Source organism: Gouania willdenowi, chromosome 6 (assembly GCF_900634775.1).
Source record: "Gouania willdenowi chromosome 6, fGouWil2.1, whole genome shotgun sequence".
Classification (NCBI taxonomy): domain Eukaryota; kingdom Metazoa; phylum Chordata; class Actinopteri; order Blenniiformes; family Gobiesocidae; genus Gouania; species Gouania willdenowi.
The window spans coordinates 27955322-28027177 of record NC_041049.1 but is presented as its reverse complement, the minus strand read 5'-3'; the positions used below and the strand labels follow the sequence as shown (position 1 = coordinate 28027177).

At 41.4% G+C, this 71856-nt stretch overlaps 3 protein-coding genes across 6 annotated transcripts; all 3 read right to left on the bottom strand.

Annotated features, from left to right (window-relative positions):
* Positions 1 to 7368: 7368 nt before the first annotated feature.
* On the bottom strand, positions 7369 to 27020 carry tph2 (tryptophan hydroxylase 2 (tryptophan 5-monooxygenase)). The gene is made up of 11 exons (XM_028449311.1): positions 26768 to 27020; positions 22853 to 22972; positions 22473 to 22656; positions 17855 to 17955; positions 17724 to 17791; positions 16729 to 16925; positions 16519 to 16654; positions 15606 to 15732; positions 10926 to 11021; positions 10715 to 10848; positions 7369 to 7574 (listed from the first exon to the last, which is right to left on the bottom strand). Exons 1-11 carry the CDS (start codon positions 26909 to 26911, stop codon positions 7400 to 7402), a joined length of 1482 nt encoding a protein of 493 aa, XP_028305112.1. The 5' UTR covers positions 26912 to 27020; the 3' UTR covers positions 7369 to 7399.
* An 8557-nt stretch (positions 27021 to 35577) lies between these two features.
* LOC114464851 (troponin T, cardiac muscle isoforms-like) lies at positions 35578 to 45761 on the bottom strand. Its single transcript, XM_028449472.1, has 11 exons — positions 45620 to 45761; positions 44831 to 44887; positions 44465 to 44486; positions 44166 to 44223; positions 38089 to 38205; positions 37936 to 38013; positions 37747 to 37857; positions 37227 to 37339; positions 37044 to 37134; positions 36738 to 36775; positions 35578 to 35734 (listed from the first exon to the last, which is right to left on the bottom strand). The coding sequence occupies exons 2-11, from the start codon at positions 44865 to 44867 to the stop codon at positions 35689 to 35691; spliced, it is 711 nt and encodes a 236-aa protein (XP_028305273.1). The 5' UTR covers positions 44868 to 44887; positions 45620 to 45761; the 3' UTR covers positions 35578 to 35688.
* Positions 45762 to 49468: 3707 nt separating this feature from the next.
* Positions 49469 to 65431, bottom strand: LOC114464849 (caldesmon-like). 4 transcript variants are annotated; one of them, XM_028449469.1, is made up of 17 exons: positions 65304 to 65431; positions 61020 to 61098; positions 60768 to 60881; positions 60253 to 60688; positions 57646 to 58455; positions 57524 to 57559; positions 57382 to 57440; positions 53482 to 53689; positions 53284 to 53412; positions 53120 to 53163; positions 52825 to 52912; positions 52539 to 52661; positions 52379 to 52462; positions 51607 to 51672; positions 51510 to 51534; positions 51298 to 51327; positions 49469 to 50338 (listed from the first exon to the last, which is right to left on the bottom strand). In XM_028449469.1, the coding sequence occupies exons 2-15, from the start codon at positions 61091 to 61093 to the stop codon at positions 51523 to 51525; spliced, it is 2283 nt and encodes a 760-aa protein (XP_028305270.1). In that variant the 5' UTR covers positions 61094 to 61098; positions 65304 to 65431; the 3' UTR covers positions 49469 to 50338; positions 51298 to 51327; positions 51510 to 51522. The 4 variants fall into 4 exon arrangements, with proteins under 4 accessions (XP_028305270.1, XP_028305272.1, XP_028305269.1 ...); XM_028449471.1 differs by having other exon boundaries at positions 49469 to 50335; positions 52436 to 52462; XM_028449468.1 differs by having other exon boundaries at positions 49469 to 50335; positions 65304 to 65424.
* Positions 65432 to 71856: the final 6425 nt, after the last annotated feature.

The window sequence follows — 71856 nt, the reverse complement described above, 5'->3', positions numbered from 1 at the left end:
TTGCTGAAAAGTGTTCCAAACTGATTATTTAAATCCAAAAGTTGTGAGTCACTGTGAAAACCAATGTTTGAGTTACTTTAAAAAGCTTCAGTTGCTCTGACTGTTGCTTATCCATGTCTGTCTGTCTGAAGGAACAAGGTGCTGCCTCCTGCAGGAGCTGCTTATGTATTACAATGGTTCCCACACCTCCAAATGAAGTGACACTCCAGCTGTGGAGAGCACTTCAATTGAAGGGGGAGGCGATAAAACAATGGACAGCAATGATGCGTTCTCCTCACTACTACAAAACTAGCACATGTCGGCATCCCAATACAAAGACATGTTGACACTCATGTCATCACTAACATCAATCTCAGTAACCATATCTCACTGATTTCTTACATCACATATTTGATATTGATTTGAGAAACTGTTCTTTTTGTGATATTCAATGTGAGATCATTGAGCTTTTTTTTCTTTCTATTTTACATGTAAACATGCTAAATTGTTTGATTTTATTACAAGATTGGATTGTGGGTCAGGATTATCTTGTGTTTTGTCTGATTAGGTAAGGACTGAAAATAAAATAAGTTTTTTTGCATAACTAATTTTGGTAAGAAATCAGTCACAAATGTAGATATTTCAAAATGAAGCCATATTTTTCATATGATCTAAATGAGATGAAAATATGAACAATTAAAATTATCTGATCTAAACCTGCTGTTAGAATTTCCCAAATTATTGGACGTTTGATTTTTGTTTAGTTCTTGATTGTAGATGTTATTTTGTATGGTTTTTAGGTTCAGTTTTTGTATAATGTGTTAATGTGATTGTCATTTGTGTATATATATATATATATATATATAATTTCTTTTTACAGCAACCATTACAAAGACAGAAGCTACTTTATACTTTGAAGCAGCGGTGGGCAACTCCAGTCCTTGAGTGCTGGACTCCTGAGACTTAGATGTGTCCCTGCTCCAACACACCTGAATCAAATGAATGGCTCTTTATAATGCTTCAGCATATTGATGACAACACATTGGTTTCAACCAGATGTGTTGGAGCAGGGACACATCTAAAAGTCTCCCACTCCTGCTTTAAAGAGTAACTAAACCCCTGCTTTCTGCTGACCTGCCACTAGGAGGGGAATACAAAAAATGCCTTGATTATGGGCGTTTCTGCTGTAGCAGTAAGACACACCCACTCTGTCAGCCCGTAGCGCTGTGCGCAGAGACAGACGGTAATATACACAACAGTGATGCATACCTGTTCCACCCGCCCAACTAAGTTCCAGTATTCCTTATATTTTAAGATAGGTGTACAAGAAATCTAAAATACCCACTGGTCAACCACTTGTTAAATACAATTATGTGCTTAGACTCTGGTAGGTCAACCTTTATAACATTTCTAGTAGGGCTGGGCAATATGGACCAAAACTCATATCTCAATATATTTTCTCAAAATGGTGATATACAATATAAATCTCGATAATTTGATCAAATAAAGACAAAGACAATTCTGGGTTAAATTTGCTGATGCTAAATGCTACACAGGGACATTTATTAACTAACAGCTGATCAATATGTGACACTCATTAATCATCTAACTGAGCTTTACATGTTGTTCTGAGAAGTAAAGGCAGCAACTCCTAAAACTAGTATTTTGATACATAATAAGCTATTTATATATATATATTGATATATGACATATTTTAGTTTTCTATATAAAAGTATAAAATAGAAAACTCAATACATCTTGAATCTCGATATATCGCCCAGCCCTAATTCCTAAAGTATAAAAAAGCCTAAATAAAAACATAAATGTGTATATGAAGCACATGTGATTATTTAATATACTTACAGTTTATATACAAGTCAACACGTTGCATATTTACTGTTAATTTAACATTGCTTGTCTTTAAGTTAGACATTAACATTTTATTTTCATGATATATTTTCTTTTAATTTTTCATGTTCAGTCATGTGGTTCTCGTATTCTTATTAGACACATTTGTTGCAGACTTTACATTCTTTAACACTTTTTAAAGCAGTGTATATTTGTGGAGCTTGTGATTGGCAGATTTTTCATGGTGACTTACATCGTTCCGCTGTGGTAGACGTTAAAATCTCAGTTATTAATCTAACAGAACGTGTAACTGTGTCCCATCCTGCTGCTCTTTAGGAAGATAAACTCTCTGTCACATTTCACAACGTATTTACACCAGTTCTTTGGTTTTTTTTGCCGGAACGTCTTCATTCATTTATCTCTGTTCTGAGTAGTTTCTGGGTTTGTTGCCGCTGTCAGCAGTAATCTCGCGAGAACTGCCACCCAGGCCATTTCGGGTGGCAGTTCTCGCAAGGCTAGTGACGGCGTAGGTATCTTTTAATTGTTACATTAAAATGAGTGATATTTACGAGAAAATACTAATACGGGAAGATGGTGGGAAAGAGGGGTAAAATACGGGAGTTTCCCGGCCAAAACAGGATTCTTGACAGGTATGCAGTGATGTGCCATGAGCACTAGCGTTGGGTAGGCAGGGTGTTGCAAATCGAGACCACCAATGCCGACACAATGACAATGTCATATGTTTTAGCTGACAAGTGTTAATCTAACAAAATCAACATCGTAAAACACCATTAAAAAAACAAACAATTATTTAATATAGCCTCCATACTCTCCCAACAAGATATATCTCATAACACGGCAGCACATTCGTTGTTTGTGTTGGAAAACACGGAGGAAACGACAGCAACGACAACTCAGAACAGCCTCAGTGAGGAGCATCCACAAAGCCAATCCTACCATTCACTGTGGAAAATATGAACAATTTTCTGACCTTACCTTTGCTGAAGGTCTCTTAGCTCAGTTGTTGTTCTCCCATCTTTTAAAAGCTGTCGTTTTTCCTCAAAAGAAAGTTTCTCTATCGTCTCTAGCACTGTCATCCTGCCTGTTGCGTTATCTCGCCCATTAGCTAGAGAACGTAGCAGCAGCGGTTACGCTGAATCAATTCACTAATGCACTGTGAACGTACGTATAGCATTTAGCATAGCACGGTTACATCCAAAGGCGGCTTAGAGAGCTGCCTTTTTACATAAATTGTTTTCATATTGGGGAACTGACTGCGCATGTGCAAACACATAAAAACACGCTATGGGAACAGAGGCAGAGCAGCAATGTTCTTTAGGGAGGGGGTGTGGCCTCCTCCTGCTTTACAGCAGAGTGAGACTGTGCAGCGTCTCTGCCGTACCAGGATATAGTGATGTTTGGTCATTTGGGCTATGAAAAGCACAAAATGCTGACACTTTGAAACTTACAGGTACTGAAGGCTATCGGAAATTGAAAAATAAATAATTTATAATTATAATTAAAACAAATAATCAAAATGTCAATTTCCCTTGGGTAGGCACTGCCTACATTGCCTACCCTGACAGAAACAGATGGGAATACACTCATAGCATGTGTCTGTAAATACACACATAGCTTGATGAACCTATGAAAAGGCTAAAGTAGCTGTTTCACATGGAACACAGTGGACTTCCTCAGACTGTCAATTAATGCTCACTGAGGGCTGTGATTGGAGGAAATCCTCCTCCCTCCTCTCAGCTTTTATAGGAGGGGCGGGGCCAACAGTGAAAGTTGATGACACGGGAATCTAAAGAATCAATTTCAGCCAATAGCAAAATTCAATTGTCATAGCTGGCGTTCAACCATTAGTGGCCAGTATATCAGACATTTTACAACTAAATACGCAAAATTTAAATACTTTTACTAAAATGTGAAGAGTAGGACTAGGATTAATAAACAGCACTACATAACAGAGGTGGGAGACTCAAGTCATGTGACTTGACTCGAGTCGCAATTGTCGGGACTTAAGACTGACTTGAATAGTTCTCTGAAAAGACTCGACTTGCCTTTGGACTTGCTCCTTATGACTTTAGACTTGACTCAGACTTGAGCCTATTTACTTGAAATGACTTGAGGAAAACTTGTGATTTTTTATATTTAATAATTCACTGGAAATGTTTTAATACATTGGCAAAACCAAGCGCTAGTTTTCTTTATATGCAGGCGTAAACCATTGGCGCTATCCGGATGCCCCCTGCCCAACAACAGCAGATCCCTCCACGGACAACATGAACAGTACAACACCAGCTCCACCGATAGTAAAGTAAGGGTTTAAAGATTAAACGGGCACAAACCTGCCACGAGCCCCTGCCTACACAGTGTGCGCACCGATTAACTCTTCCCATCACTTTGACACCCCTGGGACGCACGCCCCTCGCCTCACAACTACACATTAGAAGCATCAAGATTTCAGCTTGGAATCAGTCAACGCATTTTTCACAGTGAACTTCTGCAGTTCATTTCGAGTATTGGTTATCCACATGATAAAGATCATTACTAACACACAGGAAATGTTTGATTCAATGGACGCACACACAGAGCCTGTTTGGAGACAGCAACGCATGCAGAGGACGTAGATCAGTTATGACAGACTTCACTGTGATCAAGCAAATAAGAATCAATAACTTAAATGGACTTTGTGTTTTTACAAGAAAACAGATTTAATTTGAATAACTTAGAACAGTCCAATCAGTTAAGCCTGCATGTTTTTACTTACTTCTATGCCTCTGTGTTTTTATCTATTCTTGATGCACTGCGGTTTTTTTTTTTTTTTTTTTTTATCCCTGTAAAGTGTCTTTTAGCATTGGAAAAGCGCTATATAAATAAAAGGTATTATTATTATTATACAAAGTACAAAAGAGAGGAGTGGATTTTAGTGTTTATTTTATTTTGTATTGTGCATTATTGCAATGTCAGTGCTAAATAAACTTTTGTGTATATTTATTGTTTGTATAGCTTTAATAATATGCAATTGCAGTGATTTAATTTTAGTGAAGTTCATAGACCTTAATTTAATTGTAGTAATGATTACCATAATAATTTATTTAAGTGTTTCAGTTTTATTTTTAAAGCAATATATTTGTTTTATGTTTATCTTGGGAAAAACGGAAATGCCTGATAATTGTATTTTCAAAAGTAGGAGATGAAGAAAAAAAGTGAGATGACAATAAACTCTAGACTTAAAGATGGTATGACTGTATGTTGAGATGGGGCAGGCATATTGTTTATGCAGTTACACAGATGCATTAGGATAATTATAGATGGAGATAATCCAGTTCAATAATTGTATTATTATTATTATTTGATTATACAAACTAAAATATTAGTATGGATACTGGATTCCTAGCTTCTGACCCCTCCTGAGAGGGGAACATCAGCATGTTCTACTGTGAACAAGTTACAATATGAGAAATGCCCAGATGTTCTAAGTTCTTTTTAAGCTTGTTCATTTTGGCCTAATTAGATTAAATTGAAACTGTGAAAGTTTTTTTTTTAGTTTAGACTTTGATAGGGGACAGGGCCAAAACATCACCGCAAAATAACTACATGTAGGTCTGGCACAAGATGGGAAAAGTTTTTTTTATTTTCTAATTTTTTCTGAGCACTGCACTGCCCCCTAGAGGTAGTTCATACTGTGCTACATATTTTTGAGGTAAATCCAAACTGAGTGCTTCAGGTAGAGGGTACACTATGACTAAATGACCTCATTTATTATTTATTATGGACAGTGTATATTGCTATTGCTAGTTTTGTCCATTTAATTAATCTTTCTTAACTTGTGTTTATTAATTATATTTTTATTTCAGTGCATTTTAAAGTGCTTCTTAAAGTGAAGATATCATTGAATTTATTACATTTAGGTGAATTTATTTACTTTTGTAACCCATAAGCTCTGTGTGTTGTACAATTTTGTATTTAAATAAGTAATAAAAGTCCCACAGTTAAAATTTGTAAAACAAGCCTGCGTGCGACTTGGAATGACTTGACACTTATTGGTGACTTGACTTGACTTGACTTGACCCTTACAATGGAATGACTTGTAACGTTAAGACTTGGACTTGACTTGAGACTTGCATTTAGTGACTCACTCTCACCTCTGCTACTTAATACCCAAATACATATGCATTTAGCAGAAAAAAGTGGGTTTGGGGTTTAGATACTCTTTAAATGATTTGAACTGATTCATCTCCATTACCATTTGACATTTCCAATCAAATGAATGAATGCTGCCAGTTGTGCTTACATTTTGAGGTGCCAGGGCTGCCCAATCATATCAAATCTCTGATGAAGCTCCTTCTCTCAGTGCTGACCATGTAAACCTGCACACTAGGTCCCAATCACAATGTCCGCACTCACTGCCTTGAGCCCTGAGCCCTCATGAACTTCACTGACGTCACCTGGAAAGTGATGGAGTGTGTGAGGCTGTGAGGACTTGAAGCACTAGAAATAGGAATGGCACAGTCCTTTGTTTTGCTTTTTTGACAGCAAAAAAGTCCCTGTTCATTTTCTAAAAATGGATGATTTGATGCATTAAACAGTGGCAGATATGTATTTACCTCCCTATAGGCTACATGAGGGAGTCAGTGCAGTACTGCTACAATGTGAGTAATTTACCATCTCATACTTCATTTTGTTAAAAGTTGAGCAGGATTCTAAATTAGCTGGAGTTTCCCAAACTGCATTTTAGTCAATATATAAATATATATACTCACATTTCACCATATACATATACTTAAACATATCTCCACATAAACTGTCAACATAATCTGTATTATGTAGGAGTGTCAAAGACAGATAAAGTGATTTCACCTCACCCTTAACTGCACTACAGATGTATTTTGTTGGCCAATTGCTTTTGTGTACATGGTATTTGCCCACAATTATCACTATGTTACAATGTTTTTGTTTACTAATTCGCTTGTTTCATGGCACTTTTCAAGCAGCTGCCAGCTGGTTTCACAGGAGATTCCTGCCATACGTCACAAGGCAATGAGCTATGGGTAATTCCCTTACGATAAGTCTGTGGAGATGACCACTCACGGAAAGGGCGCAAGAAGGCCTGAAAAATTCACCGGAAGTTCCCTCATGCACTTCATAATTTTCCAGTGGACAGACCCGAGCCCTCATGGACTAAGTGGGAGTGTGCCTCAAAGCCAGTGAGTGTGTGTGTGGACATTGGGTTAGGATTGGGCCTAGCACTCACTGTTGTTTCTGTACACTTTGGATGTTTTGTTTGCTTCTTTTGTTTTTTTGGTGGTGTTGTTTGGGTTCATTTAGTTTTTCAGTCTTTTTTGTGTTTTGCATGTTTTGTGTTGTTTTTCAATTGTCCATATGTTCTTCAATGTGTGGGGGATTTCTCAGAGGAAATGCTGGAAGGCTGCAAAAACACAGCAAGTTGCTCCTGCTCGACAACAATCAGACAGAGTTTAATGCTGCTGGGTTACACATACAGTTACATTTAAACAACACAAACACAGTCAACATGCCCTGTTGGAGGCTCCACCCACACAGCTCAGATCCCCATGTAGGTGTTCATTTTCCCCAGTGCATCACACACCGTGGTCAGGTCAGCACGCAGCTCCTGGACCACCTGCTCCAGGCCCCGGGTGTCCTTCAGCAGGTCCACGCTCTGAGTGTACGGGTTGTAGTACACAGAGAACGGACGACGGATGCTCTTAGCAAAGTCCCTGAGAGACAGACAGGAGGACATTTGTAAACGGCTGAGGACAGGAGGGACCTCAGTGAGGAAACCTTCACCTCCATCTACCTCTCCACACTAACCCTGCCTTTGCTCGTCCTGGGGCTTTGAGAGGCGTGGTTGTTTACTGAAGGCCCAAACTTTTTTTTATAATTTTGAGGAACTAGCATGTCCACCACATAGGATGCATAGCAAATTGTTTTGGATATTCTGACAGAGTAGGTGGAGCTGTATTAGTATACCCAATTCCAGTTTCCTATGAACTGTAATGTCTGAGATATTTGAAGCTCACTAAATTGTCCCTATCTCTAAAAAGTATTCATCCGATCAAACTAAAAATGTACCTATTGAATTTTTAAGGAACAACTGGTAAAAACCTATTATGTAATATTTTGAGACTGAAGTGCGTGGGATGTCCTGAAATTTTGTTGAAATGACCAATGTACAATTTTTTTGTGCCAGCGCACACGTGCACGCTACACAGACAGGCGTGCCACTAGCTACCAGTAATAGATCTGAATGCCTTCTGCTTCAGTCATGCTTGTTTTGACTGTGATTGTTGCGTCTCTGTTGTTCTCTGAGGCATTTCATGACTGTCCAGCCATGACTCTTGTTTGTGCTCCACAATAATGCATGCAGTGAAAAACTATTTATCTCCTCTTTCGATGCAACACATCAGGAAGCTGACTCTCTATGTGTAGCTGTAATGTTTCTTGGTAAATGAGAGCATCTTGACAACTTAGAAGAAAGTGTGTAGACATACTAGAACGAAGGAACTGGGCTGTCAGATTGGTCAAAATAGTGGAAATGTTGCCAGGATTAGACACAATTGCGCAGCCACACAGAATTTGCGGGGATTTACTGAATTTGCATCAATAATTATGAAAGCAATATCGCAAATTCCTGGAGGAACTGAATAATGTATAGACCAGGGGTGTAAAACGTATGGCCCGCAGGCCGGATCAGGCCCGCAAGATGATTTAGTTTAGCAGAATATAAAAATAAACTGCATTTTTTCAATGAAAGAAAATGCTATTCCAAATGTGTCCATTGGATGTCGCAATAGATGGCAGTTCCTGATCTGTGGTTCACGGCTCACCTAGTATGGGACTCTGATGTTCTATCTCTCTATCCTGTTCTGTTCGTCCTTTTGTCCACGAACCCCAACCCGTCAACGCAGATGGCTGCCACCTCTGAACCTGGTTCTACTGGAGATTACTTCCTGTTAAAAGAGAGTTGTTTCTTCCCACTGTCGCTAAATGCTTGTTCATGTGGATCTTGTTGGGTTTTTCATTTCTTGTTATGAATTTTATATTTTGATAAGCACATTGAGTTGACTTTGTTGTAATTTGCACTATACAAATAAAGTTGAATTGAATAGTAATTTTGTTAAGAAAGCAAACTTTATAATGTGTTATCACTCATATCATGTGTGATGGAGCAGCGCCGTCACTAACTGGGCAGGGGCAGTGCACACACTCACATGCACACACTCACACACCCTGCGTCACACAGGCAGCACACAAACACACGTCACACACATTTCCTCACTCCCCTCTGTATGTCTCATCACATCATTCATTTAGTTCATATCTCTTTTCCCCAACTGTTAACATAGTCAGCCAGGGGTGCACACTTGACTGTTCTATGCTTCACCTGCTGCGCAAACATTCACACATCCTCTCACACACACACCCACACACACACGAACCCTTATCGGTGACATGACGCCTCTGAGCATTTACACCTACATCCTTTGTCGCAGTTTTATGATTTTTTTTTTTTAAAGACTTGTTTTTTTTTATTATTATTAATGTTTTTAAGTATAGAGTTTGCCTCTGTAATATGAAATGAAGCATACAAAGTAGTAAATTAAAAAATAATTATTTTTGTGTAGTTGTATATTAATAATAATGTATGGTTGTCACACCGGGGTGTGCCGTGGCACACTGGTTTTGGTAACCACTGTTCTACGGTACCATAATTGCCCCCAAATGTCGCTGTCAAAAAAGAGAAAAGTGGACGCAGAGTATTTCAAGTGAATGGGAAAGCTGTTTGTTTTGTGTGTTCACAGCATGTTGCAGTGCTGAAAAAATATAACCTACTTCTCCACTTTGAGACTGTTCATGCTGACAAATACAACAAGTTTCAAGGACAACAGAAAAGAGAGAATGTGAATGAGTTGTTGGCGAGTCTAAAGAAACAGCATTCTGTATTTACTCAGAGTCGAGACATCAGTGATGCTGCAGTGAAAGCCAGCTACCTTATTACTCATGAAATTGCAGTGGCTTCAAAACCATTTAGTGAGGATGAATTTGTGAAAACTTATGTTGAAGGCTGCAGAGATTGTATGCCCTGAAAAGCGCCAGGCTTTTGCAAACATCAGCCTTACGAGGAACACAGTTGCAGAGAGGATTTCTGATCTTTCTGCGGATTTGGACAACCAATTGAAGCACAAAATAAAGTCATCCAGGAAGCTCTCTGCCGTGGTTGACATGTAAACAGACACGCCCACAAAGGTGAGCATTTCAGCATCGTCCGCGCAGTGCTCTGTATGTACTGGTGAACGCCCCGCCCCCACGCTCTGTCTTGTGTTTATAAAGCAGCATGCCCTACGTGTGGGGAGGAGGAAGTCAGTGTCCCGTCTATAGACACGCCCACTCATGAATATGCATAAGTAGGCCGCAAATCAGCCTGTTTGTGTAGAGTTGCTCAGAAAGTGACTTTTCACAGGGCTGGGAAAATAAACCTCAAATACTATGTTTTTGGGGTTCTTAGAACAAATGGAGATGGGTGAAAAATAGCTTTAAGTAGCATTGTCAATTATGGCCAAATCAGTATGTGTTTGAAGGTTGGATGTACAAAAAAGGTGTACATACTCTGTAGTGTTATGAGGGGGTATATTTTCAGGTGCAAAAAAAAAATTGTGTGTGCGATTTCCCTGGTTTAATTCTATGGGACATGCGCATGTTGAATTGATAAATAAACTTTGTATCAAAGCAGCGGTTTAGGTAGAATCTGATAAAAAAAACATACATTTGTACAAATTAAAATATTTATTTAGCATTTCTTAGTGCAGGGGTGATTATCGTGCGCGTGTGCATGCGTGTGAGTGTGTGAGAGAGAGACCTCATCTTTTCCTTGGCCTCCTCGAAGCTCTCGGACACAAAGTAAACATCCTGAAAGGTTGTGATTAGACACTCCTGAGTGCACGTCGTTCTTGGTTCGAAGGGCTTCACACACGCTTTATCAGATAGAGCATGCTGGGAAACAGAAGCAGTGTGTCAACAGTGTGTGTGTACATGTGTGTACAGTGTGTACGTGTGTGTGTGTGTGTTACCTTCAGTTCTCCAATGGAGGACAGTAAACCTGCTCCGTACGCCCTCAGTTGTCCATCTTGTTTGCAGAGTCCAAACTCGATGGTGAAAAAATAACACTGAAACACAGACAGTTAGCCTGCTAACCAGAGACTATGGGTACCTTTCACATTTGAACTGAAACAATACAGATACCCGCTACCTATAAATGGGTATTCATACTCAACAGTATGATTTTTCAATTAGTAACAGGTAGTTTACCTGGTGCTTACTTAGATTAAAAATATTCCCTCCGCTAGTGTCACAAATATTGCAGCTGCATTTTGAGAAGTGGAGCAGAACTTTGGAGCACGCTTTCTATCAGCCATGCTTGCTGAACCTGAAACGACTAACGTTATTACGCTCTTGTGGGTGCAATGCTGCATTTATCAGCGGCATGGAAAATCACCTACTCTTTTACTTCCTCTAGGGTTTGCCACCTTTAAGAAAAGAAAATAAGGAACACCCACAGGACCATGAACACAATCCTTAAAAATAGAAACATTTTGACTTAGAACAGTGTTTCCCAAACTTAATTGTCCCATGTACCCCTTAACTCATGTTATACATTATTTATTTGTGTCTGCAAGCTGTCTAAACTCTTTCCTGTGTCTTGTCCAACATTAACCTTGAATTTAGGCCTTTTTATTAATTTTTTTCTAATGTTTTGCTAATTTTAACATTTGAATTTCACCTTTTGGTGTATTTTAAAGAGTTGTACCACAAATTATTATTGATGGATGAGAAAAATATGTGTGCATTTAAAAAAAAAAATCTTTGATGTTAAAAAATAAACTCAAATGTTTGTGTGTACCTTCTGAATGCTGTTCAAGTACCCCAAGGGGTACATGTACCCCAGTTTGGGAACCACCTCAACATACAGAAATATCTGCAAGCATTTTTAACCTAGGGAATATATATATATATGACATATATGTAATAAAATGCTCATGTATTTATTTGTTTAATGTTAACCTATGAGTATGATTTTTTTGGTAAAAGCCCATCCATAATATGCCCATTTATATTGCCTAATACTTTTGTAATAATAAATAAATGATCTTTCATTAGACTTTAAATCCTCCACATCCTAAACATTGAATTAAATCCTAATAGTCTATTAAATCAATCCAATCATGATGTGTCTTACTGTATTGGCCTCAGGAGATGATGGATATATGAATAAGAATAACTTATCAGATTGTTCATATCTACGGGGTCCTTCCCATGAGGCTGTTTGATGTCAGACAGTCCACCGTGTGACACTGAAAACTCTCTAAAGTTGGACATTTTTAGGGTTTGAGCAGCGCCGGTGTGTCGTCTCTCTCTCTCCAACAGTTCTTGAAAGCACCACACACACAGCTAGGTACACAGAACACACCACACAGAGAGCGGAGGTCCTACGTAGATTCCGCCATGATGATGTTGCCGGCCTTGGCATTTCCTGCATTTTATTTTTTCCATTAATCTCAGATTTAGTCATTTTTGTGTGTGAGTGATGGTCTGACGGACATGACTTATGTAAATATGGAACAAACAGCGTTCCGTTTTGGCTAAGTATGGGACACAACATTCAATGGTCAACCCTAACTCCCTCACCAGTGTCTCAACAGCTAACAGCATGCTAACCAGTGGCGTCGCAGATCATGCTAACAGCATACTAAACAGTGACTCAGCAGCTAATGCTATCAAGGCACCAGTGACGTGCCGTCAGGGTAGGCAAGGTAGGCAGTGCCTACCCAAGGGTGAATTGTTATTTTGATTATTTGTTTTAATTATAATATAAATATAAATTATTTATTTTTCCATTTCCAATAGACTACAGTACCTATAAGTTTGAAAGTGTCCGCATTTTGTGCGTTTCATAGCCCGAATTACTAAACAACGCTATTTCCTGGAACAGCTGCACAGTCTTTTTTTAATTTTTTTTTTCACATTGTTAGGCAGAGGGAGACCACGCCCCCTCCCAAAAGCACATTGCTCCTCTGCCTCCGTTCCCATTGCGTATTTTTACGTGTTTGCGCATGCGCATTCAGGTCCCCAAGATGACAACCATTTACGTCCAAAGACAGCGTAGAGAGCTGTCTTTGGACGTAACCGCGCTATGCTAAATGCTATACGTAAGTTCACAGTACATTAGTGAATAGATGCCACATGACCGCTGCTGCTACGTTCTCGAGCTAGTGGGCGGGATATCACTACAGTAAGGATGACAGCGCAAAAGATGATAGAGAAACTTTTTTTTGAGGAAAAACTACAGCTTTTAAAAGATGGGAGACCAACACCTGAGTTACCAGAGCTTCAGCAAAGGTAAGGTCAGAAAATGTTTCATACTTTCTACAGTGAATGGTACAAAAGGAAGGATTGGCTTTGTGGATGCTCCTTCACTGAGGCTGTTCTGAGTTGTTGTCATTTTCTCTGTGTTTCCAACACAAACAATGCATGCGCTGCCGTGTCATGAGATATATCTTGTTGGGAGAGTATGGAGGCTATATTAAATAATTGTTTATGTTTCTTTAATGGTGTTTATGATGTTGATTTTGTTAGATGACTAAATGCTTGTTCATGTGGATCTTGTTGGGTTTTTTTCTTTCTTATTATGAATTTTATATTTTGATAAGCGCATTGAGATGACTTTGTTGGAAATTGCTTTATACAAATAAAATTGATTTGAATTGAATTAACACTTGACATCAGAAACATATGAAATTGTCATTGGTGGTCTCGATTTGCAACGTGCCTACCCAACCCTAGTGGTCACGGCACGTCACACGCCACACTTGACATTTCTCACGTTTATATTTCCCCATTCAGTACTCTTTTTTTTTCTCATGATAATGGACTTTGGACCTCACGGCTTGCCATGGCTCGAGTAACTCTGATTGACTGACCGAGATAACCAGTCCCAGACCAATCCATGTTTCCTTGTGCCTAAATCTAACCAACCATAGCAGGCATCACAAAATAATAAACCAATCAGAAGCAACGTAAGGCAGGTCTAACGACACCTCACATAACACGCACATGCTTTCAGAAAGAAAGTGTGTCTCGAAGACAGACGCTGTCTGAGATGGTATGTAACTACCCAAATTTGTTCACTGTTTATATTGCTGTGTGTGTGTGTGTGTGTGTTTGTGTGTGTGTGCTATAGTGTTAGTTTACCCGTCTAAAAAACTAACATTTTGTGTGCGTGTCTCGCTCTCACTCGTGTGTATAAGGGTGTGCGATCTGACGATATTAGATCGTTAAGGAGTAAAACATGAGATTGTAGAACCGTCTGTAGTTCACATTTATATATATATATATATATATATATATATAGGAAGAGAAACTTTTGAAATTCTGCCTGACCCTAATAATATGTAAATATGTCTTTATCTCTTGATGGGCTAATGTATTGATTCTGACAATCACATGTCTTTTGTAATCCAGTTGAAATAGGAAAGCATATTTTGTTTTTTGTATATTTTTGCGTGTTTTATATGCATGTTTTGTTTGATGTGATTTGCTATGTTTTCCAGTTGTGTGTGTATATTCTGAGTTACGCCTCCCTAGTTGTTACCATGGTGACCCCGTGCACACGACCGTCTGCAGCCATCGCTCACTCTGTAATCAACACACCTGTTGTCGGTAATTACCACACCTGCTCTCCGGTGTGCGGGTCCGGGTGGGTGGCACAGGCGAGGAGGACACTTGCCTTTCAGCACATAATACAAAAAAGCAGCCGGGCGCCGTGCGCTACGACGGGAGATCGCCGCTGGACGAGAGGGGAACAGAGCCCTGCCCTCTGTGTATGCGCTGTGCACTACGATGGGAGATTGCGCTGGACGAGAGGGGAACGGAGCGCAAGTTCTGGAGAAGCGGGGAGCACAGTGAGCCAGATCAAGCAGAGGGAGAGCGAGGAGCTAACAAGTGACTCAGCGGGGAATGCTAACCAGTATCTCAGCAAGGAATGGTACTGGGGTGCTAACCAGTGACTAAGCAGCTAATGCTAGCATAACTTTAATCAGTGACCTAGCAGGGAATGCTAATAGAATTCTTACCAGTGACTCAGCAAGGAATGCTAACAGAACGCTAACCAGTGACTCAGCAGGGAATGCAAACAGAGCGCTAACCAGTGACTCAGCAGCGAATGCTAAAAGCATGATTGACACTTAACCAGTGACTAAGCAGCTAATGCTAGCATAACTCTAATCAGTGACCTAGCAGGGAATGCTAATAGAATTCTTACCAGTGACTCAGCAAGGAATGCTAACAGAACGCTAACCAGTGACTCAGCAGGGAATGCAAACAGAGCGCTAACCAGTGACTCAGCAGCGAATGCTAAAAGCATGATTGACACTTAACCAGTGACTAAGCAGCTAATGCTAGCATAACTCTAATCAGTGACCTAGCAGGGAATGCTAATAGAATTCTTACCAGTGACTCAGCAAGGAATGCTAACAGAACGCTAACCAGTGACTCAGCAGGGAATGCAAACAGAGCGCTAACCAGTGACTCAGCAGCGAATGCTAAAAGCATGATTGACAGGGACGATTCGTCCTATTGTTCTTGTCTCATTTTCTATGAGTACAAATAAAAAAAGTTCAAATAAGAACTTAATGTTGTGGATTTTCTTGAGTTGTTGTTGCATTATTGTGTTTTAGTTGGCTGTCGTGTCTCACTGTAGCCAGTTTCTGGACGTCCTCATCTGTTGCTCCCAGTGAAGCCAGTCCAATCTCCTGAGAGAACTGTGCGAACTTCGGGTCGGCCAGGAGAGGTACGTGTCCTAGCAACTCGTGACATGTGTCCCTGAGAATAGACAGAAATAGAGTGAGAGACAGACAGGGACAGACACCAGGGGTTTTTACTGGATATGTTTCCGCTGCGCCACGGCACCGATCTGGTTTTGCCCACGCTGTCCACCGTCCGGTAATCCTCACTGGCTGCGTTTTGAGTGCGCCACGGTGCACTCCGGTTGGATGACTGTGATGTCACGAGACAGAGGAGTTGTCACGATATTTATATAATCGCATGAGAGGTATGTGTTATAAACACAACAATAAACAGATAAACAGGTCAGTGTTCCTAAGGAGTACAAGAAGGTTGGGCTCTCATTTGTCATAGCCACATTTTTTAGCAACAGCCAACAGAGAAGAGATAAACTGCACCATTAAAACATGAACTAAATCAAAGTAGCTGCAGTTTACAGTGCAGTTACAGTATGAGAGGAAACAATATAGTGAATGTGATTTAGTTTTTACACGTTATGATGTTTTGGTGATGTAGTTTCTTGAAATATAATCTGAAGTGTTTTATTTTGAAAAGTAACCGGATATTTTATTGCAGAGTACGTGCTTAATTTCCTATTTAGCTTCATTTGCTCTGTGCTGATTGATGCGTCGTGCTCTGCCAGAAATAGAAGCCCTGCGTATATCTGGCGGAGGGCACCGGACTACTGCAGCTGGGAAGGAGCAGACACGCACAGCAGCGGACCCAGTGGAAATTAACACATAGTCTAAAGAGGAAACCTAACAGCTCCGGTGGCGCGGCGGAGAGGTAACACAGCGGAGCGCGTTAATTGGGGGACAGACTCACGGTTCAGGCGTGTACAGCGGGTCTGTGCTGTGTCGGATGTATTGGGTACAGTTAAAGACTCTGAATGCCAAACCAGCCAGAAAGTCTCTGGGAGACAAATACCCAGCAACAGGACGGACCGAGAACCCAGACCGTTCTACAGAGACAGGAGAGACTGATCGTCATCATCATGTTCATTATCATCGTCATCATCATCTTCCACCCCCTCACCTCTGAGGAACATTGAGACGTCCTCCAGCTGAGGAACATTGTCCTCTGTGTATCCACAGTGCTTGGTGAGCAGGGGGAGGTTCCTCAGGTACTCTCTGCAGGCGTGGCTTGGGTACAGTTTGCTCAGCTCTCTGAAGACAACGCCCCACGTCTTCACCTCTTCGGGGGTGTACTCAATACGAGGGATGGGCTGCCCGCTGGGGAGGAGACAGCTCGTAAAACAAATGAATTTCTAGATTTCAAACTATATAATAATAGTTGTTTTAATTATATCAATAATATTAATAATTCTAATGATAATCATTATTGTTATTTGTGTTATTAGGCCTGAGCACCATGAGCTGGTGAAGGGCCTCTTGCTCTCATAATGGCCACACTACGAGGGAAGGGGCGGAGCCTATGCAAACACCACATGCCCGTCAGTGACTAGGGACTCTTGTCATGTCGTAGGCAAGCCCCCGCGCTTTCCGAAAATGTATAGTTCATGGTAGTCAAAAAAGGGGAAACTTTGTTATTGTACTCAAAATCACTGGCGATCATCTAGAGAAGTGGGACATCAAAAGTACATTTCTGTCTAAACAAATCAATAATAATGCATTGATAGTATAAAATTCACTGTTATATTATGTCTTTGTATGAACTTGAGGCAGCGCATCGAAGGCAGCGCAGCAAAGGCGGCGCGGCGAAGACGGCGCAGATTGATCAAGGCGGTGCAATTTGGTGAATGCAGCGCGGCAAAGGGCCGTTTATTGCCACTTGCGGCTATATTTTTTATTATTATTGATACTGTTATTTGTTATTTTTACATTTGGTGTAAGTTTAAGGTTGTGGGGCATGGCTTTAAACTGTATAAGGAAAGATAATGTAATAGCACAGTAAATAACAACATGTATTGCCTCTGTGATAATAATTAGAATAATACTAATAGTAATAACAATGTTCTTAATGCTGTCTTTTTTAAATTAAGCATTACTATAAATACATGAAAAACTCACAATTTATAGTTCATCGCCACTTCTACGAAAAACTTCCTCCTCTGACGGTAAACCTCATCTTTAAAGCCCTGAAAAAACCAAACGTTAGCCAAAATCACAGCGGCGTGCTAACGTTAGCATTAGCCTCTTACAGGATGGTCAGCGTCCAGCTCTGAGCCGTACATCAGCACACGGTGAGAACACTGATCCAGCTCTGAGATCTTCATCGGAAACCAGGGTACATCCTCCTCATCTGAGATAGCATAACATCATAACATCATAACATCATAACATCACACTAACATCACACTACAAACTGCAATAGGTGAATGTACCCAATGGCCCGACTCCGGCTCATAGCGCTTAGGCCGCCTCCTTGTGCGGCCCGACAGCAACGGCTGGTGAAGCAAAAGTGGGGACCGAGATGCGGAGGGCGAGAAGGGCGGGCTGACGGCCACAGGAACATGGTCACCACCACGCGGTGGCGAGGGGGCATCCGCCACAGATTCACAAGGCCCTTCCACCTGTGGGACGACCTCACATGGGACCATAGGATCCAGGTGGGCAGGTTGGGGCCCCGGTCCCAAAGACACTGGTGGCAGTAACACTGCAGCGGGACGCAGACTGGCGCTGGGCGAAGCCGGCGTGAAAGCAGGGAGGAATCGCCGATTGCGCAAGGTCAGGCATCCCAACCCGTCGACCCTGACATGATACTGATCATGATCCAACGACTCCACAAGCACCCCCGACCTGTCCCATTTGTGGGGGCTTGGGCCCTGTTGATTCTGAAGGCGCCAATGGGCGAAGTGGCCTTAAGTGGGCACGCAGGGACTCTGTAGTACGGGCCATACGAGTCCGGAGGGCATCCTTCTTAGCCACCCATGCTTGGCGTCAGAGCAGCCAGATATGCGGGTTTGAAAACTTCTCCAGTCTATTAACAAAAGCAAGCGAATCCCGAAGCGGGCGACCAAAGATGATCTGAGCTGGCATGAGGTTGTAGTCAGGGTCCGGTGTGTTACGCAACTGTAACATAGCATGCAGAAAACGGTCATGATCAAGACTACCCACATGCTCAATGAGGTACAGGAGGTGGGCGAGGCATGCTTCTGCCACAGTCTCATGCGAGGAGAGTCCACGAGACGGCTCCAAGTTCTTGTGCATCCTCCCTGATGGAGGCCATAAATGCCGACTCCACATCATCGAGAACACTCATTGACCCCAGGGAAGGGCCGTCAGGAGAGGTCGAGGGGAAGTATGTCTTGCGACTGCATCAGCTGTGTGATTACACTTGCTGGGCAGATGCACAATGTCAAAGCGCCATGGGAGAGTTCGCTGCTCAAGTCTGAACAGAAGAGAGTTTGTTATCTCATCCAGCGTTCGGTCGCCAAAGTTTTTCACTAGAGGCCAGTGATCAGTGACAACGGTGAGGCTGTCACATCCCTGCGTGAGTTTGCTCAAGACCCCAGGTGACGGCCAGATCCTCCCCTTCAATGGCTTCATAGCGTTGCTCCTTCAAAGACAGGAAATGTGAGTTGGCAAGGGTAATCCTCCATCCCCCAAGGCAGCAGTCCGGGATAACGGATGGGCAACTGCAGTGTTGTTGAAGCAGGAAGTAACCAATGCCACACTTGGACCAGTCAGGGCGAAGGCAGGTGCGTTTTTGCTTGTCGAAAATCTCAACATCCTCTCGGATGGCCTCAACAATGGCCTTTCTGGAATCCTGGAATGCCTCCTCCAGCTGGGAGACCACGAGAACTTACAACAAGGGCTGAGAAACAGCTTAAAGGGTGCCATTGTGTCGCGCAACTGCGCATAGTTGCCCACCTGGTTCACAAGCCCAAACCAGCTCCTGATGTCCGTCGTGGAGTCACGGGTGGAGAAATCTTGTATAGTGTCCAAGTACTTGGGAAGCGGCTCGATAGTGGCGTCCGAGACTCTGAAACCAACGAAATTGACAGTCCTCTCTGCAAACTGGAGTTTGTCTGGGTTCAACACACACCGAGTGAGAAAGTCAGTGGTTCTCCACCAGTGCTGTTCCAGGTCAGCGTCATAGTGAATAGTGTCATCAACACAGTGTTCTTTACGCTCATAGTCTGAAAGGATGGCATCAAAACAGAGGTTGTAGCCATCCCCCGACGAAAGGAAACCTTGAGGTGCCCTGGTATAGCACCAGTGTCCGAAAGGCGTGATAAAGGTGTCAGGTGACAATCGGACTTGCGCAGGGGCACACTATGGTACCCGTTCCAGGCATCAGTGACAGTCTTCCAAGTGTCTTTGGGGATACGGCATGCGAGTTGTAATGGGGACTCAGTGGCGAAAGTCTCACGCTGGCAGAACTTGTTGAGAGGCGAAAGGTCTACTGTCTTGCGGCGGGAACCATCATGTTTCCAGGTGACTACCATACGATGGCACCACGTCACAGGTTCACACGTTCAATGACATAGAGGGCCTCGTCCCAGAGGAGATCATCATAGACCCTCTGCTGCCAGTGTAGGGGCACGGTGGCTGCGGTGTGGCATGCTTTGGGTGGGGCTGTTGGGTCCACGTGTATCTCGACAGGCGGCCCCTCCTTACATGGCAACGCTCGATGGGGGTAGGTGTTAAATGTAGATAAGGCGTATCTCTTGAGCAGCCAACCTGTCATCCGGCCATTATTTTCCGGCATGCAAGGGAACGGCAGTTCCTTGGGCTGTGCTGGTGGGGCTGTACTCTGGGGGCACGAGCACTGGGCAGGATGAGTACTATCCGGGTCCTTGCAGCTTGACAGACAAGGGCCCAGGTGGCATGCCAAGAGTGACAGGGCTTTGTCCGTCTATGGACAGAAAGTTCACAGGCAGGAGGCCAAAGTTGAGCAGTGACTCGTAGGAGAGGTACATGGCGTGAACAGAGCTGCTCACATACACCATGGATCGGCAGGATGTCACTACACCGCTGCTGGGGACCATCGAGAGCCTGGCAAAAAATGCCCCTTCAATGGCTATAGGGGAACGGTTTGTGGCTGACAGGCTCAGGCTGATGGGGCGTAGATTGTCACGTGAGAAACCACAGGCCAGGAACTCCTCCGGTGACCAAAGGTCCGACTGCACACCGGTGTCAGCGATGGCGGATACTGTCACCTGAATGTCCGAGCCCCGGTCACTGGTGCTGCCTCTAATGCCCACCGTACTGTCAATTGAGATAGTGATGGGTACTCGGGGTGGTCTCTTAGTCTCGTACGTTTCCACTTACCTTTAGAGAAAATATGGTGCTCGAGCCTAATGGTTGTAGGATCATTGACACCACCGTGAGTCATCGGGAGATGACGTTGGCTGCGGTTCATGTAACGCTGGACAGCGCGGGCACCAGACTGGATTGAGGAAATCTGGGATTTGGGCTCTGATTCCACAGCGGTTGTAGACCAGCAGATGGCGGCTGCTCCCGCCTCTTACAATGGCGGACCCTATAGCAGTCAATGCACACCCTGTGAGGTTTAGTATTCCGTCCACGAGGCCCCAGTGTGAAGACCTTAAAGGCGCTCTTACAGTCTGGGCATGAGGCCTGCCTCGCCTTGTCTGCTGGGGTTGGGGTAGGTGCTGGGTTTGATGTAGTGCTCTTAGAGAGCGTTGGAATGATGACATGGCTGATAAGGTCGACACTGGGAGAGCATTACATGCCATTTCTTTGTTCTCAACAAGCGCAATCACATCATTCACGGGTTTGTTTATCACATCAGGTATGCCAAGTGTCTCACGGCGTATATCGGAGTCATAAATCCCGGTGATAGGAACGTCAGGAATAATGTGGCCGGTATAGTCCACGTCCCTACCACACCCACATACTGCATTATAGGCACATGTCTCTGCTTTACCTTGTACTCTGGCAGTGAAAGCACGGAATGTCTCATCATGTTCCTGGTGTAACTGGAGCAACTCGGTTCGCAGGACAGATGTAGCCACAGGAATGATGGCTAGTGACCGCATGGCAGCAATGAGTTCAGGCAGTGGTCTGGAAGCAGCATTGGGGTTAGCTTTCAACAGGCTGTTCCCGAGTTCAGGCCCAGCGCACTGGAGTAGTTGGAAAGCGGCCTGTGTGTCGCCTATGCCTGAACCAGCACGAAAAACATCTCAGCGGTGAGTGAACACGTTCCATTCCTCCACTGATATGCATATGTCAACTTTAGGGCAATCAAGTGTTGGTCCCTAAGGTAGTGGGGCCCGGGATGGCGCGGCCATGAGAGGTGGGGTCTGATGGGCGAGGCCATGATTCATCAGCAGGGCAATGGCAAGGGCCTCAGACACATCTTCCTTCTCAAAAGCGCAGCCAGGGACAGAGCACTCGACGACATCCATGGCTCATTCATGAAGAAATGCACTCCTCTATGTCAAATGGTTTCTTTAATGACAAAGTTCTTTAATAATGAAAAGTGCAGCTCAGCAGAACCTTATAACTCTTATATAAAGATAAAGCATATCCAAGAACATAGATAACAAATATAAATGAGCAACCTCACATGAAATAAGTGGAACAGCTCACAAACACGTCTTAGCAGGAGGGAAGCAGCAGAAAACATGGATGCCTCCTGACTAACTCAGACACAACAAAGCACAGGCCCACAGGGGCCTCTAGTGGCCGGTGGTAAACCCTTTTATTCACAACATTGTAATAATATCACCATAACATCACACATAGCAACATCAGCATAACATCATAACATAACAATAATGTTATAAATTAACAATAACTTTACTCAAATGTTACAATAATAATATTATCATGTTTGTCCGTGTGTACCTGTCTCTGCTGTCCACTCCTGTGCATGTGTGTTGGAGGAGATCACATTGACGTGCCCTTGGAGAACCTGCAATAGCTGCAGGAACTCTTCTGAGCTGCAGCTACAATCGGCGTAGATCTCCACCTCGTTGGGAACTCGTTTGGACAGACGGGACTCGATGTGACGCAGATTCACCCGCTGCTCCTGCAAGTTAAATGTTCTCCCTCAGTGTCTGGTTGCTCCAACAAAACAACAAAATGGCTGTATCTGTAGGTCTATGTCAGTATGTGTGTGTCAGTAGGTGTGTGTGTCTGTAGTTGTGTGTCTGCAGATGTGTGTCTGTAGTTGCGTGTCTGTAGGTGTGTGTCTGTAGGTGTGTGTCTGTAGGTGTTTGTCTAACCTGGAACACTTGTAGAGCTTTGATCAAACCTCCGACTTCGTTTTTCAGAGAAAAAACCACAGCTGTGTTTTCCTCTCTTTCAGGTTTCTCACTGATGGGAGCGAAGGACTGACGTCTCGACTGACAGACAAACAAATAAAACAAACAAATATTGATAAACCAATTTAGTGACTTTCAGTCACTGTAAACAGACTTTACACCGACCCACCAGGTGAATTTAACAGTTATGTGTTCAGTAAAGTGATAAAGTTAACATCAGCATTTTTAATCAGTGACGTGCAGTCAGGGTAGGCAAGGTAGGCAGTGCCTACTCAAGGGTGAATTGATATTTTGATTATTTGTTTTAATTATGATATAATTATAAATTATTTATTTTTCAATTTCCGATACAATACCTATAAGTTTGAAAGTGTCAGCATTTTGTGCTTTTCATAACCCAAATCGCTAAACATAGCTATTTCCGAACCACTGTAAGGCAGGAGGAGGCCACACCCCTTCTCAAAGGCACGTGGCTGCTCTGCCTCTGTTCCCATAGCGTGTTTTTTTGCACATGCGCAGTCAGTTCCCCAAGATGACAACAATTTAGGTTGCTCTCTACGCTGCCTTTGGACGTAATCACGCTATGCTAAATGCTATACTTAAGTTCACAGTGCATTAGTGAATTGATATCACGTGACCGCTACGTTCTCTAGCTAGTGGGCGGGATAACACTACAGTCAGGATGACAGCACTAGAAATGATAAAGAAACTTTTTTTTGAGGAAAAACAACAGCTTTTAAAAGATGAGAAACCAACACCTGAGTTACCAGACCTTTAGCAAAGGTAAGGTCAGAAAATCTTTCATATTTTCTACAGTGAATAGTACAAAATGAAAGATTGGCTTTGTGAATGCGCCTCACTGAGGCTGTTCCGAGTTGTTGTCTTTTTTTCAGTGTTTCCAACACAAACAACGCATGTGCTGCCGTGTCATGAGATATATCTTGTTCGGAGAGTATGGAGGCTATATTAAATAATTATTTATGTTTCTTTAATGGTGTTTTACGACGTTGATTTTGCTAGATGGCTAAATACTTGTTCATGTGGATCTCGTTGGGTTTTTTCTTTATTATGAATTTTATGTTTTGATAAGCGTATTGAGATAACTTTGTTGTAAATTGCGCTATACAAATAAAGTTGAATTGAATTATATTAACACTTGCCAGCAGAAACATGAAATTGTCATTGGTGTTGACATTGGTGGTCTCGATTTGAAACACCCTGCCTACCCTCCCCTCGTGCTCACAGCACGTCACTGTCTTTAATCAACCATCAGGGGGCGTTTCAGTGAGATTAAGGGTGTGCTTTGTTTACAGCATTTGTATAGTTGGGTGAGCGTGTAATTGGCCCTTAAGCCTGTCAACCAGCAGTATGATGATAACAAACACACTGCAGAGCCATGCCTCCGGCAAAGAGTAGGGTTGCACATCTCCCTGTGATAAACAATTCAATATGAGATAGGGTTAACCCTGGGTGCAGCCTGGACATCACAGTGCGAGTCCAGCTTTGCGGCCTTCAAAGCCAAGTTGGTCTCAGCCCTGGTGCTTGCCTACGCTGACTTTTCTCGTCCTTTTGTTTTGGAAGTAGACGCTAGTTTTGGTGGTCTCGGGGCAGTGCTTTCGCAAGAGACAGACAAAGGACGTAAACCTGTAGTTTATGCCAGCCATGGTCTATGACCAACTGAGTGTAACATGGATTAGTACAGCTCCATGAAACTCGAGTTTCTGGCACTCAAGTGAGCCGTGACAGAGAAATTCCGTGAATATCTGCTCGGGCAAAAGTGTGTAGTGTTAACAGACAACAACCCACAGAGCTATCTGCAGTCTGCCAAGCTTGGAGCCACGGAGCATAGTTGGATTTATTAATCGCACGTAAACCTTAGACAAGCATATTAATAGTGGAGAGAGCTTCCTGGGCGGAAGTTGGATTCTGAGCTTGCTGTTTTTCTCCTAGACAGGTGAGTTTCTAATTAAACTAATGGCACCTACAAACTGGAGAGTTATTTAAATAGAAAATTTTAAATTATACAATATGCAGAAGTAGGCCTGCGCAACAGAACAATTATATATATCGCGATAGAGGTGTAATAATAATTTCTTTCTTAGTATGGACTTTATATTTTGTTAAGCTCACTGAGACAACTTTGTTATAATTTGCACTACATAAATAAAGTTGAATTGAATTGAATAAATATCAACAGAAAATATGTGCGATAGAATGTTTGATAATTCCACTGAACTCAGAAACAACCCCCGACCTACAGCAGAACCACGAGGCATTCTGGGAGATGTAGGCAGGTGAACGGCTTGAGATGCTCTAAAGTAGCTGTGTACATTAGTTTCATGTTTCACTACCTGAAATGATGATATTTCACGTCAAAGATGTTAGTGTTCTACCTCAGGTGTGCACTGATTTATTATCGACAAAATGTGTTGCTCATTTTGTTTGATTAAGCATTTATTTAATGTCTCTTTGTACAATGAACAGTTTATTTTTTAATAGAGGTTTTTTTCTTTTTCCATAGATTTGTTTACCTCTTTTTAAATGTTAAAGATTAGGTTTAAAATAAAAGTATTTAAATTTGACCTTTTTTCTTCTGATCCTTATTTTCAATATAGGTTAAAAAAAGCAAATCAACAGTTATCAATATCAACTGATATGAAACACTTATGAAACACATATTTTTCAGACATACTGTATCACCCAGTCCTGTGCAGAAGTCATGTAGGGTATAAATATGGAAGTGTAGCTCCACCATTCATATATTTGACTTTTATGGAAGTCAGATGTTGTACATAGTTTGATGTAATGCTAAAATAGCCAAATGACCCATGGCTGGGGCTTATTACGATGACTCCATAGTCATGCACGTTCACGAGGACGCCACTGGATTGGAAACAGGGAGGGCACGAGTAGGCGTTGTTGTTTCCCTTCCAGTCTCACAAATTCTACAATCTGCAGCTATAAGCAGCTTTAGAACATTGTGTAAGATATTAGTAGTTAACTGGCTAAGTAAAACGGTTATGATTTGGTGGAAACCTGTTATTCATGCACAACAGTTATCTATTATTACACTGTACATTTCTCCATTTGCGAGATGAATAAGGGATTATATTATCTTATCTTAATTATTTATAGTTTTTTTTATTAATAATCATGGCAGGGGGATAAATTATATTTAATTTTGATGTAGGTCCCACTTTGATTTGTATTGATTTCATGTGATTGAGATTATCACATTGATGTGGCACTGTGTGCATATAAAATGTTTAAAATGTATTATATTCATAATTTATGATAGTATTTTAATTTGCACCTACATGTGACCAAATGTGCATTTGAATATGTAAATTTTTGTAAATAAGATTATGTTTTTTAAAAAATTAAGTAAAACAATTATGTGTAAATAAAGCGAGGCTTAATATTGTTTTATAAGGTGTTGTGAGAGGATCATTCAATAAATGTCAATATCTTAGAAATGTATCAATTTGCATGCTTTGCTTGTATATACTGTACACCAATATTTTCATGCATATTTATTTATTTATTCACATACCATATTTAATCTCTTATGTGAATACAGCAACAGTCACAACGGCACACACACAACAACAACACACTGACACTAACAACACACACAGACAAAGATTAGCAGATGTGTTATCTGATGGAACCGCTGGAGACAAATATCCTGTAGGAACACACACACACACACACACACACATCCACACACACACCCATACACACACACATAGAGGAGGAGAATGTCATAGACAACACAAAGTGGTCCTGTTTTGGTGTTAGTGGTAAAAACTGACCTGAGGGATCAACACACACACACACAACTATGAATGAAGGTTGGGAGTTGCAGGTGCTCACCATCTGCCCCCCCGTGTGTCTCTGCTGTTGGAACATGGCTGAGTCCAGAGACATTCCCCTCCTGGAGCAGAACCTGTTGGAGAACATCATCATGGCTGGCTGCATCCGAGGAACCGGTTCCTTCACCACGTGCGCCGACGCCATAGGGAACCAGTGAGTGTAGGAGTACCAGGACTCCAGCCTGCTGCGGGACCAGGACCAGGATAACCAGGAGGAGGTCTAGGAGAACCAGGAGGAGCAGTAGTTCTGTGTGTTTGTGAGGACCTTCTTATAAAGCTGAGGGCTTCTCCCACTTTACCTTCACTGTGGTTATAGGCCACGCCCATCATGGTGACATCATCAACTGTGAGTACACACATACACACTGTGTCGACAGGTTATAGACATCTGTCAGGCCCACGTGCACATCCCTACATGCACGCTCCTGCCTTGTTTCTGATAAGCAGAATAATTTCCTGCGAGAAAGGAAATGAAGGGCAGGTGAGACGGGGCTGCTTTGTGCTGCGTTATGAGCTGATGATGAAGATACCTGCTCCGAGAGACAACAAACAGGAGGAGGAAGGGTGAGGAAGAAGAGGGTGAGTGAGGGCGAAGAGCACACGTCCATCACTGCGATCAAAGACACTGACATTTACAGACTTCGGCATTCTGCAATTCATTCAACTCAAGTAAACTACTTATCATCATCACCATCATAATGACTAATACCATCATATTCATCATCACCATCATCATCTTCAATCAATCAATCAAGCTTTATTGATGAAGTATTTTTTATTCAAAATGCTTTACAATACATATAAAGTAAAAATTAGAATGTCACCAATGACAGAAACAGAAAGATGTTTCATTTCCAAACGAAGCCTGGAGCTATTAGGAGCACCGTGAACGCAACCACTCTTGGAGCGGATTAAACAGAGGAAGTATCAGCGCACGGCGTTGTTAGTGGTCAGGAATAACTGGCAAAACAGGGCTTTAAAACCACCAGAAGAATGGAAACTTGTTGCTGCTTCATTGTTGAATGTTGTGAAGGAACAAACAGAGAGGACAGAGGTTTCTGTTCACTCTTAAGCACTGGCTTTAACCCATTGTTGAGAGCTTCTTCTTTGAGTTCCTGTTTTTCTGCCTTGAGAAGTCTATACTAGTAACGCCCCCTTCAAGCGGTTAACCTATGTAACTGCACCAGAGGCTAATTGGAGCAGATCAGAAGTTGCGCTCTGATTGCAAACCGAGCCAAACCAAGGTGATAAAATGATCACCTGTCCTACACCCATTCGGACTGAGTCTGGCACTAAACCGGTGTGAATGCACCCAGGTATCAAATGTAATATCCTATACCAGGGGTCTGCAACCTTTACTCTCATTGGAGCCGTTTTGTCTCATCTCGCCTGGATTAAAGTCCTTCCGGAGCCAAAAAAACCTTCTCAATGAAGGCAATACAGTGTATAAAATTATACACAGTTAAAATAATATTGAATAATTTTATGAGTTAATGGATTTGAAGGACTACAGAAATAACTTGAATTTGATAAAACCTGATCATGTTGGTCAACACATGTTAATTGCTAATTTCTTGCATTGTATCAAGCATGCATATTAAGGCGGCATGTTGGCAATTAAATACATCTTTCCCCACACAAATACAATCTCTATTTCCTTCCAAAATAGTCTTTTTGTTAGTTATCTTACAAGGGATTTAAAACTTAAGGTTAGCCATAGGTGCAAGGAAAGTTTATGGTCTGTAGAGGTTGTAGGAGTTAAAGTAGGAAAGTGGCAGAGTTATTGCACAATGTGATTTCTTTTTAGGTTAACCAATTGTTTTATCATCATTTTATTTAATGCCATTAATCATGAATGACCTCTGTTAGAAATAACAGAGCTACAAAGAGCTACAAATAGCCATTGCAAAAGAGTCAAAGAGCCACATGAGGCTCCAGAGCCGCAGGTTGCAGACCCCTGTCCTATACGGACAGAAGGAATGCATGGTTATGATACATCGAGGAATGAACAGAGATGTCTGGCATTTGGCAGCCCTTCCTTATTTTTTTAGGCAATTCATGATATGAATATTCACTTCCATTGTTGCAGGAAGGCCAGGAGAAAAGAAGAGCTGTTTTCAACATTATACTTTTCAATGGTGACCCACACAGGAATATCTGTTGAAAATCCCTCAGGTTGGCTGCTCAGTAATAGTGGAGGAAACATGGTAATCCCAACCCAGATCTCCCTTTTGACTTCTGTACTTGTACTTCGAAAATTGTGTGCTTTGGAGTTCCAGATAAAAGGCATAATTATTGAATCTAATGATTTGAACAAAAAAAAAAAAAAGGAGATTTTGAAAGACATTTGAAAGAGTTCTGGGCACAAATTTCCTGCGCAGTTCTGCAGACGTGAAGTCAAATGAGGAGTCCCGTCGGGGGTGGTTGGTCTGCTGGCTGGGGGCGCCGGGGTGTCCCGGGGGTGGGTCTTTGGGTTCGACGTCTCGCGGCGCGCTCCCCCGCCGCCTGCCCGGGGACTGGCCGCGGTTCAGCGAGGCACCGCGCTGCCTTGGGCGGGGTGGGGCCGGTGGCTGGGGCCCGCTGTCCTCCGGGCTGTGCTGGCGTCGGGGCGTGGGTGATTGGGGGTGGCCTCCGTGGTGGGGGGAGCTCTGCTGGCGGCGTTGGTGTGGGGTTGCGGTGCCTGGCTGGGTGGGGCTTAGGTACGCCTGCCTATCGGTCCGTGGCTGGTTGGGTGGCCCTGCTTGGGCGGTTGGTGGCATCCTCTCTCGTCGCGGGGGTCGGGGCCACCCCCTTGTGGAGGGTGCTATGTTGTGGTGTCGTGAGGGCCTGTGCTGGCCCTGGTGTGGGTGCTGGCCTCTCTCCTGCTCGGCTGCCGCCTGCTTTGGTGGGACGGGCCGCTCTGGGCCGACGGGCGGCGGGGGTCGCCTCCTGGACTGCTGGGGGATGTGGCTGGTGCCTGGCTCCACTTGGGGGGCGGGGGGTCCTGCCGTGCTCCGTGGTTCGGGGGGATGCCGCGGGGGTCTCCGGTTGTGCTGCTCGGCGCGTCCCTGGGGCCCGCAGTGCTGCGTGCCCGTCTGCGCCATCTACGCTCTCCGGTGGCCCGCCATGCGGACGGGCCGGGCTCACACCAGACAGGCCTCCTACATGGACACTTCACGTCACTCACTCCCAGCTGGTCTGGCTCACCCACTTGCTGCACCACACTCACATATCCAACCCTAGGGGGGCTGGTTGGTGGGGCTGGGGCTGGGAGTGGAGGGGGCCACCGCCTGTGCTACTATGTAGTGGCGCAGGGGCGGCACTCCCACCTCTGGCTGCACTACTAATCCCTCCAATTTTAATTACACCTCAACACACCACCCCCCGGAGGGTGGGACCACCACTTCCACCCTCCGGAGCTATTGCACCACATACACATATATACACATAGGTTGGATGGGGAGCACCGCTCCCCTCCATCCACCTTTTTTTAATAGCACTTCATATATTCACTAAACACACACATTCACTCAGGGGATAGGGAAGTGCCTCTCTATTGGGGAATGGAAACTTGTTGCTGCGGTGGGTGCACCGGTTGGGGCGGTGGGTCTCTGGGGGCGTGGAGGGGTGTTGCCGGGGGCTCTCTTTGCGGGGTCTCTCCGGGCGGTGCCGGCCGGGTGGGGCATGGGGGTGCCCCTTCCCTATAGGTGGGGCTTGGTGCTTGTCTTGTCTCCCGGTTGCCTTGGGGGCGCGCCTCGTGGCGTGTGGGTCCGAGGTGGCCTGCCGCGCCAGTTGGGGGTGCTGGCATCTACGCCGGGGTTGGGGCGGGATTGCTTGGCGCTCCGGGGTGGTGCTCTTTGCTGGCGGGCGGCTCTAGCTGCTTCACACTTGTCACTATACTGGCTTGATTACACAACATAATAAGCATAATATGTTCTACAACTTCACATCTCACCCTCACTGTAAAATAATCTGTTCTTCCCCACCCTTTCTATTTCCTACCTTGAGTCTCTCCTCCCTGCTCCCTTTCCCCTCTCCCGCCCCCCTCCACCTAGGTGTAACACTGCTCTCCCTTTTTATATCCTCCCTATAATAAAAGTTTTCTAACCCTTCCTTAGGGAGGGCTGGTGATTGTCACAATTAAGCAATAAAATAAATCAATTTATTTTATTACAAAACATGCATTGCTGTCTCATAATGATTGCACTTCTTGTAGTGTTGACCTTTGACAGCATGTGCAGACAAGGTGAAAAAAAAAAAAAAATGAGGGGTCCCGTCAGGGTTTGGTTGGGTATCCATCCTCTCGTCACACTATCAGCTGTGCTCTGGTACTAAACTGCTCTATGCTCCTTTAAAATTAATGTTTATTTATTCACAAATCCTGCCCTATTCTCCTTTATGAGATCAAGTAAAACAGGGATGGAGTATTCAGGCTGTGAGAGGAAAACTAAAACATAATCTGCATGTATATGCTGGTGACAGTGGCTCAGGTAGTTGAGGGGTTGTCTTCTGATTGAGAGGTGGTGGATCGATCCCAGTCTATGCATCAAAGTGTCCTTGGGCAAAACACTGAACCCTAAGTGAGTTCAATATTTTCAACTCGTGCAGATATGCGTAAAATTGGGAGCGGGCTCGCTCACCCAATTCACTTGACGAGCGGATCGGGCCGCACAGGACAGATTTCGCATCTGGGACGTACGGACTTTAGATGACGCATCCGGTGTGAATGCAGCAAGTTGCTTCCAGTGGTTGACCAGTGCCTTGCATGGCAGCTCAGTCCCATTGGTGTGTGAATAGGGGAATGAGTTGATATTGTAAAGTGCTTTGGAATTACTTCAATGTAGTCATAAAAGCACTATATAAATATACCATTTAGAAAGGCGGTGGTCTACATTCCCCAGGTGAATGGGCCAAAAAGAGTGTGGCATTTAAGACTGATGGCAATATGCTCAGTTGCAATTGCAAACAACAGGGGGCTGAGTGGACAGCCCTGCCATGTACCATGGTTTAATGGGACTTTTCTTAATTGTAAGAATGAATGAAGAGGGCTGGACGTACAAGAATTCAATCCAAGAGATATGGAGATATAAACCGAGTGCCAAATCCAAACTCATCTAGAGCTCTCAACATGTATTCCACTCCAATTAATTGCATGTCCTCTTCTAAGCAAAGGGCGGCCATCTTACTATCCCCCTCATATTTATGATATATTATGTTCATTAGGCTTCTGAAATTAAAAGATCAGAATCTATTAGGGACAAAACCAGTTTGATCAGCATGGATTATGAAAGTTATGTTTTTTTGTCTTATTTGCCAGTATTTATTTTTAAAATTTTCACCTCAGAGTTTAATAAAACAATAGGTCAATAAGATGAATGCTCAGTCTCACCCCCTGCCCTCCTTTGGCATCCAAAATTTCCTAAGTTGTGATGTTTGAATTTAAGGCATCATGCGCAGTCTTGCTTAACTTAGGAAAAGCAAGACCTCCAAACCAGTCAAATAGACTACCATTTGCTTTTTACATATACAGTTGTTAGTAATATTCCTTAAAGGATACCTGTAGTGAAAATGTATGTAACAAAGAAATTGTTTTATGTATTACCAATAAACAAAATATTTGCATCTTTTTATTGAAAAAACACACCTTAAAAGGATTTTGATACCTTTTGGCATTATCAACGGTTGTCTATGATAAAATCATTAATTTTGATGTGCTGTGTGAGCAGAGTGGGTGTGGTCTATATATCCAAGGCAGTGCTGCTTTGTCCTGTATGGCTCTTTCCTCGGTTGAGTTGAATATTTGTTCTGATGATTGGTGGAACTGAGGAGTTTTGGTTGTGTGTTGAAACTTGATCCTTCTTCTGTTTGCTTTTAAAGGACTTCGTGCAGAGCTGTTTTTTCAGTCACTAGGTGGCTCTGCTCCATCACAGTTTATATAGAACTAGTACAGTGCCTGTCTGAAGTATGTATTCATATAGTGGGAGCTTAAGTAGAGTTGTTAATTATGGCCAAATGAGTATGTGTTTGAAGGTTGGATGTACACAGAAGTGTACATAATCTGTACTCTGTAGTGTTATAAAGGGGTTTATTTGCAGGTGCAAAGTAAAATAGCGTGTGTGATTTCCATGGTTTAATTTTATGGGACATGTTAGAGTTTTGAGATACTCTCGTGTTCAGTACCTGTGATTGCATACAGAGAAACATCGTCAGAGGTTTTGTTTTGCTGAATCAATCAATCAATGTATTACAGATGAACAGAAATGAATCAACAACAGCATCAAGTCAATAGGAAATAACAAGCACTCATCTAAAACACAGCTGTGGGCATCAGGGTTGGTGCACTCCTGGGCCTCGAATGCAGTTTTCTCAGCATTTTTATTCTATGTTGTTATCTAGTGTTTATCTTCCCTTGGCTGGCACATGACTGCACGTGTGTCTTCTTTTGTTATGATACGTAAAACATTTGTGAATGTCAGGGTAAATCATGAGATCATCAGCGATAAAGACATACATAAATTATATAAGTCAAAGCATAGAGCAGTATTCCTTTAATTAGAAGATGTTTTACATTTAGAAATAAAGTGATCAATTTATTGTAGTTAGATGACATTTACTGCTGTTATAAAACAATACAAATTATGTTCAAGATTTATTAATTGATTTATTATTATTATCATTTAGGGGTCTATTGTGTCTGCTTATTTGATTTATTAGGTATATATGTATATGAGTTGTTTAAGGTGTATTAAGTTTAGTATTTTAAATAGAATTATTGTTATTGGTTAACAATTTAGATTTTATGTATTTTGGTCAAACCGTCTTTTTTAGTGTCCCAGTAGTTTATATCTGATTTATTTCATTGCTTAAGTACATGGTTGTGTTGTTGTTGGATATAGATTAAAGCAGAACTAAGTAACTTGCACATAACGCTCCCCCTAAAGGTCCCTTTTGGTTATGTCACCGTCGTAAACACTCCACACCCCCTGTTGCCTGCCCCACCCCACAGCTACATGCACACTTTTGCTCTCCCAAGATGGTAGCAACCGATCACTGAAAAATCCTAATACAACAGTGACACTAATGGTGCTTTCACTCACATAGTCCCATGTGACCATATGAACAGTATGAGGAAGAGAGACAAGTAAAATAAATGAATGATGTGGGAGTAATACGGAAGGGAGTGTGGAAATGTGTGATGTGTTTGTGTGCTGACTAAGCGGCTCTGAAGATGGATGGATGGATGGATGGATGGGTGGATGGATGGATGGATGGATGGATGGATAGACAGATAAATGAATAGATAGATGGATAGATATTTGTGTGTGTGCTGCCTGATGGAGCGCTGGGTTGTGAGTGTGTGTGTGCCTGTTGCCCCGACGACAGTGTATGTGATTGCTCTGTGTTGCTGCTGAGCTGTCACTGCATAGAGTTGCTCTGTTCCTCTACTTTTTTTGCTCACTCCGCCATGATATAAGTTTGAGAAAAGTGAATAGTAGACAACCGTGTGCGTAATCTAGCAATAGTTTGTATTGGGCTGCTATAAAGCAGTATGCCTTGCCACTGGGTCAGAGGCAGGGAAAGTTGCAAGTGCTGTTTTCTGGCCAAAGAAAGCAGGCAGAGATGAAAGACCCCCCAATCATCCCATAAACACTTGTATAACTCTCACATGGACGACAAGAAGGATTATTAAGATGAAAAAGTGACTTAGTTCTGCTTTAAGTTGAAACCAGATGTTCTAAAACTTTTCCAAAAAATAGGCTGTGAGAAAGTTGACCTGAATATATTTTTTATGGTTAAATAAGAGCTATTTAATTATAGTATGTTAAAAAAGAAACTATGAATAGAATCTATATTTACAGACATGCGCATGATAAATTGATAAATAAAGTTTGCACCAATGTTCGCTAGACTTAAGCAATTGGATACAAATGTCCCGGAGCATCCCCTGCCCTTAGACCCTCCTTCGCCAAGGAAAAACTAAAAAAAACCCAGTGGGAACATTAATTACACACAAACATGTCATGTACAGCCAAGGTGCCATCGTATGTTACAAACATGTGGTGAAAACATCAGCATTTATAATACCATGTTCACGGAGAAATGTGCATGTTTCGCTGTTCACTTTGAGCACAGCCGCTGTAACCTTCAGGAACTATTTGAGTCTATTTCAAACTTCCGTTTGAACTTCCGTGCTGAGTTTGCGGAGAAATGTGCATGGTTTAGACGGACTTTGTGGGCATGTGTTCGCAATACAGAGCCAGAGACGGCCCTCTCATGTCCGGTCTAACCTACGTTTAAAATAAACGTTTTGCAAACACCAACAGAGTCCAAAATAATGGATGCACACACTCGTCCTCTGTGCAATCTGTTAAAAAAGTTTCAGGTCGAACAGACACCTCGTCAGGGAGAATTTCTCTCCACACACACACACACACACACACGCATGTATCACACACTGAAGGTGTCTTAAATTTAGAACTGAGCCCATGAACAATGAAAGGTGTGACTGAAATGACTGAGGTCTGACAGATGTTTCAAAATCAGACCCACAGATTTAAACTCAGTCTTAGGTCACGTTCATATGTACTGGCCAATCCTGGAGCATTTTGATTGCTTTAGGATTTGTTTGCCCTTAAAGTCCACATTGTTTGGGCAGAGAAGCGAGTGAGGCAGTCACTGACTCTTTCTGCTTCTTCCTGTTGAGAATAATTTCCACAGGGTATGATCTGAGTTACAGTGCATTGCAAACAAGCAGCTCTGTAACTGACGGTGTTTTCCTGTCGCTTAGGAGCTGGATCAAAATGTGTATGAAAGTAGGAGACACAACATCAATGTTGACACACAGAGATCTTTTATTTTTAAGATTTATTAATTTATTGTTTTTGGTGTCAGGATGATAGACAGGTAACCTTGACAAATCTGAACTCCTCAGTAGGCGGGGCTTCACCTCAATCGGCCGGCCATTTTACCCTTTCCACGACCTTTGGCACTGAGAGGGGACAACAGACAATTACTGACAATCACAGATATCTAGGGCCTGTACTACCAGTTTGGATAATTATATTTGGGTTATCTCTCCGTTAGTGGGCTTCACCCAACCAAACATTCTCCATCACAGAGCAGCTGTCTTACGAAGCTGGTTATCAACACGTTAACTTAAGCCAGGTGATTTCAGCCTGGCAACGAGCGCTGTCACATGAAAGGGGTGGAGATTGCAGCGTCCAATCACAAGCACAGGGAAACGGTGCAGAGCAACTTATGTGACAATTGAGGAATAATTCTTTCAAAAATGAAAGTTAAATTTCATAATTCAAACCAAAAACAACACTGCTGCAAAAGCAAGAAGAAAGGAATGGATGACTGTTAATGCTTAAATTTGTGAGATTATACAATATTAATTAATCAGAGAATAAATGAACACTTTGATCAGTTTGACTTTATTAAGACACAGACCTTGTCTGTGTCTCTGATGCTGCGTTCATACAGCTCAGCCTACACCACGAGGTGAACAATAATGGTATTTTATACGGCTTGTACTATCTTACAGGACTGGGCCTTCTGCGTTGCAAACAACATGAATAAACTAATTTATAGGTTATAGAGCGCCTGACAAATGTAGGCCAGTCGATCAGATGAAAATCAATGTTTTCTATAGGATGTCATTGGGTAAATGAAAGGATTGCATAGATGCCTAAATATTCTCTCTGCTGTCAACTAAGATCCATGCAGCGACGTGTCCAGAGAATGTCCCACCTATTCTTGGGCATATCGTTTTTTACGAGAACTGATTGGTCAGGAGGCGGGTCCTTTATACTCGCTAGATTTGATCCACACTTTATCCTGGTCTCGACCAGGTTAGCTATTCAGCGTATGTTACCATGGTGATTTAGCCAGCGTCGTAGTACAGCACACACAGAATAAATCCAACTACAGACATGTCATTGACATCTACTGACAACCACTGACAGCTACAGGCAGCCACAGACATTTACCTCTGGTGATCTTGGACACGAGCCAGAAGTTGGTTGATCTGAAAAGAGACACAAAGATGTGATTCAACACACAAACACACAACTGCACATCACAGTTTTGTGCATGTGTGTGTGTGTCACATGTAAAGCTAATTCTGTCACTGCTTTCTGTTTATGTTGTTATTTTACAACAGGATATTTTCAGTATTTTCCTTTTTCCATTCTCTTTATTTTCCTTTTTCCCCCTCTTTTATTCTCATTCTTTTCTGCATTACTATTTTTTTTTTACAATAAAAGTTGTATGATGTCACTTCCTGCTGGACTTACGTCGTATTTCTGCCGTCTGAGTTTCTCTCCGAGGTCAAACTTCTCTGCCTCCAGAGACATCAACCACTGCCACAGATCATTAGCTTTCTCCCTGCGTCGCACACAGCAAAGTATTATCATTATCATAGATCACACTCATATATGATGTCATATCTGTGATGGCACTGTGACAGTGTGTGGTACTTCAGTTTGTCTTCATTCAGGTGGTCGATGTTCAGAGGCTTCTTGCGATCGGCGAGGATCTTCTTCTTCTTCTCTCTCTCTGTCTGTTTCTTGGCTCCTTTCCTGGTCTCATTCTGGAATTACAAAACCTTTTTACTCCCTAAATCTTCAAAACCAGCAAACAACACTTTCATTTATAAAGCTCAGTTTGGTCTGAAATAGCTAAACTGTGAATGACAGAATTATAATCTATAAACTACGATTGTTCACATTTTTATATTTTTTCTGAATCGTAGCAAATTAAACTCTTAAAAACTAATGACATAATCGAAAGTTAGTCCAACCTAAAAATCATTGTATAACTACTTTAACATTCATGTGAACCAGTTTAAAAGTGCAAGACACTATCTAAACCACTATAATTAATCACAGTTAAACTGGTCAGTAATACATAGATACAATCTGTCAGTGGTGTTTGCTCCCCCGCTGGACGGGTGAGGAACAGCAGCAGCTGTGACATGATAATAATGTGACGTTTGACCTTCTGTCCCACGCTGTACTGCTGTGACATGTTGGACAAAGCCTTCTTCTTCTTGGCATCCTCGTCATACTTCTTGCGCTGCTCCTCCATCTCCTTACGCTCTTTCTCCTCCTGTGTGGACAGGTTTGTTTACGCGAATCAAGACAGACATAAAAAGAAGACAGACAGAAAGAGAGACGAAAAGCTCACTGCCAGTCTGGTCTGCCTCTCCTTCTCGCGCTCCGCTCGGATTCGCTGCTGTTCCGCTCGCTCAGTACGACGCTTATCCTGACAGCAAAGAAGAAGAGGGTTCAGAGGTCAGGCTGAGAACATGATGAGGGGATGATGGAAAGATGAACGTACGATCCTGTTGACCAGTGCGATCAGCTCCTCCTCCTCCTTCTTTCTTTGGATGAAATGAGCTTCAATCAAAGACTGAAGCTCTGACAGATCTTTTTCCTGACGCTTCCTGTGGATGTCCTGAAACATCAGACAACATATATTAAATATAGCTAATAGATCACCTGAGGCATGCATACCTTACATATCAAAGCATCAGTGGTTCAGAATTCTGTAATCTAATTTTAAAAATCTACAAAGATTAAATAGATTTAGAGTTTTTTTCAGTCGCTAACAAGCGTTTGTCCAACCAAACTCTAAACACAATTAACACAGCATTGGCCTTTTGTAGCCATACCATTCACACATTTCATGTTGTTTTCACACAATATGCAGTCAGTGAACACATTTCCACAATGCTTACATTTTCTTAACAGACAAGCTATACCTCCCAATAAAATTATGGATTGTTTTTGCATTATTTACAAATGTTAAAACACAACATTTCACAATAGCCAAAAACAATATTCCAAACCTTAGATACAGTATAAAAACCTCTGCTTCTGCAATGATATCAGTTCAAAAACAATATATCTCAGCTGATAATAAACAAACAATTGAATTATTGACACACAGCTGATTTATGTTGGGTAAATTGGGCCAACCACAGCTGATTCCAGTCTGGCTTAGACTCAATGGCAGGGATTAAAAGGAGGACTTTGAGGAGTGATGATTTTGGAAACAGAAAAAGACAAACACTGTAATGTCCGAGCGAGAAAGAGTAAAAGCAAGGGGCCGAGGGAGAGGAGCAGGCCCAGTGAGAGGTGCAGTAAGAAGAGCAGGGCCAGGGAGAAGAGCAGGCCCAAGGAGAGGGAAAGGTTGAGGTGATGGCATTCCAAGGGCTGCAAGAACAGTAGTCAGTGATGAAATTCGTGCCACTATCATTGACCATGTAATCAACCATGGTCTTTCACCAAGACAGACTGGTGAAAGAGTGCAGCCCAATTTGAGGCGGTCAATGGTTGCCTCCATTACACGCATCTTTCAACAAACCAACAGGTTATTGAAGAGGGTGCACAAGCATAATGAAACCAGTAACCAGAACAAAGATAACAGACAGATGAATGGAATGATGATAGCAGTAGCAACAAGTCAACAGATGTTAAGCTGCCGGCATTAGCTGACTGTGCTCACTACCTATAGAGTGAGCGATACGGCTAACTCTGTGACAGTCCCTCTAAAGAATGCTTCCTCCTTCTGGGAGAAGAGGAAAGCTCCTCAATAATGATCAATAACTTGCCATTGTAGAAATGGTTGTTGCAAATAATGCAATAAAACTGCATGAAATTCAAACTAGAATTGTGGAGGCCCACAAGATATTTGACAATATCAATAGCATCAGCCTCACAACCATTACACGGACATTGTCCTAACACAGAGTGCAGATGAAGCACCTCTACACTGTTCCCTTTGAGAAGAACAATGAGAGAGTCAAGGCGCTACGACAACAATATATCCAGGTATAGTACTGTATATTCAATTCAATGTCCAGTTCTATAAGCTTTGCACTTTGCAATTAGGTAACAATACCATGTGTGCAGTAATTGCAAATGTAGGATTACTCCTTCACAGATGTCAGGTTGGACCGTACAATACCGGGTGCCTCTTTGCCTTTCTCAATGATCTCTACCAGTGCCTGGTTCCAGAGCAGGATCAGGAGGGTAAAAACATAAGTACCTTTGTAATTACCTTGGACAATGTGGCTTTCCATCATTCGCAAGCAATAACAACATGGTTTGAAGTCCACCCAAGACCGGTACGTCTCTTCCTTCCACCCTATTCACCTTTCCTCAACCCCATAGAGGAGTTCTTTTCTGCATGGAGGTGGAAGGTTTATGACCATCAGCCACATGACCAGATGTCCCTCCTTGAAGCCATGGATGCTGGCTGCAGGGACATCACAGTTGACGACTGCCAAGGGTGGATCCGACATACCAAGCGGTTTTATCTCAGGGCATCGCCTTGGATAATATCAGATGCGATGTTGATGAAAACATGTGGTCTAACCCTGAAGATTGCACTTTTTATCTGGGCTTTTTGCTGTTGTTTTATGTTCAGAATGCTCTTGTGTTTCATGGATATTTTGTTCACTGTAAGCAATACTGTAAAAAAAATTTCTGTTCTATCATATTGTAAATAGTATTTCTACTGTACCTCCTGTAGAAAACAGTAAAGGAACAAAAAAACTGATTTGCTTTTTACTGGAATACTTTTGAATGTGAACATTACATGTGGACATACTGTTCCCAACCAAAAAATTTAGTGTTTTGAAACATGGTGTATTTTGATTGACTGCATTCACCTTGTGATGTGAAAACAAGTGTTATTCTTTGACAGGATAATTTAATTTGGAGTCAGATTTCCAGTTTTTTGGTAAAGTTAGTGTGTGCAGAGAAAGATGTGTTCTATTTTGAAATGAAGAGTTAGTATATATTTACCAAAACTTGTTTTTGAGAAGACAATTATCCATTTGGCCCATTGTGTTTTGTAGGTGGGAGTCTGTGTTAAGAGTTTAGAAAAAGTATCTGAAGTATGGGTAAGCACTTGTTAGCAATTGGGAAAAACTGTAATGTAACAAAAAAGTGATCACATTTTTTAGAGCAATTTTCATAAAAATTTGAACAAATATTAGGACTAGTGAAAAAAATTACATTTTGGGGGAATTGCACGTGAATGGCAAAATGACTCAATAGCACCCCCTTGAAAATTGGCCTTTAGTGGAGTTAATACAATTAGTTTAACGTACAGCTACAATTCTGTAGAATTATGACATCATCACTGTAGACTAGAGGTAGAACTCTAAAGAAATTTGTAATGCATTTATTTATGAAATAATTTTTAATGGTATCATTGCAGTACAAACAAATCCAACACTGCACACTGCACACCCTTGAATCAAGCAGCAGTCATGTTGAAACTCTCAGGTCAGTCTGATCCTGAACACACACACACACACACACACACACACACACACACACACACACACACACACACACACACACACACACACACACACACACACACACACACACACACACACACACACACACACACACACACACACAGGCTGGATCACTGATGTAAGAAGGAGCCAGACTCTGCAAGGCTCTAAAGGTTGAACCAGAATTTTAAAATTGATCCTAAAAGACACTGGCAACCAATTAAGTTCTTTTAGATTAGAGGATATGTGAGTCCTATTTGTACGGGTCAGAATTCTCGCTGCAGAGTTTTGCACTCATTGCAGTCGAGACAGCTCTTTCTTGTTCAGACATGAAAACAAACATTTACAATAGTATAAACGTGAAGACATAAAAGCATGAATGGACTTGGTAAATGGACTTGATTTTATATAGCGCTTTATCACCACACTGAAGCAGTCTCACAGCGCTTTACATATCAGCTCATTCACCCAATCACTCTCACATTCACACACCAGTGGGACAGGACTGCCACGCAAGGTGATAGTCGACCACTGGGAGCAACTTAGGGTTCAGTGTCTTGCCCAAGGACACTTCGACACATAGTCAGGTACTGGGATCAAACCCCCAACCTCTTGATCAGAAGACGACCCACTACCACCTGAGCCACGGTCGCCCACAAATGATGAGCTTCAAATCATTCTGACACCATTTTCCTGAGTTTAGAGATTTTCCTTAGTTGAAAGAAGCAATTCCTTGTCAGCTGCTTACAGTGCTGCACTATTGACAGGTCTTTGTCTAAGATAACTCCCAAGTTCCGACCGTGGCTCAGGTGGTAGTGGGTCGTCTTCTGATCGAGAAGGTTGGGGGTTCGATCCCAGTACCTGACTATGTGTCGAAGTGTCCTTGGGCAAGACACTGAACCCTAAGTTGCTCCCAGTGGTCGACTAGCGCCTTGCATGGCAGTCCTGTCCCACTGGTGTGTGAATGTGAGAGTGATTGGGTGAATGAGCTGATATGTAAAGTGCTTTGAGACTGCTTCAGTGTGGTGATAAAGCGCTATATAACTCAAGTCCATTTACCAAGTTTCTAAGGCTTAGTTTAGCAGACTGGCCTAAGTCACCCAATTTCTGTTTAATCCCTGGAATTGAGTCATTGGGGGCAATAACCAGTGTTTCTGTTTTGTCTGCACTGAGCTGCAGAGAGTTATCGCTTAACCATTGTTTTATTTCTACTAAACAATGGAGTAAGGAGTTATGGTACGTTCACACCAAACGCATTTCGGACGTCAAAATCGTGCCTGTCGGACGCTTGTGGTCAATGAATATAGACTCTTGTCACCAGTGTTGAAAATGCTCGGGACACGCATCCAGCGCGTCGAGGGGAGGGGCTTCTTTGTTGCTGATGGTGTTCATAGAACGGATGATATTGTGGTGATCAGTTATGTTCATAATTCACCCAGTGACAATAATATGGTGGGGAACATTGTGTTGAGCAGGTGTTGTTTTCGGTCGAATGTATTTTGATGTGACTCAGTGTGTGCACTGTTGTCAGAGGGCTACAGAGAAGTGTGGTTGAATAAAGAGTAAAGATTGGAGTTCCTTGCTGAACACACCGCCTCCGATCCCCTACATTATTGAGAAAGTGGCATGGCTTTATTTGCGCCTCGGCGCCATTTCTGCATGCACTAGAGCTGTGCTCGGATAAGAATTGCTTTCAGCGCTACTTCCGTGCCCAGTTTGACAACCTGCTGACCGGCATCGGCACTTGCATCTCCTACCAGGACACCAACTACAGGCGCTCTATGCCAGCAGAAGAGTGCCTGTCCATCTGTCTCCGCCTCAGGTTAGCGTTTTTTTTTCATCTTCTTCTCATTATTCTGAATACGTCACATTTGGGGAATGCTCCTGATTGGTTGACACGCTGCAATATGCCCCAAAAGTTCAACATTCCCAACTCCAGCGTCGGCCGGATTGGAGGCGCCGGATGCACAGCGGGACCTCCGACGCTCCCTAGAGGCACGTCCACCATGTATTGTGAATGTACACTTGCTGCTTTTGATGATTTCGATGCGTTTGATGTGAACGTGCCATTAAGCATTTGTGTCTCAGATGGCTTAAAAGACCACCTACTCGCTGGATATCATCAGTGAATAGGTGGTAAGAAACATCACTAAACCTTTGGATGATCTTTCCCAAGAGGGTCAAATACAACAAAAATAATACAGGACCCAAAACGGAACCTTGAGGGACTCCACACAACTAATCCCCTGACTCAGACCTTCTTTTTGTTAGCTCTAGAACTAAAGCTACGCTCAGATAAATATGAGGAGAGCCACTGTAGAACTGGCCCTGACAGTCCTACTTCATTACACAATCTTCTCAGCAGGACCTGGTGGTCAACGGTGTCGAAGGCTGAGCACAGATTCAAGAGAACTAGAACAGTGCATTTTCCAGAATCAGCAAGCATCATAATGTTGCTGGACACTTTTAGTAAGTGCTGTTTACGGAAAAATGGCTTTTTTAGGAATATTCTTGTATAATTTCAGTTTTAGAACCTCAGCTCTAGTCACAGTATTTGCTGTTTAGTTTTACATCACTCTCTAGCCCTGGGCATATTGGTGAGTAGAGCACAATACATACTGGAAAAAAATTCCAAATTCAATGTTAAAAGTTTAAAGAAATACAAAGAAAATATGATTCGAATTTATAAAATGAAGTACCATGTGTCTAATGTTTAAAAATGATAATTTATAAGGTGTATAATAGCACTGTGTCTAATGTTTTGGCGTGTCAGTGCAGGCAAAAGTTTTACTCTTGCTTCAAAGTTGGATTTGTGAGTAAGTAGACAACTCTAACCCTAATTCTAACCCTTACTTAAGTGAAAATTATGAATATTGGTTTAAAACGGGAAAAGGTTTCTGACAGAGCATAAAACCATAAAACTGTGTTTGAAGACGCGTGGCTCAAAAACAGAAGATCAGAAACAAGAGAACAGATGAGCTAAAAGAGCAGGAGGAGCAGAACGCTCCAAGAACATTTAGAACACTGGAAATAATGGAAACATTCAAGTCCAGCTGTAATTGTCTGTGATCATGAGTTGTTGAAAACGTTTTTTACTCACATCAAAGTCGACTTTGTCTCCATCTGGGATTTTTGGAGCTGAGATGTTTGACATGAACCTAAAATTATAAATAATAATGATATTAATTATACTGATATCAATAATAATAATAATAATAATAATAACTAAGGTGAATTACTTTGTCCACAATTAACACAAAGACACACATTTACAGCCAGTATTTGATATTTATTTTACTAGCAACATTACCCACAGTGACACCTTTAACAAGAATAAAGCAGCAACAACAACAACAACAACAACAACAACAACAACAATAAACACATGAAAACACTTACTTTGGTTTTGGTTTGGACCCATCTGTGAAATTGAAAAAATGCATTTGATGAAATAATCCCATATTTTTATTTCAATAATCTAATTTTGTTTCATTTTTGGACAATTGATTTATTGTTGAAAAAAGTAACTAATAATAATAATAATAATAATAATAATAATAATAATAATAATAATAAAAACTAAGATGAATTACTTTGTCCACAATTAACAACAAATACACATATTTACAGCCAGTATTTTATATTTATTATACTAGAAACATTACCCACAATGACACCTTTATAAAGAATAAAGATTAATTCTTGTAAAAACATGACTTTACGTTTCCGATTGACATTTTGACCTCAGATGAATGAGTGACTCACCCTCTCCTTCCTCCATCACCTCCTCTGTGTCCGACATGATCAGTGACGGGCCTGCAGCTACATTTAAACAAACCCTCACGATGAATGTAACTCAACTACGCACATTCTTTTGTTTTATACATGCACACGCACATTATAATGTGTCTCTATCATAATCAGCAGACAGAGGTCAGTGAGAAGACGTGACCTTGAATGTCTTTTTATTGTCTTTACGTTAATAAATAAAGACTAAACCAATGTTCTGCTAAATGTTCACATCATGATAGCTCGAGGTCACAGCCCTCTTCCCTTCACAATGGGCGACTAGCGACTCGAGGGCCTAATGCAACCCTCTGAGCTCTTTTGTGCGGTCCCCAACATAAATGCACAAAATGAGAAAAATACACAAAAATAACAGAACAATTTACAAAACGATACCTTAATTACACTAAAATGACTCCAAAAACATAAAAAAAAAATACACAAAAGGATAACAAAGAAATACATTAAAATAGACAAATATCCAAAACGAAAACTAAAATACATAAATATTATAGAATAATAGAAGTACAAACAAACTCTTTGTTGTTTTCTTTGTTAATGTCGTGGTCAGTCATTATTCTAAATGTGGACATGAATGTTGATGTGACCCTCAGATCAGCTTCAATCACATTTTAGTGCACTTAGCATCATATGGTGTTAGGTTCATGTAGGTTTCTTATACACGTGCAGATTAATATAAACTCAGTTGTGTTTGTACATGTCTGTTTGTGTTAAATAAAGTGAGTGCATATGTTTCCGTGCACTCACCTTGGACTGGAGGACAGATGGAGTTGGCGGACGATGAGCAGAAAGTCTGAACAGATTCAAGTGTTCATAGAGGACACTATTCTGTTCATGTGACTGCAGCGTCCTATGGCTGCTCTGACTATAGTTAGATACACACACACACGCACACACAAACACACACACACACACACACACACACACACACACACACACACACACACACACACACACACACACACACACACACACACACACACACACACACAACACACACACAGACATGCGCACGCACTGCAGTATTTTTCTCTTCTGTTAAAATGTCATAAATCTTTTCCACCTCTCAGCGCACACTCATGTTTCAACACTTAGTTATTCACAGGTGGTTGTTTAGAGGACACACACACACACACACACGCAGATTCGCGGACACACACACATATAATCTTGCACAGACACAAAAAGACAGACCACAGACTCACACACTCAGGCAGACACACACACACTGACAGTAACACACAGACACACTCATACAGACTGACACAGACACGCACTCAGACAGACACACACACACACACACACAGCCAAACACACACACACACGCACAGACAGACAGATATACATAAATTACTGATGTGAAACCTTCAATATTTGAAGAGCTTCATGAACTTTGACCTCTAATGACTGTGTAGTGAGTTTTAAATACAGTTCTGTTTAATAACCTAAATAATACTAGATGTTTAGTTGTGTTTATTCTCTGTATGGCAGGGGTGTCAATTGCATTTTAGCTATTCTTAGCATCAAGAATAATCATTTTGGCAAAACACTTCAAGTTAGTTAAAAACTTTGAGAAAAAAAAAAAGAAAAAAATTGGCACAATTTCCAGAACACAATGCCTCAGTGATTGGAACTTGGACTTTGTCTCAGTGTATTTACAAAGCCATTTAACTTAAATCACATCCTATCAGGGACTGAACAAAATACAAAATAAATAATAAATAAATAAATAAATAAAACAACTCTTGTAGCTATCAAATATCTTTCACATATTAATCCTGTGCTAACACAAGAAACCATACAAACTGAGGTAGAATCTGTTCAAGACAGTTGAGTTACTTCCTGTCTTTTAAGCTCCACCATTTATTGATAGAAAAATAAAAGCTGTGCAACGCATGAACAATATTAACAAACCAAACTTATGAACTGAAGCGACTGACACCATTACAGTGAATGGACATTGTTCACTTTCATTAAATTTCCACAGAAGACAATCATTTTCACCGAACTATATTAGGGTGTTGCATTTTAAGTAGGGTTACCCAGTGCTTATTTTACTCAAGTAACCATGCATCTTTTAGCTTTCACAAGTGCATCAATATCAGGCGTTACATCCTGAGTGGCAGCCAATGTCAGGATGTTATTTAAGTGCTTGTGTGTGAGTCTTGAGCTCAGCTTAGTTTTATTGATGCACATTACAGAAAAAACAAAGATATGTGGTTCCAAACATGCAGAACATTTTTGCAGCAAGGGCTGTCAAGTTGGGGTAACCTGGCAAAAGATACTGATAAAATGTGTCCAAGCCAGCTGCAAATTTGCCCTTCAAATCTGAGTCACACTGCAAGTCTAGTATTTCAAGTTGGATGTTGACGGGCATATCAGAGGCATTCATGTTGAATGGTGAGCAAAAAACCTCAAAGTCTTTCTCCAGATCATCAAAATTCTGAAAGCGTTGCTCAAACTCCCACAATAGTCCCGTTATTTTATCTTTGTACCGCTTCATGTCTGCAGCATGTTGATCCACGCACAAATCTTTCAAACAAGGAAAGTGAGCTGCATCACCACCTGCCAGTTGCTCCTCCCACAATGACAGCTTCAGTTTAAACACACATATGCTTTCATAATTCTGTGACAACTTTGTTGCACCCTTGTAGCATTTTGTTCAAGTTATTCACGTGTTCTCTAACATCCAACATAAATGCAAGGTCCTGCATGAATTCTGTTGACTGAAGTTCTAACACGGGTTTGTCCTTTTTGTCCATGAACTGTTCAATTTCAATAAAAGAAACGCTTCAGCACAGCACCTCGGCTTAGCCATCTTACCTCAGTGTGGTACGGCAGGCCATAGTTATTGTCTTTCTTTCTCAGAAAGCTGTTAAACTGGCGCTGACTGGCCTCTTGATTGGGTGAAATTAACAGTTTGGACGACCACCTTCATGACTTTATCCATCTTTAATGACTTGCAGCACAAAGCCTCCTGATGCAAAATGCAGTGAAAAGTCCAAAAATCACGTCCTCCATTTTCCGTCTGCACTTAATCTCTAAACTTTGTCACAACACCTGTCTTTTTTCCGCACCGTGTGTAGCCAGGCTGACAGCACGGGACCAGTCCACTCCGACATGGTCCAGTGCACCGACAAGTGCAGGGAAAATATCAGCTGCAGTTGTGGTAACCGTCATTGACACCAACTCCACAAACTCCTCGGTGAAATTCAAAGTGTGGTCAACTCCGCAGATGAATAACACCAGTTGCGCAACATCCGTAATATCCGTGCTTTCATCAATTGCAACTGAAAACGCAATAAATGACTTTATTTTGTGCTTCAATTGGTTGTCCAACTCCGCAGAAAGATCAGAAATCCTCTCTGCAACTGTGTTCCTCGTAAGGCTGATGTTTGCAAAAGCCTGGCGCTTTTCAGGGCATACAATCTCTGCAGCCAAATTCATCCTCACTAAATGGTTTTGAAGCCACTGCAATTTCATGAGTAATAAGGTAGCTGGCTTTCACTGCAGCATCACTGATGTCTCGACTCTGAGTAAATACAGAATGCTGTTTCTTTAGACTCGCCAACAACTCATTCACATTCTCTCTTTTCTGTTGTATTTGTCACCATGTCTCAAAGTGGCGACGTAGGTTATATTCTTTCAGCACTGCAACATGCTGTGAACACACAAAACAAACAGCTTTCCCATTCACTTACAGTACGTGAATAAATAGGAGGATGACAATTTTTCTTGAAATACTCTGCACTCGGCGTCCACTTTTCTCTTTTTTGACAGCAACATTTTGGGGCAATGATGGTGCTGTAGAAGACGTAATAGTGTAGGCCGAACGAGAGGGTAGCTCCGCCTGCTCTGGACCAGCTGTACCTGCTCGTCCCGGTATGAACTGCTTGCTTAACAGGATTGCTATTGTGACATCCATTGGAAATGTAGTTCATCTTTATATTCTGCTAAACTAAATCATCCCACGGGCCAAATTAAACTCATTTGTGGGCCTGATCCGGCCCGCGGACCGTGCGTTTGACACCCCTGCTGTATTGATTTTGTTGATTACTCATATACGAATGTTTTCTCAATGGTAACAACAACCTTTCATTTTTTAACAATCCGTCTTTTGTATGAAATAGTGAATATCATTCAGGTCATGTGTAAGCGTGTTGTAGAATTGCAGGCAGAGTGTAAAGCATAGTTTAGGGGTTGGTTACACTGTATTTAAGGGATAGTCACAATTATTTAGGTTTGCACTTTGGTTTCAGCATATGCTGTAAGAGTTATGATATATTCTGCACAATGGTGGCTGGATTCCAGATTTACTAGCGAACTTCAGCCATCATAATGTATACTGCCAACTGTTTAAGGGGGAGTAAATACATCTTCAGCCACAGAAGCTAAAGCCACAATTTTGTCGGGTAACAGATTTGGTCACAGACTTGGAACAAAATGGCGGCCACCGTCTCTCATTGATGAGATCATTTCATTGTAATTTTGTGGTTTGTTTTGTATTCTTATGTTATTATTTGTGTGTGTGTCTGTGTGTGTGTGTGGTCATAATAATGTAAGGTGATGTCAGAGATGAATGCTGACCATGTTTCAGTGGTTTAAAGTGTTTATTCGTACAAACACTTTTGTTATAAAACACACAGTGAAGCATCCACACGTGTTTTACATCCTCTTTACCTTGTGCCCTGTGACTGTTTTGTATTACTGTGTGTGTGCATGTGTTGCTCAGTAGAATAGTGTTTATAATATTTTATGTGAGTGTGTATGTTCTTTACTGTCTCCTGTTCATTTCAGCTGTGTGGTTTCTCTCTATGGTTTGAGGCGCAGCTCGTTTAAAGGGGAAACCTTTGGGTGCTGAAGCTGTAACAGTTCACTGTTGCATGATTAATGTGTATTTTGCTCCGTCTTTGCAATATTTGAATCTGAAATTGTGAACATTTGACACAGTTTGTCACAGCAGCCTGTCAGAGGATGTGGGCTAATGAATTCTGATTCAGTTTGAGGATTCATGAACCGTGCAGCTCTAATAAAGGTCATACCTGTATGTTTTTAAATATATATGTGCGCGTATGTGCATGTGTGAGTTTCTGCAGTGTGGCGAGTTCAATCTGTGTTTTTGGATACCTAAACATATTAATTCTAATACCGTTAGTCTGTCAATGTGGTTTCCCATTATAGGTTTTCAGCAGTGAGTTCAATTATGTGACTAACAAATATTCTTCATGGTCATTGTGTAAACACGTGTTCATAGTTTGACACTGACTTTAGCATTTAGAAACACATGAGTTGAACATGCACGGTGGGAGCTAACATTAGCATTAGCATCAGAAAGTGTTGGACAGTGTCAGAGATCCTGCTCATGATTAGACTTTAGGTTCTGTGTGTTTGTGAAAGGAAACTCATAAAAACACAGTGTGATGAAGGAGACGTTGATGATGACGATGATGATTAGTCGGCCACCTGCTGGGAGACAAACAGATATAGAGGTATTAGAAACAGGGGTTCACAGAGCACAATGTGCTGAGGAACGAGTTCACTTTCAGCCCAAGTTTGGACAGAAGGATGTGAACGTGGACACATCATGGATGTTCAAGCTGTGGGAGAAAGTCTCACGCTTTGGATCAACTTCTTTAATAAGAACAAACCTTTCAGAGCCAGATTTTATATTTAATTTGGTCCTTTATTCACCCTGCTGAAGCTGGCACACAGGTACTAATAACTGTGTCCTTCACACACTCTCTTGTTACAGTGTGAGGGGTCGTTATTCTGAGCTCACAGTCGACAAACACTTTCCCATCCTTTAAGGACTACATCATTAAATATATCATCAACATAATAATAATAATAATAACAATAATAAAGGTTGAATAGTTAAAAGAGCACAGTGTTTAAAAAAGGGCATCACTTTAAACAACAATGTAATATCTTTGGTTATAAATGATAAAATAGCCCAAACATGATTGTTTTTTAAATAGAATATTAAGATAGAATTCAAACACACAAACTAAGTCATGTGATTTAAACAATGGAATGAATGAGTGAATGAATGAACTTTATTAAAGGATGTAAGTCTTTAATAAGGTAAGTGTTTTAGTAAGTCTCTCTCTCTCTGTGTGTGTGTGTGTGTGTGTGTGTGTGGCAATGAGTGAATAAGCTCAGTAATCTTGGTTAAAGCTGCTCCCGTAATGTGACAATCAAGCAGCTGCACTCTACAATGTGTGTGTGTGTGTGTGTGTCTATGTGTGTTTATACTGGGAAACAAGGTCGAGGTGAAGAAGGTTAAGCTTAAATTTAGCTGCTTTTTTTATGACAGCAGAAACTCCTCGCATGCACGCACACACGCACGCACACACACACAGAGGAGGAGGATGTCATAAACAACACACAGTGGTCCTGTTTTGGTGTCAGTGGTACAAACTGACCTGAGGGATGAACTGTGCTCCGACAGACAGCTGAGGAGGAAAAGGAGAATGAAGTGAGAGGTCACAGGATGACACCATAACCAAACACTCCAAGACATCAGATCAAACACTGAAACATGCACTGCATGTCCTGGAGGGTTGCTGTGCGGCTGCTTTCATCCTGTACAATACAGGGTGATGGAGGCACAAACTAACAAATAAACAGAACTCACCTGCTTTAGGTCTTTACTTTGTAAACTGAAAAAAAGCAACATCCTGTTAATCTGTGCATGTGTGTGTGTGTGTACGTGTGCTATGTGTTTGTGTTACCTTCCCTGGTGTGGAGCTCTTCTTCTCCCACAGGTTGCGTTTGGGTGCAGCCTCAGGTTTCACTTCCTGTCAGTGGGACATGAAGGAGTTCTCAGGTGTGCACAGCTGTCAGGCGTTACTCACACTGCTGAGTGTGTGTGTATGTGTGTGTGTGTGTGTGTTCGACCATCTGAACATTTCTCTCCGTCACTTTCAATTTTCCCTTTGATGAAGATGTGCAATGAATATACAATAAATGAATATTCTTTTAAAGTACATAGAAAGTGGAACATGTAAACCATGAATTGACCCTCCACAGTTTCCATCATCTGGTCTCGACTGGTCAAGTGTGTGTGTGTGTGCGTGTGTGTGTGTGTGTCCTCTTTACTAGGCTGCTGCTGATTATTCTGTGCTCAGTGTGTTCAGAGTCAGTCCCTGTAGGGGGCGCTGCAACTGCAGCATGTTGGCCTTTGACTCCACAGTAATGTGTGTGTGATATTTGCTGCTGGGGAACAATGTGAGTCATGTAAGTAAGAAAAGTCCGAGGACGAGCAGCTGCCGACAAGGACGAGGCGTCCGCCAAACGTACACCGTTAACGCACTTTAAATAACAAACACACGCCTTGACTTTAACGCTCTCTAAATAACTGCTGCTCTTAAAGAGTCACCACCATGCTGAGACACCCTCAGTGTGTGTGTGTGTACATATATGCGTGTGTGTGTGTTTACTCGGTGTTTAGTGACTAACAAATACAGCTACAGACAGCAGAAAGTGAGGTCAGAGATGCCTTACTGCTGCTGCTTTCTCCTGCTCTGCAGGGGGCGCTGTCCGACTGCTAACCCGACTCACCACGTTTTCTTTGGAGCCTGCGGCCTCCTGCCAACAAGAACCTGCAATCCTCAGTCGCACTCTTTGCAGACGTGCACATGCAGATACGTGCGCACACTCTCACCTGGTTAGGAACAGTGGGACTGTGAGCGGAGCTTTGTTTCTCCCACAGATTTTTAACACTCCGACTTCCTCCTACAGGAATGTCACAGACAGGTGGTTTCCCAGCTTTACCTTCCCTGTTTCCCTGTGATGATGATAATTAATGACTAATTAATAATCAATACAACATGTCTCATTTCACTGTGATGATGATAATATGAATCCTGAATGGAGCTGTGTTGGCATGTTTGCTTCTCTGTGGTGAATCTGCTTTGTGTTAGTGCAGTGCTGTGACTAGATTCACTCACCTGGATGGCGGAGGTATACTGTTCCAGTCTGTTACCGATCTTTGAGATGATCGGTGTGTGAAAGGCTCTCGATCCGCTGCTGTGAGGACTGAAGGAGGACAGAGAGACAAAGTCAAATGTCTTCATTTCTCATTTTTGCTGTGATAGGACAGTTTGACCTGATAATGTAGCCCCACCCCTTTACCCTTTGACCCTCCAGAAACATTTATTGGATTCGTTTTGCATGTAGGACATGTGTAGACGATTGTATCAACAATGGGTTTGAGTGCACTGATAATACCAAGTGCTGACTGACTTTTTCTGAGCAGACTTGCTGAGAAACTCCGCCTTCGCTCCGATCTGTTGACCAATCAGAAAGCATCATTAATACGATAACAACGCAAACACTAAACATGAATATTGATTTATTCAGGATATGAATATAAATAATAGCATGTCATTATGAATGTTGGCTTCTACCTTGGACGATCCTTTCGTGCCGAGAGCAAACACTGGCTTGTTGTTCTCCTCCTCCTCCTTCAGTTTCTTCTTCTCTGCTGCCTCCATCCTCCTCCTCTCTATCTCCTCCTTCATCCTCTTCTTCTCCTCCTGCAATGGATTATGATGCTGTGGATCTGTGATGGGTTTAAAATGTAAGCTTAAGAAGTGATGGGTCACCTGCTCCCTGCTCTTCTTCTCCTCCTCCTCCTGTTTCCTCTGCTTCTCCTCCTCTTCCTGGACCTTCTTCCTGCCCTCTCTTCTCTTCCTTAGCTCCTCTAGCTCTGCCTCAGCGCTCTGCTGCTTCTGTCTGATCTTCTCCAACTCCTCGCTCTCCGCCTCGCTCCTCTTCTCCTTCAGCTGCTGCAGCTTCACCTCCGCCTCGTCTCTGCTCACAGACACACAGAAATACACACAAAATACACAAAATGGTCCAGAAACACATGAAACAATTGTTTGATTTGCAATATCACACAAGAGGGAGTGCTGTTGTGATGAAATATCAGTAGTGGTGTGATTTGGTTGTATAGGCACGAGGCCAAAGGCTGCTGATATTTAGAACAACAGCATGACCGCAAGTGTGATATTGCTTTTATACAACAGTTCTACAAGCACATTTTATTAGTTAACAGTAACAAGTAACAAGAGATAATGATTTGTTTGTTTATTTAATCATTTGGCTTTTCTGCACATGCGCGTCACTTTCCATTCATACTTCAAACTGATTGAAGATGCATTTAATATGTAATAGGAACGACAACAACACAAAAAATCTGAGTTTTTGAAAAAAATTGAAATGTGCATTAAGACATGCAGTGTGAACATAGTGACAGTGTACTGTGGTGTGTAGCCCAAAATGTAGCGGTAATTAATGGTATTTAGATCAGCTGGACAGCGGAGTGGTATGATCTGTAAAAAGTCCCAGGGGCGGATTCACTAAAGGTTTAGGGTATTAAAACATGTGCAAACATTGCTCCACTTGCTAATAAAGGATACAAACTCCAGAAAATCAGGATTGCATGTGTTCTGCGCGTAAAAATATGCCCTCAATCCATTCAGCATGTTTCCCTCTGATGAATATGTAAAGCAGGCGGATCTCATAAGGGGCGCAAAAAAATGGGAGGGGAAAATGCAAATAAATGAATGCATGGGACGCAATGCAATTCATCAAATCAGTAAATGTTTGCAGTGACTATTTTATGCGCCGAAAATAGTCACTGCAATGCACTGAATGTTGACACAAAACACAGCAGAGATGGAAAAAAAATGCTGCACACCCGCGGTGGTGCGTGTGGTGTCTGGTGTCGCTGCGGTTGAGAGAGGATGCTGTGCGCGGAGCTTCATGCATGACACTATGGACGCACTGCTCCAGTGATGTTTTGACCGTCAAACTCTTGTGTTGCGTTGATAGAAGAAGCATCAGGCCAGAATCAGCTGATCAGATGTGGATTTTACGCAGTGATGACACCATGTTCACATATGAAAGTGAGATGACACAGCGCTACTCAGGAGGTCAGACCTGCTGGATGGAGGTCAGTAAATCATCTTCAAATGGTGCAAACTGACTGACAGACTGTGTTGCTGCATTAACTCAGATCAATAGGACCAGTGACTTGCAGTCAAGGTAGGCCAGGTAGGCAGTGCCTACCCAAGGGTGAATTGATATTTTGGTTATTTGTTTTAATTATAATTTATTTATTTTATTTTATTTTTTTCTGTTTACTTGTCTGCATATGCTGTCAAAGGTCAACACTACAAGAAGTGCAATGTTTTTAAGACCGCAATGCATGTTTTGCTATTGCAATTAAAGTTGGGGGGGAAGGGAGCAAGGAGGAGAGATTCAAGGTAGAAAATGGAAGGGTGGGGAAGAGTTGATTATTGTAAAGTGAGAGTGAGATGTGGAGTTGTAGTTGTGCATGTTGTGCTTATTGTGTTGTGTGATCAAGCCAGTCTGGTGATTAGTGTGAAGCTTAGGTATAATGGTGGTGGCTGTGGACAGAGGGAAAGAGTGAGTGGTAATACCTAAAACAGGTATTTGGGATCAACGTGTCTAAGATTAAGCCCACTACGAGTTTTATCACACAGTCCAAGGCGTGCCAGTGCATCGTAGACCAATGTATGTGCAAGAACCGCTACTACAAATCCAAGCACTGCCACAGACCTGAAGATGCAGCCAGGCTAGCACAAAAAGCGGGGGTTGGGGGGGGGGGGGGGGGTGCCTACGCAATGGTTTTGCTGCCCGGCCCAGAATTTCAGGACCGGCACTGAAGGTACATATAGCATTTAGCATAGCACGGTTATGTCCAAAGGCAGCATAGCGATTTCATCTTGGGGAACTGACTGCACATGCGCTAACACATAAAAACACGCTATGGGAACAGAGGCAGAGCAGCAATGGGCCTTTGGGAGAGGGTGTGGCCTCCTCCTGCCTTACAGCGGAGTGAGACTGTGCAGCATCGCTGCTGTACCAGGAAATAGCGATGTTCAGTCATTTAAGTCATATTTAGCTATTTAAAGCACAAAATGCTGACACAGCATTAGTGAATTGATAGAACGTGGCTGCTGCTACGTTTGGCGGGATAACACTACAAGAAGGATGATAGCGCTAGAGATGACAGAGAGACTTACTTTTGAGGAAAAACAACAGCTTTTAAAAAAATGGGAGACCAACAGCTGAGCTACCAGACCTTCAGCAAAGGAAAGGTCAGAAAATTGTTTGCATTTCCACAGTGAATGGTACAAAAGGAAGGATTGGCTTTGTGGATGCTCCTTTCTGAGGCTGATCTGAGTTGTTGTCATTTTCTCTATGTTTCTGTTTCCTAAACAAACCATGGATGCTCTGCCGTGTCATGAGATATATTTTGTTGGGAGAGTATGGAGACTGTATTGAATAATTGTTTGTGTTTCTTTAATGGTGTTTTACAATGTTGATTTTGTTAGATGGCTAAATACTTGTTCATGTGGATCTTGTTGGGTTTTTTCTTTCTTTTTATGAATTTCATATTTTGATAAGCGCAGTGAGATGACTTTGTTGTAAATTGCGCTATACAAATAAAGTTGAATTGAATTGAATTAACACTTGTCAGCAGAAACATATGAAATTGGCATTGGTGTTGACATTGGTGGTCTCGATTTGCAACGCCCTGCCTACCCAACCCTAGTGCTCACGGCACGTCACTGAATAGTGCCGTGTCCAAATCTGCCTGTTTTTCACTGATCAGAGCAAAGTTACAGGACCTAACGGAGCAGCCACATTAAATTAGGGAGAAAAAAAATGTCATTAGGTTGTTTAAAAAAAACCCACACATTTGTATTTGTTTATTTAGTTTTCTACATTATTAAATGTTTGTGCAGCAGACAGAGAAGCCCATCTTCCTTCTATTGAACTTCCTCAAATGTCATTGTGTGCTTCTGTGCACTCACCATTCCACATTGAGCGAGCAAAACACTCATTTAAATAGGGCGGTCTCCACCACTTCTGCATGTGCGCTAATCATTGCTGCTATCTTAGTGAATTCCTTGCAGCAGGTGTGAAAACAGTGTCACCAAAGGATTTAGGGACGCAACTGAATTACCATCCTTTAATTCAGATCTCAGTGAATCCGCCCCTCAGTGCGTTGTTGCTCTATATCAGCACTCTTTGAATGTCTGTCGTCCAATCAAATCACATGGTTAGAACTAACAGTTGTATAATTATATATAATCAGGCTCTGTCAGTGTGAGGGAAGCTTTTCAGGCATACCTGTTGTGATCCATGTGTTTTATTGTAATGGCTAAAAACAATAACAAGAGTGTGTGGATAGCAAAAGACAATTGCTATAGTAATCCTCTCCAAGAGCGAGGCATAAAGTCTACAGACACGCCTACTCATATGCATGAAGGCCCAAAAACAGCCTGTTTTCAGAAGCGTCATGAAAGTGACTTTTCAGAGGGCTAAAACTCTGAAAAACAGGCGAGTTTGGGAAAATGAACCTCAAATACTATGTTGTGGAGTTCTTAGAACAAATGGAGATGTGTGAAAAATAGCATAACACTGGACCTTTAACTAAAACTAACTAACAGATGATGGGTGAAGCATACCTGAGAGGTTTCTTAAACCTGTTCTCAGTCAGTCCCACCGACTGTTTTGGTGCTTCACTCTGTATAGATATAACACAGACACATGACAAGAATGCACAGTAGGGTCACACAGACAGGAAACAGCAAAGTGTGCTCATCTTACCTTTTCTTTAAAGCCAAACTTCTTTAACTTCTCCTCCTTGAAATTAAAGCAAGGGAATATTCTTGTTCTTTGTTTGTTTGTTTATTGTGTTTATTGTATTTAATCATTATAAAATTTGTTACCTCCTCTTTCTTCTTTGCATCTGCCTGCCTCTTCCTCTTCTTTTCATCTTCCTCTTTCCTCTTCTTTTCTTCCTCCTTGCTGTTCTTCTCCTCTTCCTCCTTCCTCTTCTTTTCTTCCTCCTTCCTGTTCTTCTCCTCTTCTTCCTTCCTCTTCTTTTCTTCCTCCTTCCTTTTCTTCTCCTCTTCCTCTTTCCTCTTCCTCTCTTCCTCCTTCCTTTTCTTCTCTTCTTCCTCCTTCTTCTTCCTCTCTTCCACTTCTTTTCTCCTTTTCTCCTCTTCCTCTTTCTTCCTCTTTTCCTCTGTTTCCTTCTTTCGTCTCTCTTCTTCCTCTTTCTTCAGCCTCTCTTCTTCTTCTCGTCTCTTTTTCTCCTGCATCTCTTTCCTTTCTCTCTCCTCCTCTTCTCTCTTCTTCATTTCATCTTCCTCTCTCTTCTTCCTTTCCTCTGCTTCCTTTTCAAGACGTTCTTCTTCTTCCCTCTTTTTCACCTCTTCTTCTCTTTTCAGTCTTTCTTCTTCTTTTCTCTTTTCCTCTTCTTCCTTCTTCCTCTCTTCCTTCTCTATTTTCATCCTTTCTTCCTCCTCTTCCTTCCTCTTTTGCTCCTCTTCTTCTTCTTCCGTCTTTCTCTGCTCTTCTCTTTTCCTCTCCTTTTCTAACTCCTCCTCTTCATCTCTTTTCCTCCTCTTTTCTTTCTCCTGCTCGTCTTCCTTGGTCATCTCCTCTTCCTCCTCCTTTTCTACTTGTTCCTCTTCCTTCTCGCCTTCTGCTCCTTTCTTCTCCTCCATATCTTTGTGTGACTCTTCAGTTCTTTCCTACAGACAGCAGAAGCATCGCAGACAACATGAGACAATGAGACTGCTATCATGAATCTGTCCACTGGAGGTCTCACTATTTTACTGTAATAACGGGAGATAAATAACACAGACACAGAGCCTAGAGCTGACTAGCAGTAGGCAGCAGTGATATGTGGAGCCTAACCAACCAACATTGTTATTACCTCTGCTAAGAAGCTAAAGTTTTTAGCGGTGTTTGCCTTCCGTCTGTCTGTTAATGTGGATGTTTGTGAGCAAGATGTCTCAAAAGATTTGAAGGGATTTAAGTGAAATTTGGTGAGCTGATAAACTATGTCAAAATGAATAATGAGTTATATTTTGGAGATGATTGAGGACGTACTGTAGATACAGTATCCAGAGCAAGATTTGGAGCCAAATGTGGATATTTGACAGGTTCTGCAGCACCACGTGCCGACTTTACACCTGTAAACTTGGCGGAGGTTTGCGTTCCCTGAGTACTCTTATATTATTAATGCAAACATTCAGAGCTATAATCTAACTTTGCTCTTTAGCTCCATATTCAGTTTTTTTTTTTTAACTTTTTACCAATTCAATAAAATTGTTTACAAAGAACGAGGTATGTTGAGATTGTGTTGCTATGGCAAGCCATTTTTACCTCTAACCAATAGAGGTACTTGCGATTGTAGGTATATATTATTCAATTTTACATGCTGTAAATCCAAGTTGACATATCTACAATTTAATTTTAACTAATTGCAATTCAGTTATCAGGAGTGAAAACTGTCATTGTAGATATCTGAAACTTCATTACAGCTGATTGACATTGACATTGACTTCCATTCATATGTATAATTAAATTTTCACATGTTGTAATTCCAAGTCGACATATCCACAATGTAATTTTGACTAATTGCAATTGCAATTTTTATATCTACAATTCTATTCCCACTAGTCACACTGTTCATTGTTGATATCAACAATTGTTGTTACATTACATATATCATAAATAGAATTGTAGATATCTAAAATTCAATTCTGACTAGTCGAAATTAAATTACTGATATGTCATCTTGGGATTGCAATTTGTAAGAATGGAATTTGAGATATCTACAATTGTATTACAAATATCTAAAATGTAATTTTAACTAGTGAAAATTAGATTCTTTATCAATTTTATTTCAATATCTACAATTCCTCATAACTAGTCAGAATTCCCACTGGTTGAAATAACATATTGGATTAAATTTTAAAATTGCTTGCTACTATAAGCCGTTTTAACATTTAATCTGATATGTCCGACATATCCAGAATGCAATTATTGATATCTGATATGGGAAAATACTTTCTCCAGTTACAATTATTTTCGAACATGTATAAATGCAATTGTAGATATCTATAGTTGTTATTCGTACATGTGAAAAAGGAATTACTGATATCTGAAATTAAATTGAAGCCATCAGTAAATATGTTTTGACTAGTTAAACATGTCATAATAGTTTTCCAAATATTTAAAATTAAAATTTTTACGTGTCAAAATGTAATTTTAACGAGTGAAAACTAAATGTGCCTCGTCTTCTGATGGCCTTACCGAACTATGTAAGGTCAGGTCTGGTGTCCACTCCTGCTTTCAATTTACATGGTTTTAATGGTTTGATTTTAGATGGTTTTATGATCAAATGGACCTTTACATGACAGATGTATCCTTATCTCAGCCCTGGATTTATTGAACTCCTGCAGAGTTTGATTAAGGTTTTACAAATCCAGATTTGTGTATACCTGAATTTTAAAAGCTATTATAATGATAAGCTTTTTCACCTCCTCCTCACAGACGTCCTTTATGTCTTCCTCACAGACGTCCTTTACGTCTTCCTCACAGACGTCCTTTACGTCTTCCTCACAGACGTCCTTTACGTCTTCCTCACAGACGTCCTTTACGTCTTCCTCACAGACGTCCTTTACGTCTTCCTCACAGACGTCCTTGTCGTCCTCCTCACAGACGGTCTCCACTTTCTTGTCCTCACACACCTCCTTGTTTATCTCTTCCTCCTCATGTTTTTTGTCCTCCTCACAGACATTCTCATACTCTGTGCCATTGGTGGTTGCGAAGGTCGGGTCCAGCTCCCTCTGTCTCTCCATGGCTTCCTTCATCCTCATCTGCCGACGCTCCTCTCTCTTCTCCAGGCGCTGCAGCAGATCCTGGTCATCCTGTGCTTCGGCTGAGCCCTCCTCAGAAGTTTCATCCATTGTGACGCTGAAGAACACAAGGAGAATGTTTGGGTCAGAACCTCATAGAGCAGATGAAGAAGCTCACAGAGCTGTTTGGTTGTTACCTGTTGGTGTCAATCACAGCTTCTTCCTGTTCTCTCATCTTCTTCCTCTCCTCTCTCGCTCTCCTCCTTCGTTCTCGAGACTCCTCCTCATCCTCATCATTGGTGAAAGTGATACTGCAAACATGTTTACTCATCTTCTTCATTTATTAACTAAAACATCAGCAGTTTGGAGAACATCAGGAGAAGGTGAGCAGAACCTGCAGTGTCAGCAGTGGTCACAATGGTGTGAAGATTGTTGAACGTTATACTCACTTTTCAGCTTCAAGGCGCATCTGCTCCCTCCTCTGTCTTCTCATCTCCATCCTACGGTCAAAGTCCTCATCCATCACAGCTGAAGTCAGACATCATCATCATCATCATCATCATCATCATCATCATCATCATCACCATTATCACCATTATCACCATTATCACCACCATCATAACTATTGTAGGGAACCAAATCCTCCAAGTTGATATTTGACCTAGGACACTAGTTTCACCAGTCAATGGAGTCAGAGAGTCTGTCTCCAACTGTGAAATGCAAACGTGCCCCACAGGGGGATCTTCTCCCTCTTCCTCTCCGAACAAAGGAACAGAAGAATCCAAGAACAGTTTTGCTCCTGTTATCACCTCTCTGCTACATTACAATCAAAAAGAAACAGTCAGTCAATGTTTACATGCTAAGTTTTCAAACTCTCGGCTCCGACCCCCTGCAGATGTTGTCACCTCCAGAACCCAAACCAGTGGTCACACAGGAAGTAAGGATAACACTAGCTCTCCTGCTCAAATGAGAACAAAGAACATGTGCTTGTTTGAACAGTCACAAAAGAAAGGATTACTGGTACGGTCCTGCAGAAATTGAAATTGCAAATATTGTCTGTCCGATGCCACTCTTTTCATGTAATTCAATAACCAACAGAATGCTATTTTAAAATGTTTATCATTTAAAAGGTGCTTGAAATACTAGAAAACATCACAAAGCTTAGTTCAAGGTACTGAATGTTAACCATATGATAAAGAAAATTCCTTAACCCGAATTTTGACATTCAGGTTTATTAAGTACTAACTATGCTATTTTTCAGCCGTGTCTGGTGTCTAAATGTTTCATAATAGATGATATATTAAGATATGATGTTGAAAAGATGTTTTGAAATATGTGGAATTAATTATTAGACATTCTTCTTGTTTAGGAACTCCCTCTGTTGTCTATGTCATTCCATTTCACACCCACACTTGAGACACACCCACAAGCTGAAAGCAGAGGCAGTGACCAATCACCGATATGATCTCAGAATGATCAACCAAGACACCTCCTCCAAAAGGCGTCTCCAAATTCTTTTAAAAAAAAGACGCGCTGCCCAAAACTTTAGTTTTGGACGCGGGCGTTCAAGCTCACACGTGTTCCCTCATGTTTCCAGTCTTTCATTTCATTTTTCTTTTATTTGGAGTTGCATCAGTTAGACTTTTTAAGAACCTTGCTCGCAGTGAAAGCCTAAGACGCAAAAGAGCGTTCCTGAAAGCCGACCTTCCAACATCTGAATCGTAGACCAAACCGTGGTCCCTCTTAGTCTGAAACCGGCTGCGATCATCCCAGAAGGGGTTGCGGATCGGCCAATAGAAACGCTGCTGTTAAACGAAACAGAACTCAACGGCGGCACGCCAGCGCAGCTATACTGCCACACAGACAATGTTCCTGCAAACCCAGAACGTCTCCAGGTCCAACCAGACCGCATCTCAAGGTATGGACCAGTGAACAATGGACCAGCAGAACTGACTCACTTAAACTACAATACAACCTCATTCAATACAACGTCATGCTTACACTCCACTCACAATCCACCACATATATGTTTGTCCTTCTTCCCCCGTCTGTCTTCCCTCTTTGTTATGATTTTATTCTTTGATTTTACAATAGTTAGTCTAGATTAGTTTAGAATAGTGATTCACTTTACTACATGTAATCCTCACTTTTATTAACTTAGGAATGCATTTCATCATGGTTTAATCACCACATTGTTCTCGTTTCTTACTGGATTATGCAAATAAAAGGTGAAACGTAATCTTTGATTCATCTGATTCATTAAAGCTGTGATGATGGTGTAGATTTGCTGTTAGAATTCACTTCCCTGATTTAATACTTTGTTTAGTCTAAAGAAAAACTTAGACATATTTCCTCTTTTTAAGAGGTGGGACCCAGTAATTCGTTGAGCTAATATTAATAATCATACTTAATATCCTCATTCATATAACCCATTATTAACTACCCTTATCCTCCTACACTATCACCATCACCATCATCATCATCATCACCATCACCATCATCACCACCATCACCATTATCATCATATCACTATCATCACCACCCTCATATCTATCATCATCATCATCATCATCATCATCATCATCATCATCATCATCATCATCATCATCATCATCAAGTTAATCAGAAAGTTCCTCCTGGATGATAAAACCTCCATGGAGGTTCAATGTGGGATTTGAAAACAAAAGAAGAACGGGAGGCGAGACTTGTATATAGGAATTTACTGTAAGATAAGTTCAACTTCTGGATCAATAATGTAATTCTGCTTCTGTGTAGCTAGCCTGTACTTTGTGTACATCAATGTAAATGTATATGTGTTCTTGTGGTGTGTGGGTAGGTTTTTAGAACAGAGTATAGTGTGTTAGTTTAAACTGTGTGTATTTAATTTAACATTACCAAGCCTTCACATTATGTTTATGTTTGAGCAGTGCGTGAACAAGCATGTATAAGTAATACTTTGCATGTACTCACAGTGTGTGTGACCATCTGAATAATAATATTTCTCTCCATCACTTTCAGTTTTCCCTTTGATGAAGATGTGCAATGAAATGACAATAAATGAACCCTCTACAGTTTCTATCATCTGGTCTACACTTCATCACCTCCCTGCCTCCACAGACAACAGACAGAGAATAAGGGTCAGATTCAGCATGGGATCTTGTGATGCAAACTTTCACCGTTTTTTATTGAACTGTATATTTAATGATTATTTACTGTAAGCCTTGAGTTTTTTTTTTTGTTTTGTTATAATTTTAATTTCTAGGAGGCAATGTTTCTCATATTGTTTCAATGACTGAGAGATTTTAAAAAGGTTTATGTAAGATTTTTTAGGACTGAATATTTTAATGCATAATAAAGGTGATTGACATGAGTCACCTTTGATTTTTGATTGTTTTTAAAGTTTTTGTTATAAAGAGATTTGCATTTTTAAATCTTTTGAGAATAACAACTTATTTATTACTGTATATTTATTTTAGCGGTACAAGGTAGATTCAAGAAATCATCAAGTACTTTTTGAGTATATCGAGGTCGGCTCAAGTGTCCTCTTTTTTGGAAATCAAAATATGGTCACCCGAGTTATAGTGATATTCTGTTACAGTGATGTTATGTTCTGTTGATGTTTCGTTACAGCGACGTTATATTACAGTGATGGTGAAGGCCTCTGTAGAAAGCAGATGTTTGTGTGAAGTAATAAACGGATACCAAAGACCAGTGAGCAATCAATCAGAGGCTGAGTGTGACTGAACATCTCCAAACATGGAGAGGGAGGACAGGACACACACACTCACAGACATACACATGTCGCGGCCTCCTTTTAAGGCAGTGCACGCCTGCTGTGTACAGTGTTTACAGTCGAAGTCACTCTGGGATTCTTTCAATGAACAACAGCAGAAAGTCTGTCTGAGGAGATTCTGAATCATCTCAGCAGTGTTTGTGTGTGTGCGTGTGTGTGTGTGTGTTTGTGTGTGTGTGTGTGTGTGTGTGTGTGTGAGAACTCTGAAGGTTCAACATCACACTGTTCAAGACACAGTTCCATAGATAGGACATTTCTTATTTTTTGTTATTAGTCCAACACAGTTTGACCCAAAAAAGTGGATTTGATAATGTAGCCCCTCCCCTTTAGCCTTTGACACTGCTCAGCCAGCGTAGTTGCATGCTAAGCTAATCAAATGTGTGGGATTGGTGCTAGGTGCTAAGCTAACAAAACACGTGAGACTGGTGTCTGATATAGGAGTCCCTTCAGAGTCTCAGAGGAAGAAGGACATTTACTGTCTCCAATATGTGGAACGCAACGATTCATCTTCACATTTCCTTCTCCTTCACCTGGAACCATACACAACATGTTTGGAAGGAATATGAAACAGCCACTGCACAGAAAAATGCATAATGACTTAAAAAAACACAAAAACACAAAAAAAGTGGGAAAAAAAATCACATTGATTTCCAGAGGATGTAAAACACTTTCTTGTTGTTTTTGCTGTTGTAGAAAAATTATTGATTTGTTTTGGGGCAGTTAAGTGTTAAAATTTCTACGCATTTATCTTATTAACCTTGGTACTTACACTGAAGAGACATTGAGTATCTTTGCAGTATGTTTTAAAAGTGTTATAATACATGATATGCCTTTGTTGGTTTGTCTGTAGTTTGAGCATGTGTCAGTAGTGATGGAGTTAGGTAAAGAGCTAACTGTGTTTAACTCTATCATCAGTGAAGTGTGAGCAGCTCAGACTTACCGTGTGTTTGATGCAGCAATGCTTGGTCTCTGCTGAGAGGCTGCACTCACAGAGCTGCACATGGCTTATAAGAGGAGCATGCACGGAGCAGGCGGAGCCCTTCATGCTCCTCTCATCAGAAAACCTCATTCTGTCTCAGCACACATTCAAAGCATCGCACAGTGATTGCACAGTAGGAGCCCATGGTCAGTGAGACTGGGCTCTTGATATACTGTATATGCAAATATAGGTACATCAATATACAAAATCAAATTACACCGTGGTTACACATTTGATCATTATAGCCCCTGGCATTGACAGACCACACATGTAAGTAGTTTATCACAATAAAAGTATTTATACTAGTGTCAAGGTATCTTTTAAAATGATGTATCCATCCATCTTCTGCTGCTTATCTGTGGTCAGCATCCTTTGCAGTGAGGTCCAGACTTCCTTCTCTCTTCCTGGGGGATCCTGATGTATGAAAACTGTTACTTTCATACCGGTTCTCCCCTACCATGATGAGCTGCTGTGTGTGTGTGTGCATGTGTGGCCATGATATTATGGGATATTCTCATTATTACAAACTATTTAAAGTTGCAGTATTTAGAATCCTCCCGCCGCTCTGTTTCAAAACTGAAACTTAACTGAAACTCCCTTAAGCCTGATATATACTTCTGTCACATTTTGTTGAATTTATATTGCACTAAATGTCTGAAGACATTTAGATGTTTCATAATTTTACGCCATGAAACACAATAAAGACAAGTGTTCTTCAATTTCAAAACTAGTTTAAGGGGCGTATTCACCAAAGGTTTAGGGGTATTAAAATGTGTGCAAATGTCACTCCACGCTCTAATAAGTAGTACAAACCCCAGTGAATCAGGACTGCGCGCCTTCTGTGCGACACAATGCTCCCACAATCCATTCAGCGTGTTTCTCTCTGATGAATATGTAAAGTAGGCGGATCTCACAATTAGGGTTGGGTACCGAAACACGGTACCAATATGGCACCAGTTTCAACGTGAATGGTAGTAACCAGACTTAATAAGAATGAACATTTTGGTGCCTCATTTCGGTGCCCCGCCACCCCCCCGGTTGATGATTGTGACGTCAGTGCTGCTACTCATCAGATTCAGCTCATCCGTTGCTCATAACTGATAGCGAGAGGATAAAAGACCACATGGAGTTTACTTAAAAGCCAAATAATGCACCGTGTTTGATAACCTATTGACCCGGAGCCAAGCACATCAACATCAGCAGCAGCCAGTGTCGACCTCCCCGGACAAAATAAAGTGGGTCCCGCTAGTGAGGCCCACATCATCGCAGATGATTACAGCAGCCTTTCCTCTTCTGGTCAGTCTAGTAATTTAATGCCAGCTAATGGCAAGCTAGCAAACACTGTTGCCATTCAATGGGTGACAAAAAAATATGAGCTATGTCTTAGACTTCAACTCAGTATCCACTGACTTCCTGTTTAATGTTAAGCTGATAACAAGTTGTGTACGAAGACAAAATGTTGAACTTAAGCCTTAACACCAGATTTAAAAGGCAGTTTTGCATTTACACAGGAATGTAACACATTAGCTACAGAGCTGCCAAGCCTCACACTTTGAGCGTGACAGTAACGCAATTTGACGCATTCTTACACCACATGCCACACTTGACATTTCTCACGCTTATATTTCCTCATTCAATGCTCTATTTATTTTTTCATGATAATGAACTTTGTTCCTCGTGGCTTGCCGTAGCTCGAGTAACTCTGATTGACTGACCGAGATAACCAATCCCAGACCAATCCATGTCTCCTTGTGCCTAAATATCAATCTAACCAACCACGGCAGGCGGGTCTTGACGAGCCTAATGACACCTCACACAACATGCACCGACTCGTCGACATGCTTCCAGAAAGAAAGTGTTTCTAGAGAACAGACGCCGTCTGAGATCATATGTAACTACCCAATTTTGTTCACTGTTTATATTGCTGTGTGTGTGTTAGTTTACTCATCTAAAAAACTAACATTTTGTGTGTGTCTCTCTCTCACTCACATTTGTATAAGGGTGTGCGATCTGACGTTATTAGATCATTAAGGATTACAACATGACGATGTTCTCCCAAATCACAGAGCTCGTAGAACCGTTTGTAGTTCACGTTTGAACCCTTGCGGTGCCGTGTCTGCGTCATGTCTGTGGTCCATACACAGTACATCCAAAGGTTCTTTTCTCTGCCAAATCACACCATTTTCTAGTCAGCATGTCAGCATTACAGGCACCAAAGAATTATTAAGCGCTTAAACGGGGCAGAAGTACGAAGATTTTATTAATATGAGTGTGTTACCTCAATAACAAATGGAAATCACTAGTCATATGTTGTCTTGTTATGTAGCAAGTGTTGTTAATGCTAATGCTACACCATTTTAGTTAAACAAAGTAAAAAGACTGTTGTGTGTGACTATAAGAACATGTCAGCCCTTTTGTTTGATGTTAATTGTACTTGGAACCAGTTTGATAAATTGCTTACATACAATTTAAAAAAACCATTTGAAAATTACCTTTTTTAAGTAGATTTTAAGTAAGTGAATTGATTTGTTTTATTGGAAAACAAACTTTAAAATAGTCTAAATGATTTGAAGTAAAAAAAAATGTATTGTGATTGTGATTTTCTCCCCCCATATTGCCCACACCTACGTGTGTGTCTGTGCTAAACATTAACTTAAATTAATTAAAACTCTTATTCAGCTACTAGCAGTTTTATGAACACTACTAGTAGCTGAATTGCACTTGTAGGTTATATCAGCATAAATACATAGTAAATGAAACAAATGCCTTGTCTAATCTAATGTTCATTTGAACTGTTCTTATTTGATTATTTTTGCATGTAATAGTGTCTTTCTATGGACGTTGAGTCTGCTGCTAAGACATTAACTTGATGTTTTAATTTTTTTTACGTGATTTGCTTTTTAATGACCTCCTTTGTGTTGCAGACAAGGAGAGCTGAAGTAAAGGTAGCTCTGCCTTGGGCCACAGTGTTACTGTTAACCCTAACCCTAACACCTACAACATGAGACACGTCCCCAGCTAAATGATGGAGAGTTGGTTTGAAATTAAATATTGACAAATAAATGTATTTTGTCCAAATTCTTGTTACAGTTTTCATTTCTAATTTCTGGTTGATTAAAACTAGCATTAGGAGGCCACAGTGCAGGGAGAGCCGCTGGCACGGAGGTGAGGACATCAGTCTTAAGATATAAATCAACGTTAAAACAGGCCAAAGCCGTGTTAAAAAAGGACACATTTTTTCGCCAGAACACATCAGGTCACTAGTGTCTCACTCTTGTCATTTTCTGAAACTTGGCTGCCCTGTGGGGTTTACTGCAACCTGTGGCTCAGGAGCCACATGTGACTCTTTGACTCTTTTGCAATGGCTCCCTATAACTTTAAAAAAAATATTGAAAGATTTTTTTTTTTTTTTACAAAGGCTATTAATGATTATTGACAAATATAATCACAACAATATTAATCTCCAGTATTACTGTATATAGTTTAATACAATATTGGTTTATTTGACATCATTTAAATGTTTTTATTAAAATATTTCCATATGTTTCTTGTATACAGTATATATTATTTAAGGTAATATTGTGTTCAATTTGGCCCTGAAAAAATGTATGTGGTTTCATTTTTTTAAGTACCGGTTTAAGCACTGTTTAAGCACCGGAACCGTTTAAAAAATACAGAGTAGGCATCGGTATGGGTTGAAACCAAACCGATACCCACCCTACTCACACGCAGAGAAAAAAAACGGGAGGAGGAAATGTAAATAAATTAACGCAATTCATCAAACTGTTTTATGCTCTAAAAATAGTAAGACACACAAGCAGGTGCAAACACACACAGACCATCGCTGCATTGAATGTTGACACAAAACACAGCGGATAAGAAATAAATGCTCCAAATTAACCTTTCTACTGTAAGAAAATAATTCAAATGAAGCAATAGTCAATATTAACAGCCACTGAATAGGAAAATGCAAAGTAAAGTGTGTGTGGGAGAGAAAAAGCTGGACGCCCGTGGGGGCGTGTGTGCAGTCTGGTGCGGCTGCGGTGGAGAGAGGATGCTGTGCATCCGGAGATACATGGAGATACTCCGGACGCACCGCTCCAATGAGTTCCAGTGTCTTTCTCTCCATGTTTGACCATAAAACTCTCTTATCGCGTTGATGGAAAGAGCATCAGGCCAGAATCAGCTGAGCAGCTGCTTAATTTATGCAGTGATGGCAAAATATGTTCACCAATGAGAGGGTGCGTGACAAGCACTCTCAGGAGGTCAGACCTGCTGGATGATTGTCAGTAGATCATCTTCAAATGGTGCAGACTGATTGACAGACTCTGTTGCTGCATTAACTCAGATCAATGGTTTCTGTTCAAATCTGCCTGTTCTCCAGGTACTGATGGAACAGCCACATTAAATTAGGGGGGAAAAATATCATTAGGTTTTAAAGTTGTTGTTTAAGAAAAAAACATTCTTATTTATTTATTTTGTTTCTTTATCATTTCTAGCGCTGTCATCCTGCCTGTAGTGTTATCCCGCCCACTAGCTAGAGAATGTAGCAGCTGCAGCAGCCACGCTGGATCAATTCACTAATGCACTGTGAACTTACATATAGCATTTAGCATAGCAGGGTTATGTCCAAAGGCAGCATAGAGAGCTGCCTTTTCACGTAAATGGTTTTCATCTTGGGGAACTGAATGCGCATGCGCAAACACATAAAGACATGCTATGGGAACAGAGGCAGAGCAGCAATGTGCTTTTTAGAGGGGGTGTGGCCTCTTCCTCCCTTGCAGCAGATTGAGACTGTGCAGCCGTACCAGAAAATAGTGCTGTTTAGTCATTTGGTCTATGAAACGCACAAAATACTGACACTTTCAAACTTATAGGTACTGAAGGCTATCGGAAATTGAAAAATAAACAATTTGTAATTTCAATAAATTATAATTAAAACAAATTATAAAAATATCAATTCCCCCTTGGGTAGGCACTGCCTACCTTTCCTACCCTGACTGCACGTCACTGCTGCTCAGGGCAGAGTGACAACCATCACTCCACATCCAGACTGTGAAATGAAGTGTGTCTGTTCTTTCCACCTTAAATAAGCTTCTCTTAGGTTTAAACACAATGTATCCGTTTGTTATCACTCTCCCTCTGACATCAGTATGTGGGGCAGACTACATAGTCACAGGGATCCACAAGGAAGCAAAGCCGTTCTTTCCTCCCAAACACAGTTGTGTCTTTAGACTGTAGCTTCTCCACATCGGTTTGCCTTTTTCCTCTTACTTTACCGTGTAACCGCTGTGCCTAACTCCGCAATGGAGACTTCTGTTTTCCATACTAAGATCGTGAACACGTGTAGACTTTTGACGAGCAGCTCAAGCAGCCAATAGCAACGCCCAAAACATCTTATGGAGCACTGTCACAGGCGTAACTATCAATGGTGCAACCAGTGCAGTGCACTGGGGCCCAGGTGCTGTAAGGGGCCCATGAGAGAAGGAAAAAAAAAAGCAGCACTCTCCAGAAGCACCAGATATGCCCGTTTTTGTGAATAGCTTGGGGTGCATTGTTAAGGTAACATTTAGTGGCGGGAGGGAGAGGGGAAATGACTATTTGTCCAATCACCGTCATGATCATCATTCATGATGAGTCACGATGATTCCATCACGAAAAAAAAGTAGAGAGCAAAAAAGGAAAGAAAGAAAGGATCTCTGATTGGCTAAAATTCTACGTCACGCTCCTGGATTTCTAAACTTAATTTACAGGGCCAAGAGAAGGAGAAGAGATTCACTGCCAACTCAGAACACTTTGAATTACAATATGCTTAAAGATGATTTTGGATTTTGGATCAAATGATGCCAAAAAACACTTACATACTGCAGCTTTAAGTCATCAATTTATTTTATTTTTTTTATTATTTCAGCTCCTTAGAATATTATTATTTTCCCATTATATGTATATGGCTAGACCACATGTGTCAAACTCAAGGCCTGGGGTCAAATCCCGCCCTTTAAAACATCCAATGTAGCTCACAGAGAAAAGTAAAAATCACAGAGAAAACATGAATAATTGTATAAAATACCAACTAATTTTAGTTGTAGATATTTGAATCCTTCCATTTACACTCATTCAAGAAACTCTACAATATTTGCAGTGCTCACAGTTTTCAGAAAACATGCCATAATTTAACAGTCGTTTTTAATCTCACATTTTGCTGAATGAACTCAAACGGATTTTTTTTTTTTTTTTTTTTCAAAATTCTGCAAATTTCCTCAAATCATTCCAGAAGATTTCTTCAAAAATAATTTAAAAAAATGGTCCCAAACTCAAAGAAAAATAAAGTGAAGATCCTACCAAGACTGATGTTAGTTATTACTTGGATATTGTCGGTGGCGGTGCCTTACACATTTCACATATTAAAATGAGTTTGACGTCCCTGTAAACACGATAAGTTTGTAAATAATGATTTTACACATTTTCCTGATTATTGCCTCTGTCCTCCCCCTGTGATTTAAAGAATGCACAA

Bases quoted from the DNA above. Each gene is read 5' to 3' on its own strand.
- tph2 (XM_028449311.1), bottom strand. From the start codon at position 26,911: ATGGCGTCGGCGCACGTGGTGAAGGAACCGGTTCCTCGGATGCAGCCA. The intron at 11,022-15,605 runs GTGAGACACGAC...TCTGTGTTTCAG, and splicing joins ACGTCCAGAAACTGGCTACA to TGTTATTTTTTCACCATCGA. The intron at 10,849-10,925 runs GTAACACACACA...TCTGTTTCCCAG, and splicing joins CCTCCATTGGAGAACTGAAG to CATGCTCTATCTGATAAAGC.
- LOC114464849 (XM_028449469.1), bottom strand. From the start codon at position 61,093: ATGGATGAGGACTTTGACCGTAGGATGGAGATGAGAAGACAGAGGAGG. The intron at 60,882-61,019 runs GTGAGTATAACG...ACATGTTTGCAG, and splicing joins ATGCGCCTTGAAGCTGAAAA to TATCACTTTCACCAATGATG. The intron at 53,690-57,381 runs GTATGCTTCACC...GTCTGTGAGCAG, and splicing joins AGGTTTAAGAAACCTCTCAG to AGACGAGGCGGAGGTGAAGC.
- LOC114464851 (XM_028449472.1), bottom strand. From the start codon at position 44,867: ATGTCGGACACAGAGGAGGTGATGGAGGAAGGAGAGG. The intron at 38,014-38,088 runs GTACGTTCATCT...CTTTGCTGTCAG, and splicing joins TCGCACTGGTCAACAGGATC to GATAAGCGTCGTACTGAGCG. The intron at 37,340-37,746 runs GTCAAACGTCAC...TTGTAATTCCAG, and splicing joins AGTACAGCGTGGGACAGAAG to AATGAGACCAGGAAAGGAGC.